Here is a 65,412-nt window from a genome sequence, read left to right on the forward strand (position 1 = left end):
CATGAAAAATGCTGGGCTGGAAGAAGCACGAGCTGGAATCAAGATTGCCGGGAGAAATATCAATAACCTCAGATATGCAGATGACACCACCCTTATGGCAGAAAGTGAAGAGGAACTAAAAAGCCTCTTGATGAAAGTGAAAGAGGAGAGTGAAAAAGTTGGCTTAAAGCTCAGCATTCAGAAAATGAAGATCATGGCATCTGGTCCCATCACTTCATGGGAAATAGATGGGGAAACAGTGGAAACAGTGGCAGACTTTATTTTGGGGGGCTCCAAAATACTGCAGATGGTGACTGCAGCCATGAAATTAAAAGACGCTTACTCCTTGGAAGGAAAGTTATGACCAACCTAGAGAGCATATTCAAAAGCAGAGACATTACTTTGCCAACAAAGGTCTGTCTAGTCAAGGCTATGGTTTTTCCAGTAGTCATGTATGGATGTGAGAGTTGGACTGTGAAGAAAGCTGAGTGCCAAAGAATTGATGGTTTTGAACTGTGGTGTTGGAGAAGACTCTTGAGGGTCTCTTGGACTGCAAGGAGATCCAACCAGTCCCTTTTAAAGGAGATCAGTGCTGGGTGTTCTTTGGAAGGACTGATGCTCAAGCTGAAACTCCAGTCCTTTGGCCACCTCATGTGAAGAGTTGACTCATTGGAAAAGACTCTGATGCTGGGAGGGATTGGGGGCAGGAGGAGACGGGGACGACAGAGGATGAGATGACTGGATGGCATCACCGACTCGATGGACATGAGTTTGGGTGAACTCCAGGAGTTGGTGATGGACAGGGAGGCCTGGTGTGCTGCAATTCATGGGGTTGCAAAGAATCGGACACTACTGAGCAACTGAACTGAACTGAACTGAACTGATGTACTTTAAAGAACAGGTAAAAATTTCTAGATGAAACTGGGAGTGAAAATAATCTTCTGTGCTTCATATGTTCAAATTCTCTAAGTCAGTTGAAATACATGCACACATTTAGTCTTATCAACGAATAGTTGAGAATCATTAATGTTATGTACAAATTAATTAAGACACTGCAATAGTTCAGTTTCCTATGGGTATGTGTGTGAACATGCTCAGTCATATCCAACTCTTTGTGACCCTGTGGACTTGTAGCGCCCCCCCAGACTTCTCTGTCCATGGGATTCTCCTACAAGAATACTGGCGTGGATTGCCATTTCCTCCTTCAGGAGATCTTCCTGATCCAGTAATCGAACCCATGTCTCCTGAGTCTCCTACATTTTCAGTCAGATTCTTTACTGTTGAGCCACCTGGGAAGCGCTTGTTATGGGAATAGATTGATGTTAATAGGACTATTAAGAGAGTATATCTCTACTTAATGCACTGTGGTGACCTGAATGGGAAGCAAGTCCGAAAGAGAGGGGATATATGTGTATATATCAGTGATTCATTTTTCTGTACAGTAGAAACTAACAACTTTGTTAGTTTCTATACTCCAATAAAAATTAATTTTAAAAAGAGTAAAAAGAGTATGTTGGCTATAATAATTTAGGAAGAATATTCTATCCTTCATGAGCCAATTAATGTTTACAAAACTTAAAGAATCATATGAGGAAGAATAATAGAAACTGTATCATATCAGTTTTAGTCTTCAGTTTATTTTGTGCACTAGTATTTATAACTTCAACAAAATAAATTTTATGTGCTATATTTAATTTGTTTACTTGATTCCATTTAGGCTGTAGGGTTTCCAGAAAGGTTTGTGTTGCTTGGTAATTTAGGAATATTTCACATCTTATAAGAACTTCAAAGCAGAATGCTATTCTGCTTTGTTCCGTCATTCAGTCGTGTCCGACTCTGCAACCCCATGGACTGCAGCACACCAGGTTTCCCTGTCCTTCACTAGCTCATGTCTATTGACTTAAACAGTTAAGAAAAGGGAATGCTTTAAAGTTGTGTACAACAGCATCCATAGTAAATCTTAGCTCTGAAGATTAAAATACAAAGAGAATTAAAAAAAGAAAAGTAGAAAGTGTTAGAGAAAAACGTGGTCTCCTTCTCCTCTTGTTGCTCTACTGGCTCTAGCTACAGATGAAGGTATAGGCGTGTCTTCAGTCTCTGACAGGTTAAAGGGGCTGTCCTGCTTAGCCTATGCTGACTTCTGAGCCTAGCACAACTTTTTGTGTGGTTATTAGGAACTGGTAGAGATTTGACAGGTTCCAGGGTTTTGTAAGTATTCTATCTAAAGAAGCATAATAGAGAAAGGAATAGTGGATAAGAAAGATACAAGAGTGTTTTCCCCCAAATCTGTGTCTGTTCCTTCATAACCAAGTATAACACATTTTTAAAAAATAATAAAGTTTGTTTGGAAAAAAATTGAAGGTGTAGTAAGAAATATAGAGTTTAACAATATGAAGAACCCCCTGGTAACTGATGATGCTAATGGATTATTTTATCTGCTCCATAATGTCAAATGTAAACATTTTTAATTATCAAAATTTAATTGTAACATGTAGTAATACTTTAAAAATAACATTTTAGATTTATTTTGGTACTACATTCCACAAGGGATATAATTCTATATGATCCATATCAGGTTTTATTAGACTTGGGTCACAGCTTTGGCTAAAGATTTAATTTTTTATGACTTTCCATTCAGTTAAAAGGTATATTTGGTGCTCCACTCATTGTTGTTGTTGTCCTTATCTTGCTGGTACATGTGAAAGTTTGTTTCTTTATTGAGAATATAAATAAAATGAGTTACTTCTTGCTAACTTTCATTATAGACAGGGTCTTCATGCTACTTGTCTTGGCCAGGGAACAGGAGGAATTGCCTGGAGGACACAGCAGAAAACAAAAATAGAATATAATAGTCAAATAACCAAATTCCCCCCTTGATCCTGGTGAATAGTTTGTAAAATTAGGCTGAGACTATCATATTGTGACTATTCTGCTTTATTTACTCACTGTTTAGATTTGAAATACGTATTTCAAAGACTGTTATAGGAGAAAAGGAATCATGTCAAATATTTCAGATGAGTTAAGTTAAAAAGCATATATCTAACTATAAAATGTTATGGAAATGTTATAGAATTATGCAATGTTAGTGAAAGTTAAGGGGAAATGATAAATGCTCTTTAGATCATGACATGATTCTCATATGGGCTTATTTAGAAGCCTAGAGATAGTACTGTCTTACTAATGCCCACTGAATAGGAAAATAGAAGGTGTGAAATTCTTAATTTTTATATAGTGAAGCTTCTTTCCAGGTATTGTTAGTAATGTTCAGAATCCTAGATAGAATGATGGCTAGAACAACACAATGAGAGCAGCAATTGATACAACAGAAATAAGAACAGGTCTGAACCAGTTGCAAAATAAGCAAGGCTTCAGAGGACTCCCAACCACTCTTGTCGTCATAGGTTTCAGTAACCGGTCCCACTGGGTCAGGATGGCGTTTCTGGCTCCTGGCCACTTTCCTGGGCCCACCAGCCTAAACTGGTATGGGGTGCAAGGGCCAAAGTAGACCTCCAATGCCAACTTTGGATCTGTGAGAAACAGCCATGGGATATTGGGCTTTGCCCCAATGAAGGAGGCAAGCTCATCCATATAAACAACATAATCCGTCTGTATGGTATCACTTTTGCCAAACCTAGAGGAGGGAGAGAAACAAGACTGTGGCTATCCGAGCTTCCCTTAGAAACAAGAACAGGGAAAATGCCTCACACCTTTTTATCCACGCAAATCAACATCGATCCTTTTGTTGGTAAGGGGATTATTGCTCATTATCCAGTACTTTGTAGATTTTACTGAAGGACTTTCATACTGATCTCACTTGGACATTCCACAACACAACAAGGCTGCTGAGAAAGGCATTTTTATCCACATTTACAAGTAGAGGAATTGTCTCTTGCTCACGTGTAGTTATTAATTCATGGCCACTGAGCTGATTAGTGACACAGGTAGGACTGGAGCCTAGTTCTTCTGACTAGTTGTTGTGTGGCTGAGTCATTTATTAGAGCCACCTATTGGAAGGCATCCTTACATTTTAGAGGATGTATGAGCTAGAAAATAGAAGTCCACATCCGTGTGTTCCCAAGCTCCTCTGAAATTTAATCTTTCTGGGTCTCTCTTTTATGATATGTTGCAGGAGATATGGAGGGCTGAAACAGGATTTAGTGGTCTATCAGGTGCAAAGTATATCCTTGATAACTATTTGTTGAATGGCTGAATTTAGCTCATAGCTGTCACCCTAATGGTCCCACTCAGGAGTATTCAAGACTAAAACAGTTCTAAGTATTCACAAAGTCAGATTTTGCTATGAAAATTCTAGATCCCCTTTACCACAGATGTTCTTACAATTTGAGCTTTTTCCCCATTTTTTCATCAATATCATTCATCATGTCCTTGACAGAAGGCAAAGGGCATGTTCCTAAAAAAAAAAAAAAAAAAAGTGGAAAGACATGATAATAGTTAAATAAGTCTGAGCCTGCAATGTTTCTTTTTTAATAATGAGTTGTGAATTGCATTAGTATTTTCAAATTTTGCTGTCATTATCTAGCAAAATAATATCTTGAACAAATACCCAGGGAGTCATTCTGAGACAAACATATAGGTCATTCCTAATCTTCTCAGAGATGATACTTGTCACAGTGATTAAAACCAAATAACCTTTCATCTTTCTATCTTTGCTCTTAAACTGGTTATTGGATTTAAAAATCAGTTTGAAAGATTATATTCTACTCTCTCAGCTTTATTTTTAAGTATGTCATCTAATAAATTATAGTCAAAGATATATTGACATCTCTTTTTTAAGATTTAACAAACAGATCTTCATAGGAAGTTATCTTGCTTTGCCCAAAAAAGGGAATTTCTAACAGATAAGAAAGAGAATTTAACAAAGCTACAAGGTTCTTTCTGGAAAGCCAACAGTTTCTGAATGAGACTGTGGATGTGGACTGTTTACAAGTCACCAAGGATACAGGGAGGTCCTGGGAGGCCAAATCTGAGTTGGGGCTGCCCCAGGATTTCAAGCTCTTCCTGGCATTAACTTACAGAATTTTCTAAAACCTAGACCCAAACATTTGTACTCAGAGACACTTCAAATCTAGTGTGATTTCTTTGGCAACTTTGGGGTCACCTGGAACAAGACTAGAATTTCCAGTCTAGCTCTGATTGCTCAAGAACTACAATGACTCTCTGTTCCTGAAATCCCTACAGGCAGGATCATAAGAACAGTTTGTCAACATGGCCTTGTTCCAAACCTTGGAATTGGTTCTGTCCTTGGGCAAAAGGAGAGATAGAGAAGAGGCTATATTCTGTAGTCCACCAGCTATTGCCATTGGGCTGCTTGTAACTGACCCCTTGGTCTGGTAATCCTATTCCCCCAAATTGGGTTGTTTGCCTTATATCTCATTTTCCCTAAGACTGAGTCTTTGCATCAATTCTCTGTTGGCTGGGTCTGTGCCCTGTCTCCTTTCTTCAGAGCCCAGGTTATAACTAGTATCTTCACAGAGAGTAAGTGAATATTTTATAAGCAGTTAAAACCTACATTTTAATGCCAGTCTTTCTGAACCTGAATCCTGAGTTCAGTTCTAAGTAGGATTTCATTCCATCACTTTCCTGGCTGCTGCCTCACTGGAGAAACATCACCCTGCGACACATCTCTGCTTGGGACCAGGGGAGTGAAGGAGATTTAGAGAGATTGCTGATATGTAGGACCATAATGATGTGGTTGGGAGCCTGGTGGTGAGTGATGATGCAGGATATGTAGTTGCAGGTTCAAATATCCAGGATAAAAGAGCATTTAAACCCCAGCAAGTCAGGTAGGACTGGAAGCCTTACATTGGGCTTCAAAGGAAGCAGACCTGCTAAGATTCATTATCTAGAAGTTTCAGGTTTAAGACCAACCAGACTTGGCACATTACACTTTGACATCTTGATTTGTTCTTTAACCATAGCTTGGTTTTATTTTCTGAGTCTGCCCACAATGGCATTCAAACCTTAATGTGAATCTGATTCCAGTACTTGGGGCTGGATGATGCTGCCTGCCTTCTTTGCTTGACCCCAATCAAGTTCATTGTTTCTTTTTTCCTTTTAAAATACAGGGACTTAGGATTCCTTTACCTTAGAGACTGTCTACAACACCAAATGATTTCTGCTTCTACTGATCCACTGCTTGTCCTTATCTGATACATGGCAAGGAAGAAAACAGAACAAGAAAACCACTTCCTTTCCAGAAATCATACTTTTTTTCATGAATGTGGATATTTAAAGTTGCTGGATATTGGCTTTGAAACATCTTCTTTCATTAACCTTTCAAGAAATATCATTCTATTGAGTTTTTAAAATCTTAATTTTATAAAGTTCTTCTGCATCTAAGATGAGAAGCTCAGGTATTCTCAAGTTTAATGAAAGGTCTTGGATAATTGACAATTCTAAGGAGTTATAGGGCTTAACAGGTGGTGCCAGTGGTAAAGAACCCATCTGCCAATTCAGGAGACATAAGACATGTGAGTTCAAGCCCTGGGTTGGGAAGATCCCCTGGAAGAGGAAGTGGCAACCCACTCCAGCTTTATTGCCTGGAGAATCCCATGGACAGAGTAACCTGGCAGGGTTTGGTCCATGGGGTAACAAAGAGTCGGATATGACTGAAGCGACCGAGCATGCAAGGAGTTATAAATCACAAAAACACTCTTGAATCATTGTCTTGTCTATTGTTTATGACAATCTAATATATTTTAAATTGCTTATAGAATATAGTACCAAAAATATAGAATTATAGATTCTGGAAACTGGGTGGGACCTAGGATTTGTTCCTTGTTAATAGGAATATTGTTTTCCTAAAGACTCAAAGGCATTCTCAATGAGATTCTTTGTCTACTTACCCTTAATTACTTGTACTGCCCAGCGAGACTGCAGGTCAGTAGTGGGGATGGCAGCTCCAAGGGACTGGACAAGGCCGATCACAGCCAAGGTTGGCTTTTCCAGTGGAGGTGGGAAGATGCCTTTAAATAAGGTGACCTCATTGTCTCTGCTCTTAATGATGGAGTCATCAAGGAAGGGGTAGGCATAACTGTAGCCTGTTGCAAAGATGACATAGTCAATGGCCTTAAACACTGTCCCATCCTCAAAAATAGCTGAATCCTCTGTAAACTCCTTCACATTTGGCTTAATGGTCACAATGCCACATAAAATGCAAGCTGGGAGTTCGTCATTGAACACAGGCTCTTTCCTCAGGGTGCTGTGTGGAAAACAGAAACAAGCATTAGAACAGTACCGTTTCCTTTGTTTTATTGGTCCATAATTAATTGATAGGAAAAACCTACCTAAGGTTTTTTAATGTTCCATGGAGTGTCATCAATATGGCTGATAGATAAAACTTATGTAAGGCCACATTATGGAGTAACAGAAGTTGGTTTTTGCTAATCCCTTCTCTATTTCCTTTGATCTTTCTCTCTTTTCCCACTGAAGTCTCCCCAAATCCCAGAATAAGCATTCAGATATAGGGGAAAACAAAGGTTAGAGTACCTGGGTCTTTAAATTTCTTTTCTACTAATCAACTGTGAACCTTGATCAAATTAAATTTTCTTATTTTCTCTTGCCTCACCTTCCTCACCTGAAGTGGCAATAACTGCTATACCTATCTCAGATCATTGGCAGACCTAAGTAATATAAAGAATTTGGCACAGTCTGTAGCACACAGATAGTGCTCGAAATGTTAGCCATTATTCTTAACGTAACATAATCCAAACTGATCATTGTGATGTGAAGAAGATCAAATAGGAGGAAGGAAGCCAAAGGTGGAAGGCTGCAGCCAGGTTCTACCATAGAGGGTGAAGTGTGAACCCCATTAAGACAAAGCCATGTCAGGTGAGAAAGTGAGGGTCTAGGAATTTAAATAAGGCCAGGAGAAGAAGAGGAAACTGGAAATCTGGAAAGAGAGCTTTTGATTATTTTTTATTCAGTAATATCTCTAGTGAGTCCACAGAACTCTGCCTTAGGGGTAAACGCAATAATGTTGGAAGAAAAGACATGGTTCTTATAGGATGATGGGAACTGTGTGTGTGTGTGAGAGAGAAAGCCGTAAGTAGATGCTTCTGGGGAGGAAACTGAGCCAGACAATGAGATTGGTTGGACTGCTGGTTGGAAGGAGGCTGGATTCAACCGCTCGAATTATCTGCCATTTATCTTAAACTCACTTCTATGTTGAAACTTCCTTTGTCAAGGCCACCAGGATCTTCAAGCCACCAGATCCAGTGATCCACTCTTACTCCTTATTTTAACTAATTTATTAGTAAACTCACACTTGATGGTTTCCTCCTCCTTGAAACACTGTGTTCGTTTTGCTTTCATGTCATCACTCACTCTTGATTCCTTTCTACCTACCTTGCTATACCTCACTATTACTTCTCAGTGTCCTCTGCTGAATTCTTCTCTTCCTGACCTCTAAATAGCAACATGCCTCAGGTCTTTTGTCTTCTCTTTTGACATTCATTCTTCAAGAGATGTCATCTAGTTTTCATTTATTTAAATACTATCTATATTCTGACCAGTCCACATTTTAAACTTATGGTTTGAATCTCTCTTCTTATGTACCCACTGCTGTTCCACATTCTTCTATGCAAATACCAAACAGGCATTCCAACTTTAATACATTTAAAACTAAACTTCTGCTTCTCCCATGGTTGTCCACATCTCAGTAGACATCACCTCCATCTTTGCTCCCTTGCTCAGATCAAAAGTCTGAAAGACATCCTTGACATTTTATTTGCTTTCACATTTGCTATTCAATTGAACAGAAAATCCTGTTCACTTTACCTTCAAACTCTTATCCCAATCTGACAACTTCTGACCACTGATGATCCTGGTTCAGGCCACCTTCCCATCTCATCTGTGTTTTTGAGAATAGCTTCTTAACCAGTCTTTCCACTTCCTTCTTTGACCTACCCTCTACAGTGAGTTATGGCCATAACAGCCAAAGTGATCTCTTCAAACTAACTTAGACTTTGTTTCCAGTTTGGTCAGATGCCTGCTATGGTTTCGCACTGCATTCAGAGTAAAGGCCAGAGTGTTTACAATGGCTTCCAAGACCTAGCATCAACTGGCTGTTTTGATGTCTCTGGTTTCATTTCCTGCTATTCTCCCCAGTCTTCTTCCCCAAGAAAAGAAGCCACTGTATTTTGTCAAACATGCCAGTCATACCCTTGAAGAGATGATGTCCTAGCTGTTTCTACCATCCAGAATAGTCTTCTCCAGATACCCTTATGGCTCATTTTCTCATCTCCTTCAGAAATTTGCTTGAAAGCTTTTTCAGTGAGACCTTCTCTAAGGGTTGTTTAAAATTGTCTTGATGTCATCCCCTGTTACCCTTATCTGCCTTATTTAGATTTCATGCTGTTTGTGTCTGTTTCCCATTATTAGAATGTAAGCCCCACGAGGATAGGGATTTTATGAGTTTGTTCAGTGCTATATCCACAGGTCCTGGCACATAATAAAAGCTTAATAACTATTTGTTGACTTAATGAAATAACTTTGAGGTAAACAGCTTAGAACTTGGGTTTTTTCACCCATGTCAAAGCAATTTCTTATCATGTGATTGGCTTGGAGGATATTATAGGAGAGAGTGAGGAGAAGGCTGAAGATGAAAACACTGTGGCCATAGATCAGTTGGAGGGCTCCATTAAGGGGCAGGTAATGAGAGCAATGCATTCATCTCACACACTAGTAAAGTAATGCTCAAAATTCTCCAAGCCAGGCATCAGCAATACGTGAAGCATGAACTTCCAGATGTTTAAGCTGGTTTTAGAAAAGGAAGAGGAACCAGAGATCAAATTGCCAACATCCGTTGGATCATCAAAAAAGCAAGAAAGTTCCAGAAAAACATCTATTTCTGCTTTGTTGACTATGCCAAAGCCTTTGACTGTGTGGATCACAATAAACTGGGGGAAATTCTGAAAGAGATGGGAATACCAGACCACCTGACCTGCCTCTTGAGAAACCTATATGCAGGCCAGGAAGCAACAGTTAGAACTGGACATGGAACAACAGACTGGTTCCAAATAGGAAAAGGAGTACGCCAAGGCTGTATAGTGTCACTCTGCTTATTTAACTTCTATGCAGAGTACATCATGAGAAACACTGGGCTGGATGAAGCATAAGCTGAAATCAAGATTGCCGGGAGAAATATCAATAACCTCAGATATGCAGATGACACCACCCTTATGGCAGAAAGTGAAGAGGAACTAAAAAGCCTCTTGATGAAAGTGAAAGAGGAGAGTGAAATGTTTGGCTTAAAGCTCAACATTCAGAAAACTTAGATCATGGCATCTGGTCCCATCACTTCATGGGAATTAGATGGGGAAACAGTGGAAACAGGGTCAGACTTTATTTTTCTGGGCTCCAAAATCACTGCAGATGGTGATTGCAGCCATGAAATTAAAAGACACTTACTCCTTGGAAGGAAAGTTATGACCAACCTAGATAGCATATTGAAAAGCAGAGACAGTATTTTGCCAACAAAGGTCTGTCTAGTCAAGGCTATGGTTTTTCCAGTAGTCATGTATGGATGTGAGACCATACATGACTGTTGGACTGTTTATGGTCCACAGTTGGACCATAAAGAAAACTGAGCGCTGAAGAATTGATGCTTTTAAACTGTAATGCTGGAGAAGACTCTTGAGAGTCCCTTGGACTGCAAGAAGATCCAACTAGTCAGTCCTAAAGGAAATCAGTCCTGAATATTGATTGGAAGGACTGATGCTGAAACTGAAACTCCAATATTTTGGCCACCTAATGCGATTCACTGACTCATTGGAAAAGACCCTGATTCTGGGAAAGACTGAAGGCAGGGCGAGAAGGGGATGACAGAGGATGAGATGGTTGGATAGCATCACCGACTCGATGGACATGCATTTGAGCAAGCTTCAGGAATTGGTGATGGACAGGGAAGACTGGCATGCTGCAGTCCGTGGGGTCGCAAAGAGTTGGACATGACTGAGTGACTGAACTGAACTGAATGAGAGTGAAGCACCAAGTCCTGCTTTGCTTAACTTTGCAGTTAAGAAAGCGGTTTTAGAGCAAGGTGGCTAAGAGTGAGGCACTTTGGAGTCAGCAGATCTGGACTTGTTTCAATCACCATTTCTGACTTCCTAGCTGTGGGGCTTTGGTAAACCACAGTTTTCTCATCTCTCAAATGAAGATTATAATAGAGCCATCATCATAGTTGCTGTGGCTCATAAAGAATCTGCCTGCAATGCAGGAGACCAGGGTTTGATCCTTGAGTTGGGAAGATCTCCTGGAGAAGGGAATGGCAACCTACTCCAGTATTCTTGCCTGGAGAATCCCATGGACAGAGGAGCCTGGTGGGCTACAGTCCATGGGGTCACAAAGAGCTGGACACGACGGAGACTAACACTTTCACTTTTTCATAGTCGTCGTGAGAGTAAAGTGAGATAATGCATGTCTGAGACTTAATAAGGCTCTGACATGTATTAAGTACTTAAAAACATGTTGACTATTATTATCATTACTTTAGGGAGTAAATGGAGAAGGCAATGGCACCCCACCCCAGTACTCTTGCCTGGAAAATCCCTGGATGGAAGAGCCTGGTAGGCTGCAGTCCATGGGGTCGCTAAGAGTCGGACACGACTGAGCGACTTCACTTTCACTTTTCACTTTCATGCATTGGAGAAAGAAATGGCAACCCACTCCAGTGTTCTTGCCTGGAGAATCCCAGGGACGGGGGAGCCGGTGGGCTGCCATCTCAGGGGTCGCACAGAGTTGGACACGACTGAAGCGACTTAGCAGCAGCAGCAGCAGGGAGTAAAATTCTTGACCTGTTATATAACTTTCCAGCTGTGCAAATCTGGTAAGGAGAATTGTGAAACAGGGAAACACTCCTAATTTTTGCAATTCTTTGTCCTCTGAAATGTGAGAGGTGATTACTTCACTTTGATTTGTCTAGGGGTTATTTCACATATTAGGGTTGTTGACAGTGAAATAAAAGTTAGTAGGCATTTCATGTTTAACTCTGCTTTACCTGTTTAAAGGCATCAAGCCATAGTTCTCGTGCTTGAATCTGGCGTTCATTTGCTTCATGTACCACCAGTTAGAAATGACTGTCGGTAAGGTGTTCTTGAGGAATGTTTCAAATCGAGTGATAAACAGCATGTCCCATGGATAGCCTTCATCCCAGACCCGGCTCATCACCCAGGAGCCACTTCGGGAGCTGATGATGACCTTGAAAAACACCAATTCAACTGTTAACGTGGTGACTGTAGTAGATATGCCTCTCAGATCTGCCTTTAGGAATGGAGTTATTGCACCACTGCTGGCAGTGCCCAGAAGGCAGCTCTCAGCTCTCAGCCCTCTTTGGGAGTTGCTTTGGTGAAGAGGGGGCTTCCCCCAACATTTTATAATCTTTTTGGATCCCCTGCATTCAGTGACCAGTTGAAGGAGGAAGACAAATACCTAGCCTCTCTCAATTTGTCTCACCCTCTCCTTTCCCTGCTGTGTCCACAAATCCATTCTCTACATCTGTATCTTTATTCCTGCCCTGCAAATAGTTTCATCTGTACCATGTTTCTAGATTCCGTATATATGCTTCAATATATGATATTTGTTTTTTTTTCTTTCTGACTTATTTCACTCTGTAAAACATGCTCTAGGTGCTCTGTGATGACCTAGAGAGGTGGGATGGGGGTGGGATGCAAGGGAGGCTCAAAAGGGAGGCAATATATGTAAATAAAAATAAATATCTATACTGGTAAAAAAAAAAAAAATGACCCAGCCCCTCACTTCAACTAGGGACAATTTGGAAGGATTATCCTAGCTTCAGAGTAAATAAAGGAAAACTTCTTTCCCTTCCCTCAGAGGTATTCATCCAGAGAGCACTCCCAGATGAACTTCCTGCACTATAACCCATATCTTAGGATCAACACCTGTCAAATCATTTCTGTAGTATTCTCATCTTTTAGCCAAATTTTCTCTGGTTTATGTGACCAATAACTGAATACTGGTTATATTTCTTCTAGTGCTTGTTTGATGATCCCACTGGTTTTGGAAGAATTTATTGGACACATTAGACACCAAACATCCCAAAGAAGAAGCTTGTTGAATGACATCATTCCAGCTGATGTTCTGCCTTTGCCACATCAAGCTATTTAAAATCCCACCTGTTACCAAAGGGCATTGAGCTATATGAACCACTACTTAGTCTTTGCATCAAGGACTCTGCCCTCCCCGCTTTCTTTCACACTTTTCAAATGGTATGGCTGGCCTTTTAAAGATAGTTCCCTGAGTATCAGGGAGGCATACTTTTTCAGCTATGTGGCTGAGTTCTGAGGCGATGTCACAGCCTGAGTTCCCCAGACCAATCACCAGGACTCGCTTCCCCTTGAAGATTCCTGGTTCTTTATAGTCCCGGCTGTGGAAGCATTTGCCTTTAAAAAGTTTTATTCCTGAGTGAAAAAGTGGAAAACATGTGAATTATTTTGATTTTCACTGAAAAAACTGCTATAACAGAACTTGTCAGTGAATATGGTTGCAGTAATAGGAATTTTAATACTTAAACTATATTAGATACAATATATCAAATTGTATAGATATATGTGCTCAGTCATGTCCAACTCTTTACGACCCTATGGACTGTAGCCCACCAGGCTCCTCTGCCCATGGGACTCTCCAGGCAAGAATACTGGAGTGGGTTGCCATGCCCTCCTCCAGGGGATCTTCCTGATCCAGGGATTGTACCTGCATTTCCTGCATTGACAGGCAGATTCTTTTACCACTGAGCTGCCTGGGAAGCCCATTAGATACAATAAAAGCATATTTTAATTTAATGTGTACTTTTATAAACTATACTTTTGTATACATAAGAAAGACATCATCAAGGTTATTTCTTCATGCAAGATGTGTGGATGGCAGCGTAAACTTTGGCCTTACCTGGAAAGGACTCTTTAGGTATGTTGGCGTACACATGATGTCCAGAACAAATCATTACGGCATCAAAGACAGCTGATTCCTTTTTACCATCCTTTTCAGTGATAACATCCCATTGGCCAGTGGTTTGGAAATCGGGACGCTTATTTACACTGGATACAATTGTCTAAGAGAAACGCAGAAAGATAATCTTCTTTACTCTAAGCTAAAAGGCAGATTTGTCACCAACATCATCAAATAGTATGAAGAAAATCCTTAATAGCGCCTTAGGGAAAATACTTAATTCATTATGAAGGTGCATATTATAAATTCAAAGTTCCTTTTTAATAAGTCAAAGCATAAAACGATCTATATGATTTTTAAAAATATTTATTTATTTTTGGCTGTGCTGCATCTTTGTTGCTTCACAGGCTTTCTCTAGTTGCAGTGAGCGGGGGCTACGCTCTAGTTATGGGGCGAGTGCTTCTCATTGTGGTGGCTTCTTTTGTTGCAGAGCACAGGCTCTAGGGGATGCAGATTTCAGGAGCTGTGGTGCGGAGTGTAGGCTCAGTAGTTGTAACTCTCAGGCTTAGTTGCACATGGCACAGGGGATCTTCCTGGACCAGGGGTCAAACCAGTGTCCCTTGCATTGCAGGGCAGATTCTTACCCACTGGACCACTAGGGAAGCCCCTATCTATATGTGTGTGTATGTGTGTGTGTGTGTTTGTTTTTAAATCCCCACATAATTCCTTGTGTATGACCAGTATTCTCTGCAGTACAACAGCGATTCATTTTGGGGCTCTGATGATTGAATTACAGTTTACAAGAGGCAGGTAGCCCATGTAGTAAATAATCTGGTGGCCAATAATTTACATAGTAACAGCAATTTCCTAACGTATTTCTTTAGCCATTTTATTTTTTTTAAACTGCTTTAAAGCCTTTATTTGATCTTCAGAATAATTCTACAAGATACATAGTTGCTTCATTTTACATATGAAATGGAGACTTAAAGAAGTTAAATAATGTGCATAAAATCCAATAACTAGGTTCAAACGTTAAATATAGGTCCTTGATTCTACAGCTGTTTCTCCCATTGACTTTCCAATTTCATTCTTTAGGTGGTTCATATTTTGGTCAAGACACAGAGTTTATATGAAATAGATCCTGTAAAAATACAGCATTTTTTTACTCTCATCCTTTTACTATGTGTTTGAAGTTAAATTTACACTTGATTAAAAGTCAGCCAAGGAAGCATCTCTGATCTCAATTATGGTGCATGCCTTGTAGCTACATGATGAGTAAGATACTATTTAGGACTGTTCTCTTCCAAAGGACAGGAAACACCCAACCCTGACTTGGTAACATTTCTGAGGCAGTCTCACTCAAGTGACAACACGCTTTTCTTTTTCTTCTGTGTCCAAGTCATACCACGCTGTTTCTTAATAAAGTAAGAGAATGAGCTGGACTGAGAAGTGAAGGCAGAGTTAAAAGTGCTTGCAGAGTTGTTGTTCTATTGCATTTCTCTCTGTAGGTTTGAAGATGAAGCCAACTGGCCAAGAGTTACAAGTTTCCTCCCCAAATGAATCATGTAACTCTCACTATTTCATAACATGGATACTCCCTATAAATTGGAACACATGGCTTCTCAGGGGAAAACTTCCATAAACAGTATTGAGGGATATAAGGGAGAAAGAAATGAGGCCAGGGTGTCTATTACAGTAGGCCTTCAAGGAAGGAGGATTCTATTATTTTTTTTTTTTTAAACTTTGTACTTGTATGGTCATTGAGTTTTGTGAAGATGCACTGATATTAAACACTATCAGGGTTTTGTCCTTATCAGAGTGAAATGAACCCTGCAGCTTCCTTAATGGTCTCTTTACTAGATTAAGAAGGCACCTTTCCCAGATCATCAAAACATAGAAAGACTTTCCAACTTTGCCAAATGATCATAGAATCATACGGCATCTCAGCATTAGAAATTAAGAGCTACTCTATAGTTGCAGTAGGAAGGCTTCTCTTGTTGCAGAGCACAGGCTCCAGGGCATGCAGACTTCAGGAGTTGCGGCATGTGGGGCTCAGAAGTTGCAACTCTTGGGCCTAGTTGCTCCGTGTATGTGGGATCTTCCCAGAGCAGAGATTGAACTGGTGTGCGTTGCAAGGCAGATTCTTATCCACTGGACCTCCAGGGAAGCCCCATCTATGTTTTATTAAACTATATTTCCACGTGGTTCCTTGTGTATGACCAATATTCTCTGCAGTATAAGAGTGATTCCTTTTGGAGCTCTGACAATTAAATTATAGTTTACAAGAGCCATATAGAACATGTAGTAAATAATCTGGTGGCCAATAATTTTTGTATTAACAGCAATTTCTTAATATACTTCCTTGTCATTTTATTTTTAATGTTATTATCTCAAAATGAAAGATATCATCTATATCCAGAGTGTAAGTTCTCATGTTTTAGTATGCTAAGGATCACCTGGAAAATCTTATTTTCTAACATAAACATTTAAGCTTATAATTTTCATAAAAGTTTTTGTGCTCTCTACTTGCCATAAATATTGATATATCAAATTAAATTATCATTTAGCTCTAAATATTTAAAGATTTCCCCTGAAATTTCTTTTTTTGACCTGTAAATTGTTTAGGAATAATGAGTTTTTAATTTATAAATTCATGTCTACCCAAGCATTTTTTTCTTTGCTCTGATTTCTAAGCTTATGGCATTTTGGTCCAAGAACTATGTGTAGTTAAAAATTTCCTACATATCTTAAGAAGAACGTATGCTTTCTAAATCTAGGGTCAAAGAAGCCATACTGTTAAAATTGTTTACAATTGAGAAAGAGATAGTAAAAGGAACAAATGGGAATCTTTTAATAACTATAGAATTCCTCACAGTTATGCCCTCAATAAGTTTTTTTAATAATATCTTACCTTAAATTGTATGTATTTCAGGAGGTTCTTTTCTTTGGCAAACATAGTAATATATTCCTGGAGCTTGCTGTTGTGCATAAAGTTAGGAAAATCATCAGGAAATGGAAAGTCTGGAAAACATGTCATCTCTTTGGAAGAGTTGGTAAAGACTGACCGATAAATGCTGGCCCTGCCTTCCTCTACATGGTCCTGTGAAAGAAACATTTCAAATGGAACAGAGTTTGTAAATGAGTATATTTATCATGGTCAGGACCAGTCCCAAATAATCATCACTCATTTTTGGTTGGTCTTTCCAAAAGTAAATGCAATAAGATGAGGCATAAATTAACTTCACTTAAATAATTTGATGATAATCAAAGGAACTTAGAATGTTAAAATATATCTTTATTCACATCTTTTCTGAGGGAAACAGATTCTGCATTTCATCCTGTCCTTTTAAGAATATATAACTGGATTAATTTTGTTGCTTTGAACCATTAATTACAGTGATAGTATTTCCCAAAATTTACCCGTGCACGATTTCAATATGCCAACTCATGAGCATGGACAGGCAATGTGATATATACATGCAATGGAACATTATTCAGCCTTAAAAAGAAAGGAAGGTTTGATACATGCCTGGATATGCATTAATGTTGAGGACATATGCTGAATGAAGTAGACAAGCCACAAAAAGACAAATTCTGTATGATTCCATTTATCTGAGATACCCAGAGTAATCATGTTCACAGAGACTAAGAAAGTGGTGGCTTGGGGCCAGGGAGAGGGAGGAATTGAGAGTTAAATTGTTTAATTTCTGCAGAGTTTTACTTTGGGAAGATTAAAATGTTTTGGAGAGGGATGGTGGTATGATTGTACAATAATGTCAATGAACTTAATGCCACAGAACCGGACACTTTAAAATAGCTACATGGTATATCTTTATTGTGGTTTACTTACCACAATGAAAAAAAAACTTCCTTTAGCATATTATGCTGGTAGATTAGATCATAATATTTTTTATGTACCTAGGGCAGAGAGCACCTTGATTATGTTTACAATATCTTTTTAAAATGTTTTTAACCATACCCTATAGTTACATATTTTTTATTGCAACCCCGTATATACACACATACACAGGGAACAAAAGTTTTATGAAGAAAAATCATTTTCAAGAACTTGAGTTGCACACATACTTTCCATCCATTCTGGAAGATTGCCTATCTCCACTTCATTTAGTTGTTTTTCTGGAGATTTATCTTCTTCCTTCATCTGGTACATAATCCTGTTTCTTTTCATTAGCTTTCTGTGATTGTGGTTTTTGTTCTGGAGGCTGTGGGATTATAGTTCTTGTCTATCCATTCCATTTAAATATGCAGATTAATTCATTAATTTATATCATTGCACACAAATGGGTTATAATCTCCAGAATGAAAAACATTGATTTAAAGGAATTAGGTGAGGAGAAAGGGGAATAGAGGCAGAAAAGGAGATTACTTAAACCCTAAGCATTATTCTTTGGGCTAAAATTCTGAAATGAACATAGGTCCATCTATGCTATGATTTTTCCAGTAGTCATGTATGGATGTGAGAGCCATAAAAAAAGCTGAGCATAGAAGAATTGATGCTTTTGAACTGTGGTGTTGGAGAAAACTATTGAGAGTTCCTTGGACTGCAAGGAGATAAAACTAGTTAATCCCAAAGGAAATCAGTCCTGAATATTCATTGGAAGGACTGATGCTGAAGCTGAAGCTCCAATATTTTGGCCACCTGATATGAAGAACTGAATCATTGGAAAAGACCCTGATTCTGGGAAAGATTGAAGGCAGAAGGAGAAGGGGATGACAGAGGATGAGATAGTTGGATGGCATCACTGACTCAATAAATATGAGTTTGAGCAAGTTCAGGGAGTTGGTGATGGACAGGGAACCCTGGAATGCTGCAGTCCATGGGGTCACAAAGAGTCAGACAAGACTGAGTGACCAAACTGACATATTAGAAAGATTGAGCAAAACACAGAGGGCAGAGGGAATTTGTTTTCACATTTGAAATTCTGGTAAGATATCATTTCAAAGCCTCCCCAAAACAACCTGGGTTGGGGAGGGTTGACACTGAAGAGTCAAGTAGCAGTGATTAGGAAGAGGTAACATGATTAAGACAAGCTCGGACCTTAGTTTAGCTCTCTTGAACTCATTCAGTTTGAATAAAACATGAGTTCCTGCTTGTTCCCAAAGGGGATGCAGAAGTCATCTGAGACTCTTAGTAGCTACTTTGCCAGAGAGTTGCCAAGGGTTGGGGGGCAGCTAAGTGGCATTTTAGTAGAGCTGAAGAATGGACCATTTGGGTCAGGGACTCAATGTGCAAACTGCACCTGGTAAGTGGAGTCTGTTCAGCTAGGAGTTTCACCAGCCCCTGACAGCTAAGGGAGGACAGTTCCAGGTTCATCAACTGGCCTTTGGTTAAAGATTACTGAAGGATAGGCATGAAGGGTAATCATCTACAATAGGAACATCAGGAGACCAGAGGATTCAGAGGACAGGCCCAAGACTGTGTTTGAATTTGGGAAACTTTGGCTTTGCTTCACCATAAGGTCATATAAGTTCTATTTCTGCATAAGCCCAGAGACAATTTTAGAAAGAGCTGAGGGACAAGGAAGGGAAACTAAAAGACTGAGTATTGCTCCTAAAGAGACCTAGAGATTAAGCTGTGCCAAATGGGGGTACTCCTTGGGTCTTAGCATGCTTTTATGTTTTTCTCTATGTAATTCTGGATATTTGTCTTGTCCTATTTATGCTAGATATAAAAGAGTGACCTGAACACTTAGTAGTTTAGTGTTACTTACAGATAAAACATTTCAAAATATTAAGATCTCACCGGAGAAAATGGGAGAGGATCTCCCTGGACAGAGTGAGAGTTTTAAATTTGGCTGACATGCTTCACTCAACAATTTCATATTTTCTCTCAACTTATAATATGCGCTATATGGTAGACAGAATTTTAAGAATGACCCTTAGTTCATCTCCTCCTTGGGTAGTCATTTGCCCTTGAGTATGGATGAAATCTGTAAATATATTACTCCTCTGACTATGTTGTTAAGTATTATTGAATCACATGATCCCTTTACAAGCAGAGTTTTCTCTGGCTGGTATCAGAAGTTAGAGGTTCAAAACATGAGGGGAATTTAGCTTGTTCCTGGTTTCGAAGATGGAGAGAGACATATGCCAAGCAATACTGGCAGCCTTTAGGAGTTGAGAGGAATCCCATTTACAGCCAGCAAGGAAACAAAGACCTTAATCTTGAAATAACAAGGAACTGAATTCAGCCTCCACCCGGTAGTATGCAGATTCTTTCCGTGTGCTTCCAGATAAGAGCCCAGCCCAGGCAGCACCTAATTTTTGACCTCATGAAACCCTAACCAAAGAAGCTAGCTGAACTATGCTGTACTTCTGATCTGTGTAAGTGAAAAGTGAAAGTGAAGTGGCTCAGTTGTGTCCGACTCTTTGTGACCCCATGGATTGTAGCCCACCAGGCTCCTCCGTCCATGGGATTTTCAAGGCAAGAGTACTGGAGTGGGTTGCCATTTCCTTCTCCAGGGGATCTTCCCAACCCAGGGATTGAGCCCAGGTCTCCTGCATTGTAGGCAGATACTCTTACCATCTGAGCCACCAGGGAGGTCCACTGATCTGTGTAACTGAGAGTAACAAAGAAATATTTTTAGCTGTTTTAGTTTGTGGTAATTTGCTACGCAGAAATAGAAAACTAATACAAAGTCCAAGGTAAAGTTTTGGAGCAAGGCAAAGTTGAGGAAAATTATGTAACAACAAAGGAGGAATTTTATATAATAAAAATGATGCAAACCCTTGAGACAGATTTGAGGTGTTTTTGCAATTTTGGGTATTCCAGGATAATAAATTTCCCTAGCAATGCTGAGCTGATTGGTCTTTAGTTTTTCTTAGGTTCCCCAAGAGCCATGGTTACTGAAAAAGGAGTTGCAGCATCAGCTAATCACATCATCTGTGACTTGCTATTAAAAAAAAATATGTCATGAACATCTTATTGTTCCTATTTGGTATTATAGTGTATCTCAGAGTCCATGTGTATAGACTGATCCTTTTAAGTTGATCATATGAGAAGTTCATAAGAGTGACTAAGACCATAAATGACATTTTCAAATATAATGATTTTTTTGGGGGGGGGGGCAAGTGATCAACAAAGAACCAAACCTTACTTATCTATGGAAGTAGCTTTATCTATCTTTTTAAAATTACTAGAGTAACTCAGACTTCTGATTACATATGAAAGATTATGCAGATGTATTTAACGCTTCTTCCCCTAAAATTGGGTTTCCCAGGTGGTGCTATTGGTAAAGAACCTTCTTCCCAATGCAGGAGATGCAGGAAACCTAGGTTCAATTCTAGTTGGGAAGTTCCCCTGGAGTTCAAAATGGCAACCCACTCCAGTATTCTTGCCTGGAAAATTCCATGGACAGAAGAGCTTGATAGGCTACAGTCCATAGGCTTGCAAAGAGTCAGACATGACTGAAGTGACTTAGCATGCACACACCCCTAAAATTACTGTAAAGGTATCAGAGGTATAAACCCACAGGGAAAAAAAGAAAAAAAAAGTGAAAGCAAACAAGAAACAACAATATTTTGAAAGTAGAACACAGGTGGATGAGTGCTAACTGACTTACCAGATCAAAGAAAGCGGAAAGGGATCTTCCGGACCCAGGAATCTAACCAGCATCTCTTATGTCTCCTGCATTGGCAGGAGGTCTTTCCAACTAGTGCCACCTGGGAAGCCCAAAAGTTAAGACTGCTGCTGCTGCTAAGTCACTTCAGTTGTGTCCGACTCTGTGCGACCCCATAAATGGCAGCCCACCAGGCTCCCCCGTCCCTGGGATTCTCCAGGCAAGAACACTGGAGTGGGTTGCCATTTCCTTCTCCAATGCATGAAAGTGAAAAGTGAAGTCGCTCAGTCATGTCCGACTCTTAGCAACCCTATGGACTGCAGCCCACCAGGCTCCTCCGTCCATGGGATTTTCCAGGCAAGAGTACTGGACTGGGGTGCCATTGCCTTCTCCAAGTTAAGACTAGATCTAATCAAATGGGAATCCAGATTAAATAGTGATCTTATAAGATATTCAAGGTCTACCATCTTTTACTTCATATATTTTAATTTCATAGGAAACTGCCAAGGAGGTACTCTCATTAAAATGGAACCCTCTTACACTGTTGGTGGGAATGCAAACTAGTACACCCACTCTGGAGAACAGTGTGGAGATTCCTTAAAAAACTGGAAATACAACTGCCTTATGACCCAGCAATCCCACTGCTGGGCATACACACCGAGGAAACCAGAATTGAAAGAGACACGTGTACCCCAATGTTCATCACAGCACTGTTTATAATAGCCAGGACATGGAAGCAACCTAGATGTCCGTCAGCAGATGAATGGATAAGAAAGCTGTGGTACATATACACAATGGAGTATTACTCAGCCATTAAAAAGAATACATTTGAATCAGTTCTAATGAGGTGGATGAAACTGGAGCCTATCATACAGAGTGAAGTAAGCCAGAAAGAAAAACACCAATACTAATGCATATATATGGAATTTAGAAAGATAGTAACGAGAACCCTGTATGTGAGACAGCAAAAGAGACACAGATGTATAGAACAGTCTTTTGGACTCTGTGGGAGAGGGAGAGGGTAGGATGATTTGGGAGAATGGCACTGAAACATATATAATATCATATATGAAACGAATCGCCAGTCCAGGTTCAATGCAGGATACAGGATGCTTGGGGCTGGTGCACTGGGACAACCCAGAGAGATGGTACGGGGAGGGAGGAGGGAGGGGGGTTCGGGATGGGGAACACGTGTATACCTGTGGCAGATTTCATGTTGATGTATGGCAAAACCAATACAATATTGTAAAGTAATTAACCTCCAATTAAAATAAATAAATTTATTAAAAAATAAAATGAGAGAATAAAAAAATAGTAGCAAGATAAAGTTTTCAGAAAACAGGGTTACCCAGGATAATAGCAGTGTGGTTAGCCTAGAGAAGGGAAACAATCCAGAAGAGTGTCTTTAAGAGATAGTTAAGAGAAGAATTAAGCCAGTGAAACACCTCATGTATTTAACTGTTCAGAGGAGAGTCAAAATTTGGTGGGAGAGGTTGGGGAGTGAATTAGAATAGCATTGTAACATTAAATCAACAAAGACCACAAGGCAGTTACTAACTCCAGTGAAAACAAAGAGTTAATCAAGAAAGAAAGTATAATCAGAATCCACTAAGCAGCTTAGCAATGATATTTACATGGTTGTAATAATATAGACATGAAGATTAATTAAACAAAAAGAATGGTATGACTGTAGGAATAAGAGAAAATGAAAAATTTTGTAAATGAATCTGTTCCCAAAATTCTAAGGGATTATTGTTTTTATGTAGCACCAGTCAAAATAAATTCTATAAATGCAGAGAAAATTACAAGAAATGAATCAAAAATGAACATGATGAAACAGAGAATTCAAATTCTATGTATTAGAGTAAGAGGAGATCCAGGGTTACCTGATTTTCTGATTCTTCAAAAGAAGACATTTCCTTATATTTTTATGTGAAATATCCTGGTTTTAAAATAATGGACCGAAATTAAAAACATAGAGATCAAATAAAATGGACGAGCCAAGCCAGTTTGCTAACTCTACAACATATATAAACTATAGATTTTTGTCTGGCAATTTTGTGATCATCCACCTCATTGAATTATCTTATTTTTTGTAACCATTTTCCAATTGATATCCTTCATGGTATAAAATCAGATAGTCAGCAGTTGATAATTTTTCATCCATTCTATTTTCTCTTTTTTAAGTTATCAATCATTTATCTTACTGAGTCTAAACTTCTAAAAGAACATTAATTAATAGATCTTTAAGAGAGAACTTAATTTCCTGGAGGCAGTATTTTCCATCTTCATTTTGTTATAAATTTCTATCTTATTGTATTGTCACCTGAGGATTTCATTTTATTATTTTTTTTCCTTTTTTTTATTTATAATTATTTTTTTACTTTACAATATTGTATTGGTTTTGCCATACATTTTACTTACATATTTTTTCCAAAAATTTGAGGATTTTTTTGACTTAATCAGTTTTAGAAATGTTCCATGGGCACTTGAAAATAAGGCATATTTCATCTTTTTAAAATACAGGGTTTGTTGTATATCAACTAATGACAGACCAAAGTGCAAGATGCAATGCTTGCTAAGTTACTATTTGACCGAAGCTATGATCCTTAAAAAACCAAAAACAAACAGGAAACAACTGTGTAAATATTAGTCAGTTCATAAGATTGCGTTTTCAAATTTAAAGAGTCAAAAAAACTCTAAAAGGGACTCCAAAGAAAAACATTTTTTCTTTCCTTAAAAAAATTAACATTGTTTTCTATCTGAAATGGTTTTCCCTTTGATGAAAGATCAAACTGTAGATCACTCTTGTAGAGTTGCTAGTTCATAATGAAAAGCACTGAGCACTAGAAATTTAATTAGGGCTCATATAACTCAAAGATGTCAGGCCCCTAGAATACAAATTTTTAGTGTCATATTAGAATATGCCAATCACATCAAAAGCCAATGTGTCTTGGCTTGCTATTGAAAAGTAATTCAGTGGTAGATTAGTTGCCAAATCTGCATCAGAAAGCAATGTGATTTTGAAATATGATGAGAGTTTTCTGCTACCCTTGGGTAGTTAACTCTGCTAGTGTGCATGTGGGATGCGAAGGTGGAGGAATTCACAGCTTTGGATGAGTTGAGGATGCTTGACAGTGATTATAGTCAACACAAGGAGAGACTAAATATTAAAGATCAAAGTGATACATAGGCTAGAAAAAAAATCAGAGGAAGTGAACAAAGGATTGCCTTCCCAGAAAAAGGAGACTTTGTTCATGACACTTCAGGCCAAAATCCAGAAAATTTGTTGACATGTTGTTTGTGGAACTCCTGAGAAAGACCTTCTCCTTAGATCTGCAGCCTAGTCATAAAGTATTTTCTTAGTGATCAAAGCAGGTGAGGCAAATACATCATTCTGCCTTTAGATCTGGGTTAGAAGAAGGAACTATTAATAGAAGGACCTAAGAAAGTGCTGTAGAAAAAAGCTACAAAAGTTTTAATTATGTGCACATTCCTTTTTTAATTTAATTTGGCTGCATTATGTAGCACACAAAATCTTGATTCCCCGACCAAGGATCGAACCCATGGCCTCTGCCTTGGAAACATGGATTCTTAAACACTGGACTACCAGGGAAGTCCCTGCAGTTTTATTATTATTATTTTTTTACACCTAGCTAATGTTTGGATCTTAGAAAATGTAAAATGCTGACTTTATAAACTAACTGTAATGAAAATACAAAATTTAACTTTATTTTATAGTATAATCCTGTAATGTGATTTCTAGGTATATTGCTACAGACTCATGGAGGTATTTGAGAAACACTGCAAGTCACAGTATCATTTGCATCTTCAAGTCCTCCCACAGAGGTGAAAAAATTAGGGAACATTGAATAATCAACTGTATTAGTTTCATGTGGCTACTATAAATTAAATTAAATTTAAATTTAATTAAATTACCACAAACCTGACAGCTTAAGGCAACAGGAATCTATTCCCTCATGATTCCAGAGGCCAGGAGTTGAAAACCAGCATCACTGGGCCTAAATCAAAGTGTTGGCAGGGCCAAGTCCATTCCAGAGGCTCTAGGGGAGATTCATTATCTCTTCCTGCTCCTGCTGGATGCCAGCATTCCTTAGCTTTTTTAGCATCTGGAGGCCACCTGTATTCCTTGACTAATATCTCCTTTCTCCACCTTCACGGTCATAGCATAGCATCTTCATATCTCTCTTTCTGATAAAGTCATATTCCCTTTTTTCTTTTGTTTCTGTGTGTCGAATCTCCCTTTGCCTTTCTCTCTCTTTCTCTTTTGAAGTTTACTTTATTTTCTGGCTGTGTCAGGTCTTAGTTGTGGTATGTGGGATCTTTCACTGAGGTGTGTGGGCTTAGTTGCCCCAGGGCCAGCAAGTAGGATATTTGTTTCCTGACCAGGGATTGAACCCGTGAAATGTGGATTCTTAACCACTGCACCACCAGGGAAGTCCCATGACTTTCTCTTTTAGGGATAGATGTTATGGCATTTTTGCCCCACACAGATAGTCCAAGATAAGCTCATCGTCTCAAGATTATTAATGTTATCATACCTGTAAATATCTTCTTTTTCCCTCATTAGAAATATTTACAGGTTCTAGGATCAGGACCTGATATCATCTTTGAGGGGCCCATTGTTTGAATAGCCTATCACAGTTCACTGTCAGGCCCCTAAGGGTTGACATTTATCCCACATGTCAACTACATTCATTTCATCTCAACATTTCCAAAGTCTCAGTCCACTGCAGCATCAAACCAGGTTCAAAATCTCACATATATCAACTCAATAATTCTAAATCTCATTGTCTAAACTGTCTGAATCAGGTATGAAAGCAACTCTGAGTGTAATTCACCCTGGGACAGAATTCTCTGGACCTGTCGAGCTAGAAAATAAGTTATCTTATTTCAAAATACAACGATGGGACAGTCACAGGGTATCAGTAAAAAACATTCTCATTCCAAAAGGGAGAAAATGGAAGGAAAAAAAGGAGTCATCAGTCCGAAGCAATTTTGGAATCCAGAAGGGTAAGTTTCATTAGGTTTCAAGTTCTGGGAAATAAGCATTTGTGTCTCAAGGCTCCAGCTTCTGGGTTTGTGGTTCCACCCTCTGGGGTAAATTTTTTTTTTTTTCTTGAAGAGTACCACATGCTTGCAGGTGAGTAGTTTATCCCTCCATGATGCTAAGTTCAAATTTTAAAGCCTTCCTTGAGCAACAGGAGAGGCAGCTACTCTCAAAAGCTTTATCAGCTGTGTCTTTGTTCAACAATGCTTTGCAAAGTAAGCATGAATTTGAGGATCTGGTTAAGATCACCGGATAGAAGACCTGCCAGCTCAACAGGCCACTTGTTGAAATAGCACCCAGCAATTTATTAAGGGATTAAGAATTCAAACTGGAAATACAAGTCAGACTGAATTGGAGTCTTGTGTTTGCCATTCACAAGCTATTTACCATTTTTTAAAAATTTTCTTTTAAGCTTCACATTCATTTGTAAAAGGGAAAAATTCATAGCTAGCTTATAGGATTATTATAAAGATTGAATGAAATGAGAAAGGTGTTTGGTATATAGAAAGTACTTAATAAAACAGCCTTATCAGCCTTCACTGTGCTAATCTGAAATTCTGTCAGCACATTCCAGTGACAAACACTGAGCTCCGCAATACTGGGAAGCTGCTGTATAGCACAGGGAGCTCAGCTCAGTGCTCTGCGATGACCTAGAGGGTGGGATGGGGGTGAGTGGGAGGTTCAAGAGGGAGGGGATATATGTATACTTATACATGTTGTTGTACAGCAGAAACTAACACAACACTGTAAAGCAATTATACTCCAGTTTTAAAATAATTGATGCTGAGTGGTTCAAAAAGAGTTCTTTGAAATCTAGAAAATATCTATATCAATAAGAACAATTCTCATATATTGATAATATTTAAAGAGCCATCATAGACACTTTCTTCTTAAACATAACATTTCTATTAAGGTATAAAGTTTAACACTAGTTTTGTACTTGTGGAGGGAATAGTGGTTTAAAAGGGATTACTGGGGACTTCCCTGGTGGTCCAGTGGTTAAAACTTCGTGCTTCCAATGCAGGGGGTACAGGTTTGATCCTTGAAATTGAAATCCCGCATATTGTGTGGCATGGTAAAAACAAGAAAATGGGGTTATTTATCTTCCTGTGTTCCTATGTATTTATGGTTTATTGGAAGAAGAAGAAAACAGGAGTAGGCTTAACCAGAGAGTATTCCTAAGGTTGTAGGTACGGAGAGAGTTGGGGCACAGGGAAGCCTCCACACCTGATAATATACTTGTTAGACAACACAGGAAGTGATCTCACAGCAGCTTACAAGCATACCTGCTGATAGAGTCCTTGATATAAATACATAGAGGTAAGCCTGGCAAGCTACAGTCCATGAGGTCACAAAGAGCGGGACATGACTTAGTGACTGAACAACAACAAAAGTCTTTGAAGAACGTCAAATCAGTGTGTCCTCTTCTTGGTTCCTCTTGCAGCAATCTCAAGAATTATGTATTTTTGGCCAGACCAAAAGTCAGCACCTGAAATCTTAAAATCTGTGGTCTGAATCTCTAAGAGGTTGTTCCAGAAACTCAACAAATGAATGGAAAGAACCATCAATTTTTAAATGATTAGCTCATGTAATTCTGTTACATAAACTTAACCAATATTTGACCATGGATTTTATCCCCAAGTGGCTCACTTATTAATGATTTATTGGAGTTGAGTTCTGTACACAGAGACTAACCAGCTCACTATCCCATTTACTTCTGAAGTAAGCAAGGGATTTACTTTCCAACCTGCTACTGATGTTAAGCTTTGTAGAGCAAGTGTAACTGGCATGACAGCCTGTGCTCAGGCAATGTGTTCTCGCACACTTCCCCCCTCACTCCCCAGTCTGCTGCAGTGATATCCCACTCACCGAGAATTTCCACAGGCCCCCAATGTCTTCACCCTTCTCAAAGCAGGTGGGTTCCAGTCCCTCTTCTAGGCAGTTTCTGATGGAGGCCAGGCCACTGATGCCTGCTCCAATGATGGCCACTTTCTTCACCATAGTTACCTGTGCAAAGGCCCAGAGATTCACAACTAAAACACATACGCACACACTTATACCCACAAACTGTTATGCATATACGGAAGAAGAAACAAATATATGTGCGTAAGTATATATGTATATATGCACACATACATATATATACACACATGTACATATACTCACACCCACTCCCATATATATATATGAAGAGACATATGTATGTGTATGTATATACATACACACACATATTCATTTCTTCTTTCTACTTTACATAACGTTTGATGAAGAATAAGGTCTGGTTCCATCTGTATTTCAGTATGCCAGGTAGTCATCTGTTTCTTCCTCTAATAATGTTCTTAACCTTCTCAATTAAAAATAAAAATCATCTCTTTATCTAAAAATAACTTCTCACTAGCTACTATCCTTAACCTCTGTTCTAAAAATTTGTTTCCTAATCTTTTCCTATTCCTGACAATATCTTTAGACCCTACTGTTACTTTTTTTTTTTTTTTTTTTTTAAAGGCAAAATCACATAGCTACACAGAAAAGTAGATTTGGATAACAAAAATTAGAATCCTTACTGCTCAGAAAAGAAAGATCTCTATTGAACTATATGTCATTCTCATTTTGGACATATTTGGTATAAAGGTAGCATACTGCTTCTCCATTTACCAGTCCCACTCTCCCCTCTCTCAAACCATTGCAGTATCATTCTTTTTCTACCTTTCTGTAATCTTCCTTTTTTCTGTAGATTTAAGTCTTGTCCAAAACGTCTGAGCAGTTTGAAAGAAAAAATACTTCCCTGAATCAACGCTCTAGTAGGGTGGTATTGGAAAATGGGAGGAGCTACTCTTAAAGAGGAACTTGCTTCTGGAGACCTCTGCTCCAGTCTATTGGCCACCCAGTGCCTGCTTTCCATTAGCAAACCCAATCTAATGCTTAAAATCCTGGACTTTTGGCCTGGGACTCAGGCACTTGTCCTAGATAGATGACTCTGCAGTTATCTGCTCCATTTTATGATGTGTTATTCAAAGTTTATTTTATTTTTCTCATTTCTAATTCTTCTGTAGGTATTTCATAGTAAACCCCGCCCCCGCCCCCTCCAATACTCTTGAAAACTAGTTGCTTAACTGAGACTTTTTGGTCCTGCAGTGATGATGAGTTTTCTCTCTTTCTTCCTATCCTCTCTTTTGACCTTTGAGGTCAAAGGTTAGATTTCTCAAAAATGTCTCTTATTGATTCTGGCTAGTGTGTTGTCATGGAAAAGATCAAATTCCATACATTGATCCATTTGTACCAGGTAAAATTAGTTGGTCATAAGACTAAATAAACTATACCTAACTCCCAGTCATGAGGTATATTGAAGTTTGTAAAAATTGTTTTCCTACTAATCATGTTCCTTAAAATTATGATACCTCAATTATTTTAAAATTGATACCTCAATTATTCTCATTAAGCAAACAATGTTTAAAATAAACTGACATATATTTAACCCTGGAGAAATTGCTCTTTATGTCTTTTGGAGGTGGTAATCCTCATCTCTTAAGTAAATATAGTAAAGTGGAGAGTCAGAAACACCTCAGATCTTAGTTCAGTCACTTACAGCAGTGTGACACTGGGCAAGTCATTAAGCCTCTTCAATTCTTGTTTTATTCATTAATCAAATGAAGATCTACACTACTACTATTTCTTGCTCAATTGTCACAAACTTAGAGGATATAAATGTATTTGTATTTATATTTATACATACATATATATATATATATATATATATATATATATGTCGGAGAAGGCAATGGCACCCCACTCCAGTACTCTTGCCTGGAAAATCCCACGGACGGAGGAGCCTGGTGGGCTGCCATCCATGGGGTCGCTGAGGGTCAGATATGACTGAGCGACTTCACTTTCACTTTTCACTTTCACGCATTAGAGAAGGAAATGGCAATCCACTCCAGTGTTCTTGCCTGGAGAATCCCAGGGACGGGGGAACTTGGTGGGCTGCCGTCTATGGGGTCGCACAGAGTCGGACACGACTGAAGTGACTTAGCATAGCATATATATATATATATATGTATGTATAAATCTGGCATGTAGTTAGCAATATGGTAAATGTGCATTGTAAGTAAGAAGAAACCACTTTTTAATTTTATTTTTATTAAAAAATTTTTTTACTGTGCTGCATGATATGCAAGATCTTAATTCCCTGACCAGGGATCAAACCTGTGTCCCCTGCAGTGAAAGTGCAGAGTCTTAACCACTGGACCACCAGGGAAGTCCCCAGAACAACTTTTTAAAATCATAGGTTTCCTAAATTTTCTAGGCTGCAATTCAATTCACATGATTTTATCTCCTCTCGTTTTGTATAGAGCTCTTTTTAGTTTTTAATGCTACACAAACTATAGTGATCACAGATACCTTCCTGAGGAAGCAGTACTGTCTGTATAACCTTATTTTGTCTAAGGGTGTGCACATCACACCTAGTTCTGTCTTGGCCTCTGATGCTATTGTCTCTCTCCACAAGGTAAAAAAGGCTACTCTTCCCCCTTTCTGCCCTTTATAGGAGTGTATTTCATCTGTGGTGTACCCATTAACTAGCCCATCCTCTCTCCCTGGCACCTCAGCCTAGTTTTTGGTTGCTGCAGTTTTCTGCAAAGCCCTCTCATCTTCAGAATCCCAAATGCCCAGGCCCTGGTTGGAGTGGCCACTCCCTGCATCATCGCCCCTATTTTCCACACTCTTTTATGTGGTTTCCTTCAGGATCTCTGGAGTGGGGCTGGTGAGAGAGAACATTAGGAATAACAATTTAGCTTAGAAGAGTGTGGCACCCCAAAAATGTGTCCCTGGTGGATCATAAGATTACTGTTAATTCCTGGCCACACTGCCTACACACTCTATTTGACTATTCTTCTCCTGAATCCTGTAGTTTCAAGGTTCTAGGTGATAGTTTAAAAGTGAGTGTTTCCATGAAAGGAATGACAATGATTTCCTGAAGGAATGTTGGTGCTGAGTACCTAGACCCTACTAGCTCTCTCTCTTTTCTCTGTTCTTTGTTTTGTACAGTCCCCATAACTGCATGCTGCTGCTGCTGCTGCTGCTGCTAAGTCACTTCAGTCGTGTCCAACTCTGTGCGACCCCATAGACGGCAGCCCACCAGGCTCCACTGTCCCTGGGATTCTCCAGGCAAGAACACTGGAGTGGGTTGCCATTTCCTTCTCCAATGCAGGAAAGTGAAAAGTGAAAGGGAAGTCGCTCAGTTGTGTCCGGCTCTTCACAACCCCATGGACTGCAGCCCACCAGGCTCCTCTGTACATGGGATTTTCCAGGCAAGAGTGCTAAAGTGGGGTGCCATTGCCTTCTCTGCCATAACTGCATAGAAAGATGTGTTTATAAGCTTGTAAAGAGGTGTTCATTTTGTAGTACCTGGGGAATTCAATGCCTCCTTTCCTCACATGAACTCTAGAGCTGAGGTTGAGAAACTTTTTTCTGCAAAAGGCCAGATATTAGATACTTTTCCTTTGTAGTCCATACAGTCTCTGTTGCAATGATTCCACTCTGTGCTGTCGTGTAAAAACAGCCATAGAAAATTGATGGGCATGGGTGTGTTCTCAGAAAACTTACTTACAGACACTGATATGTGAAGTTCATATAATTTTTCTGTGTTATGAAACATTATTTGATTTTCTTCCAACTATTTCAAAATGTAAAAGTGACTCTTGGCTTGCAAGTTGTACAAAACAAATGGGACAAGACTTAGCTAGGTCTATCTCTGCATCACCGACTTGAAGGACAAGAGTTTGGGTGAACTCCGGGAGTTGGTGATGGACAGGGAGGCCTGGTGTGCTGCGGTTCATGGCGTCGCAAAGAGCCAGACACTACTGAGCGACTGAACTGAACTGAACTGAACTGATCCCTGCTTTAGAGAAATAGCCCTATTCTAGTGAACCATTGCTCAGTGTATTATGGGTCTTCTGTGAAGTGAAGGTACTAAAATGCTTCAAAGTATGAGCATGTAGTTGTGTTTTTAAGAAATTTCCTAGGGAAGAAAGTTTTGAAATAAATATGCCTTTACCAGTTCAGTTTAGCAATCCTGATATATTCTAATGTAGTGGGTGTTCATCACACTCCTGCTTGCCTCTGAAATGAGAATAAGGTAGAATTACTCTTCAGCTAATGGAGGTATGGCTGGGAATGTCACCCATTCTCTGGGACAATAATTAAGTTATTAGTTCCATCTGTTTACTTATCTGCTTATCTGCAGAGATCATGAATCCCAAAAGGCTGCTACAATGGCCAAGAATGATGTAAAATGAAGGTAAAAAGTCCAACTGCTGGTGCTAAGTCACTTCAGTTGTGTCCGACTCTGTGCGACCCCATAGACAGCAGCCCACCATGCTCCCCCATCCCTGGGATTCTTCAGGCAAGAACACTGGAGTGGGTTGCCATTTCCTTCTCCAATGCATGACAATGAAAAGTGAAAGTGAAGTCTCAGTTGTATCCGACTCTTAGCGACCCCGTGGACTGAAGCCTACCAGGCTCCTCCATCCATGTGATTTTCCAGGCAAAAGTACTGGAGTGGGGTGCCATTGCCTTCTCCAAAAAAAGTCCAACTGAGTAAAGCCAAATCCAAGTCAAACATGTCCTTAACTAATATGTTCCCCTGTTTACATATTCCCTTCAAGATCAGTTTAATCCCAGAAACATCTTTGAATCCTGTATAAGAGATCACTGATTCCTGACACTGCTGCTCTCCCACCAAAGCCACTGCCCACACTCTGACTGCAAAGAAATGCTCCCACACAGACACCCCTCAAGACTGGAATAGGTAGCTGTTTCACTAATTCATAGAGACAGAAAAAGTTAAACAAAATGAGAAGATGGAAGAATATATTTCAAGTGAAAGAGTAAGAAAAACCCCTGAAAGAAAACCTAATGGAACAGGGATAGTTTATCTCTGCTGAAAGAGAAAACCTAATAATCTAGGATACTTTACCCAGTAAGTTTATCACTGAGAATTGAAGGAAAGATAAATAATACAGTAATACCAGCTGTTAGTATTGGAAGTTAAAGTAGTAAAAATACAGCTGTAATTAGAATGGATCAAACGGTCGTGGTATTTGATGCTGAGATATGGCTGGTGGTTTTATATCAATAATTCTAGTAATAAAACTGATTGCACCTAAAACTGATGAGACAACTGCTAAATGTAGTGAAAAGTTAGTCAAATCTATCGAAGGTCCTTCAAGAGTTAAATTACTGGTTAAGGACAGTTTTTCCTCCTCCAAGGGATCTTTCCATCCTAGGAATCAAACCCTTGTCTCCTGCAATAGTAGACAGATTATTTACCACTGAGCCATCCAGGAATCCCTAGGAGTGATGATGGGAGAAGTAGAGCTTACATTGTTTATAGGAGATGCTATATCAGGATCTCTAATTACTAATGGTATATACTAATCAACTGCCAAAGCTCCTGATCATAATAGATATTACTATAAAAAGACTATTAGAATATGGCCAGTTGATAAATAGGGCAGATTTCTTTAGTTGTGTTTGGTTAAACCTTACTCAGTACTCTAACTGTAATTGATATTACAGCAATAATTGATATATCTAGATTTGTTGTTGTTGTTTTTGTTCAGTTGCTAAGTCATGTCTGACTCTTTGCAACCCCATGAACTGCAGCACACCTGGCTTCCGCATCCTTCACTATCTCCCAGAGTTTGCTCAAATTCATATTCATTGAGTCGGTGATGCCGTCCAACTATCTCATTCTCTGTCACCCCCTTCTCCTGCCTTCAATATTTCCCAAGATCAGGGTCTTTTCCATGAATCATCTCTGAATTTGATATAAAATTGATCTAAGTGTAAGTTTTTATCATGTTGAAGATTAAGCCTGATATTAATGGAATGAATACCTTGTGTAACTTCTAGTACTCAAAAGTGGAATGGGGAATGTCAAAGTTTTATAATAAGGGCTACTATCATAATAAAAAATGTTGGATTAAAAATTTTAGTAGTTGTTCATTGATGAGAATATATTGATTTAATACCGATAGCCGTTATGGGAACCATAGATGCAGTGGCTTGTGTTATGACATATTTAGTGGACACTGATGGGTATCAAGATGGCAGAAGAGTAGGAAGTGGAAAAGTTTACCTTCTACAAGTGGAATTATTCACACAGAACAGTTACTGAACACCAACAGAAGACCTTAGACTTCTGAAAAGACAAGAAAACCTCCATATAACCGAATAGGACAAAAGGAAAAAAAAAGAAGGAATTGGATGGGGCCTGCACCTCAGGGAGGGAGCTATGAAGGAGGAAATGTTCTTGCACCCAAGAAAGTCTCCTCACTGGTGGGGAGATTAGACTAGACTGAGAGGGAGCTTTGGAGCCTTGGAGGAGAGCACGGCAGCCAGATCGTGGAAGGCAAATGAAGGGTAACCTGCACAGAAGGTCAGCATTGCAGCCCTCTGCTCCCCAGCCAGAGATATTTATCTGTCGGCAGGGGTAGGGGCTGGGTGCTGAAGCTCAGGCTTCAGAGGTCAGACCCAGGGAGAGGACCAGGACTGACTGTGTGGAAACAGCCTGAAGAGGCTGGGCTGTGGCAACTGAGTGTATACTCAGAACCCCGGACTTGCCAAGGTGCAAGGCACCATTAATTCGGAGCACGTGAGGAGAGGGGTGAGACCACCAGAAGATCCTTTTTCCTTGTGAGTGCTCCTGGGCAACAAGATACTACCTACAGAAACTCTGGAGGCAGGCTTGAGTCAGTGCTGCCATTGTGAGCTCCAGATGTAGGCACTGGCTGCCACTACAGATGGCCCTGCCCTTGCTGTCCTGGGAGGGCACAGAGAGCACCAGCGCTTAGGAAATCTGGGAGTAGGCTCCAGGCACTGCCCTCTTTGTCTGGGGGTGGGTGGGTGAAGATAATCCCTGTCCCTAGGAAATCCATGATCAGGTACCAGGCCCTGCCCCTACTCTTCCAGGAGGACATGGAGAGTGCCAGCCCTAGGGAAACTGTGAACAGGTGCTGGGCTATGCCCCTGCTATTGTAGAAGTGTGCAAAGGCCACTGTACCTACACATCTCATATCAAGGGGATCATGGCCAACACATGGAGGAAGGAGACAGCAAACATCCAAAGTAAAAGCAGCTCCTTGGTTTTGGAAAAGAGGGTGAAGTAGAAGGACTTGATTTCACCTTCTCTTGAGAAAACACCAAAATCACAACTAACTGCTAAACAATCATCAATTGTTTAGACTGGAACCTACTGACCAAGATATTTTACATTCAAAGTCAAAGAAAAAGACACAGTGAGACGGCAGGAGGGGGAACTTTCATGACATAAATCCTATATCTGACAAGTGGATAACACATAAACTGGAAAATAATTATATCACAGAAGTTCTCCCACAAGAATGAGCCCTGAACCCCACACTAGGCTCTCCAGCCTGAGGGTCTGGCATTAGAAGAAGAAATACCCAAAACATTTGACTTGAAAGACCAGTGGGGCTTGAGTGCAGGAGCTCCATAGGTCTGAGGAAACGAAGATGCCATTCTTGGAGGGTGTACATAAGGTTTCACATGCACTGGGACCCAGCACAAAGCAGAAAATCCATAGGAGCCAGGACTGGACTTCCCTATGAATCTTGGAGGATCTTCAGAGGGAGGAAGGTGTCAGCTGCTTCTCACTGAGGTGGCAAGAACACTGGTGGCAGAGGTCCTAGAGGATATTGATCAACATGAGGTCTTCCTGAGGTCAGCATTTTGTCATCAAGACCTTGCTCTACCCAAGAGCATATAGGCGCCAGAGCGAGAACGCCTCAGGCCAAAAACCCAGCAGGATAGAAACACAGACCTACCCCTCAGCAGACAGGGTGCCTCAAACCAAACTAGGCTCACAGTCACCTATAAACACACCCTTGACATGGTCCTGCCCACCAGAGAGACAAGACCCAGTTAGTAGAAGGAAAGAAGTCATAAAGATCAGAGCAGAAATAAATAAAATAGAGACCAAGAAAATAATAGCAAAGATCAATGAAACTGAATACTGATTCTTTGAGAAGATAAACAAAATTGATAAACCTTTAGCCAGATGAGCCAAAAAAAGAGAGGACTCAAACCAAAAAAAGAGAGGACTCAAATAAAATTAGCAATGAAAAAGAAGTTACAACTGACACCACAGAAATAAAAAGGATCATAGAGACTGCTACAAGCAGCTGTATGCCAATAAAATGGACAACCCAGAAGTAATGGACAGATTCTTAGAAAGGTACAACCTTCCAAGACTGAACCAGGAAGAAATAGAAAATATGAACAAGCCAATCACAAGTACTGAAATTGAAAGTGTAATTTAAAAACTTCCAACAAACGTCAAACCAGATGTCAGAAGTCAAAACCAGATGGCTTTGCAGATGAATTCTATCAAACATTTAGAGAAGAGTTAACACTTATCCATCTGAAACTCTTCCAAAACATTGCAGAGAAAGGAACACTCCCAAGTTCATTCTATGAGGCCACCATCACCTTGACAGGAAAACCTGATAAAGATATCATTAAAAAAGACAATTACAGGCCAATGTCACTGATGAACATAGACGCAAAATTCCTCAACTTAATACCAGCAAACCAAATCTGACGATAGTTTAAAAGGATCCTACACCATGATCAAATGGGATTTATCCTAAGGATGCAAGAGTTCTTCAATATATGCAAATCAATCAATGTGATACTCCATGTAAGCAAATTGAAGAATAAAAAACACGATGAACATGAAGTCAGTTGTGTCCAACTCTTTGAGACCCCATGGACTGTAGCCTACCAGGCTCCTCTGTCCATGGAATTTTCCAGGCAGTAGTACTGGAGTGGATTGCCATTTCCTTCTCCAAGGGATCTTCCCAACCCAGGGATCGAACCTGGGTCTCCTGCAATGTAGACAGATGCTTTACCATTTGAGCCACCAGGGAAGTATAAAAAAACACCATACACAAAAACAAATTTAAAATGGATTAAAGATCTAAATGTAAGACAGGACACTATAAAACTCATAGAGGAAAGCATAGGAAAAACATTCTTTGACATAATTACAGCAAGATTTTATTTGACCAATTCCTATTGTAAATAGTGTTGCAATGAACATTGGGTACATAACCAGGACATGGAAGCAATCTAAATGTCCATCAACAGATGAACAGATAAATAAGGTGTGGTACATATACAAAATGGAATAAAACTCAGCCATAAAAAGGAACAAAACTGGGTCATTTGTAGATATGCGGATGGATTTAGAGTCTGCTAATCACTGCAGATGCTGATTGCAGCCATGAAATTAAAAGACGCTTACTCCTTGGAAGGAAAGTTATGACCAACCTAGACAGCATATTCAAAAGCAGAGACATTACTTTGCCAACAAAGGTCCGTCTAGTCAAGGCTATGGTTTTTCCAGTAGTCATGTATGGATGTGAGAGTTGGACTGTGAAGAAAGCTGAACACAGAAGAATTGATGCTTTTGAACTGTAGTGTTGGAGAAGACTCTTGAGAGTCCCTTGGACTGCAAGGAGATCCAACCAGTCCATTCTGAAGGAGATTAGTCCTGGGTGTTCATTGGAAGGACTGATGCTGAAGCTGAAACTCCAGTACTCTGGCCACCGCATGCGAAGAGTTGACTCAATCCTGATGCTGGGATTGGGGGCAGGAGGAGAAGGGGACGACAGAGGATGAGATGGTTGGATGGCATCACTGACTCCATGGATGTGAGTCTGAGTGAACTCCGGGAGTTGGTGATGGACAGGGAGGCCTGGCATGCTGTGATTCATGGGGTCGCAAGGAGTCAGACATGACTGAGCAACTAAACTGAACTGAACTGAACTGATACAGAGTGAAGTAAGTCAAAAAAATATTGTATATTAGCACATATACAATGCAAAGAAATAGAGGAAAACAATAGGATGGGAAAGACTAGAGGCCTCTTCAAGAAAATTAGAGATACCAAGGGAACATTTCATGCAAAGATGGGCACAATAAAGGACAGAAATGGCAAGGATCTAACAGAAACAAAAGAGATTAAGAAGAGGTGGCAAGAATACACAGAAGAATTGTACAAAGAAGGTATAAATGACCCAGATAACCATGATGGTATGATCACTCACCTAGAGCCAGACATCCTGGAGTGTGAGATCAAGCAGGCCTTAGGGAACATCACTATGAACAAAAAAACTACTGAAGGTGATGGAATTCCAACTGAGCTATTTCAAATCCTAAAAGAGGATGCTGTTAAAGTGCTGAACTCAATATTCCAGCAAATTTGGAAAACTCAGCAGTGGCTGTAGGACTGGAAAAGGTCAGTTTTCATTCCAATCCCACAGAAGGGCAATGTCAAAGAATGTTCAAACTACTGCACAATTGCATTCGTTTCACATGCTAGTAAGGTAGTGCTCAAAATCCTCTAAGCTAGGCTTCAACAGTATGTGGATGAAGAACTTTCAGATGTAGGTTTAAATCTATTAAAGAATTTAAAAAATTTTAGTCCATGAAATTTAATTTTTTGAAACATTTTAGTGTTTTAAAATCTCATTTAATTGGGAGTTAGGTTAGAGCATGGTTGGTTGAGATTATATGTAATTGGAGGATATATGCTATAAATTATGAGACAATTAAAATTATGTAGGCTTTGTATGAATTGTTGTGAGGCTTCCTAGGTGGCTCCATGGTAAATAATCCACCTGCCAATGTAGGAGACACAGGAGATGTGGGTTGCAAGAGTCTGACATGACTTAGCAACTAAACCACCACCACCACTTTCAAAAGCAGAACATTCTTATGAAAACTTTTGTAAGCCAGTGGTTTAAAAGGAAGAAGCAATTGATAGTGGATGCTCCAGATGTAATAAATAGAGATGAAGCACAAATGCTTATAGACACAGTTGAAAGGTGTGGTGGCTTAATGCTATGCTGAATGTAGTATCCAGGGAAGGAGCTCGGTGGGGCCATTCTCCCTCTCAGGGCATATGCTGCCTCTATAAGGATTCCTGCAAAACAAACATTGAATGCAATTTTTACTTTTCACTTTTTTTCATAAAAGTGAAAATCTTCTTTGTATTTCTTTTAGATAGTGAAAGCAGGTAACAATGTAGGTCTTCTGTAAAGGTAAAGTGGCATAAAACAAAATTTTGAAAAGTGGGTAGGGGCGTACCTGTATAACATGTATAGGTAAAGGTCTATGAGGGTTAAGAGGGTTTGTTAAAATAATTTTGTTTGATGATAATAAGTATACGAGTTCATAATTACATTTTTATGTCCTACAAGTATTGGCTAATTAACCCCTTTTGGTTATGATGTTGGTTAGGGTTATAAGCTCAGTTACAATTTGTTTGACTGTGTTAAGGCCTTTCATGGCCATTACTAAGTCATAGTATCCCCCATAATTAAAAAGATACCAAATGTATGACAGCACAACTATGTGGGAACATGGGATGATTAGTCACTAGTCCCCCAAGATGTCTTATTTAAGGGACTAGATGGACAGTTTTATTTGGAATGATCTTGAAGTAAGAACCAGATGTAAGCTGTAGTTTCCTATTAGAACCATCACACGATATGGGCCTGGAGAGAGAAGAGGGGCATAACCCAAGTGACTTTGGTTTCCCAGAGCTTGGTAATTAAGGAAAGAGAATGACTATGAGAAACATGGTGATGAGAATTGATGTAATGTATAATAGCATTTATTTAGGAAGAAAACTGTGAGTGGATATATACCATATACTTTACCTTGGGGAGTAATTACACATGAATGGATGAAAGAGCTAAAACTAAATTTAGCTAAGACTAAATATATAAACAAAATTTAACAAATAAAACAGCTAAAATTTTTTAATCAGAAAAATAATAAAACCAAAAAGTTCTAGAACTTAGGTAATAAAAGATTTCAGCTGGGAGCTAACAGATAGGTAAAATTGAAACAGGAGCCTGTGACAAAGTTTGGCTGTGACTTACGGAGTTTTTTGACCCTTGGACGCACTGTTGAGAAACATAGACTTGGAAGTTGTATGTAACCATACCTGCTGAATGGTTCCTCCACCTAGTATTCTTTTACAAAAGGGCAAGGTTGCTATTGCACACACTGTTAATATTACCCCAGAAGCAGGAAAATCAAAGGGTTGTGATGAAAGAACTAAATAAAAAAGAGTATATCTTGCATCTGAGTTCCCATCAGTTGCACAAGTTACAAGTAACCACAAGTCACCACAAGATAAGCCACAGGAAATACCACCGGCCTTCCATCTAGAGCAGGAGGTCTGAGGAATAAGAAGTATCATTTTTATGACTCATTAGAAGGAGATTCATTGTCTTGGTGGCTTTGATAAATTTGGGGGGCAGCTGGGAGAATAAGAGAGCCTTTTGGCCCTATTCCATCTCCCAGATCCTCTCACTTGGAACCAGGTTGATGTACAAGAGCCAAAAGGATTTCCTAAGATGGTTTTGGATCTGTGAGGAATAGGGGCATGAGTTTGACGTTCATACCAGAAAAGTTTAGACATTTCACTCATAGAGTCCACATACTGTACTTGAGAGAAATACGCCACCTGGGAACAAACCCAAAAGGCAATAGGAGACAAAACAGTAAGCTTCTTGGCTGCTGTTAACTGGATACTCATGTCTGCATTTTAAAGCAATAATTTTCAAAATTTAGTTTCCACTTAGGATTTTAAAACTTGAAAGGACATTAAGGATTAAAATTCTGAGTGGCCTCACTATGACATTTTGGGCAGGATGATGCTTCAATGTGAGGGATTATCTTAGTGACTGCAGTATATTTAGCTTGCCTGGTACCCAGTCGATAATGCCAGTAATACATCTCTGGCATTAGGATAACAAAAAACCCTGTCCCCACACATTCCCAGATGCTTCTATGTGGAAGTACTGATGGCACTGAGAACGCTTATTTTATTTTTAGGCAAAAAATGATTAATGATGTTAATTGTCTTATTCAAATCATAGCTGGCTAGTTCAACAAATATTTCATAGGTCTGACCATGTGTCAGTCACTGAGCCAGATGCTGATGATACAAAGATTTGTAAGACATAGACTACAGAGTCTAGCACAGGAGGCAGACATATAAATAGTTGATTTCACTATTATACATATGGGCTTCCCTGGTGGCTCAGATGGTGAAGAATTAGGAGACCTGGGTTTGATCCCTGGATCAAGTAGATTCCCTGGAGAAGGGAATGGCTACCCACTTCAGTATTCTTGCCTGGAAAATTCCATGGACAGAGGAGCCAGGCTTGCTACGGTCCATGGGATCACAAAGAGTTGGGCATGACTGAACAACTTTCATTATACACACACACACACACACTCACACTCACACACATATATTGCCAGTGTGCTGAGACAGATGACATACTAAATTGGCAAAATTTGGCAAAACAACAAATAGATAAAGTTTGTGAAGCTGGTTGGATTTTATAACCATGGAGAATGCACACAGTACCTTTTATTTGTATCTTAAATTGTATTCATATGCATTTTTCATACATTAATCTAGTAAATGAGTGCCTACTGTATGTGCAGTAATGTTCTAAGCATTAGGGATACATTCCCTCATGTAGCTTATATCTGAGTGATCTCTTCTGTTGTGACTATTTCAGTTCTACTCTGAAATGACTAACAATAGCGGTATATTTCTAAAACTTAGGATCCTATCAGTTCAGTTCAGTCACTCAGTCGTGTCCAACTCTTTGCGACCCCATGAATTGCAGCATGCCAGGCCTCCCTGTCCATTACCAACTCCCGGAGTTCACTCAGACTCACGTCCATTGAGTCAGTGATGCCATCCAGTCATCTCATCCTCTGTCATCCCCTTCTCCTCCTGCCTCCAATCCCTCTCAGCATCAGAGTCTTTTCCAATGAGTCAACTCTTCGCATGAGGTGGCCAAAGTACTGGAGTTTCAGCTTCAGCATCATTCCCTCCAAAGAAATCCCAGGGCTGATCTCCTTCAGAATGGACTGGTTGGATCTCCTTGCAGTTCAAGGGACTCTCAAGAGTCTTCTCCAACACCACAGTTCAAAAGCATCAATTCTTCAGCACTCAGCTTTCTTCACAGTCCAACTTTGACATCCATACATGACCATTGGAAAAACCATAGCCTTGACTAGATGGACCTTTGTCGGCAAAGTCATGTCTCTGCTTTTCAATATGCTATCTAGGTTGGTCATAACTTTTTTTCCAAGGAGTAAGCATCTTTTAATTCCATCTTAGTTATCCAAATTTCAGTTCAGTTGCTCAGTTGTGTCCAACTCTTTGCAACCCCATGGACCACAGCATGCCAGGCTTCCCTGTCCATCACCAACTCCCGGAGTTTACCCAAACTCATGTCCATTGAACTGATGCCATCCAGCCATCTCATCCTCTGTCGTCCCCTTCTCCTCCTGCCCTCAATCCTTCCCAGCATCAAGGTCTTTTCAAATGAGTCAGCTTTTCACATCAGGTGGCTAAAGTATTGGAGTTTCAGCTTCAATATCAGTCCTTCCAATGAACACTCAGGACTGATCTCCTTTAGGATGGACGGGTTGGATCTCCTTGCTGTCCAAGGAACTCTCAAGAGTCTTCTCCAACACCACAGTTCAAAAACATCAATTCTTTGGTGCTCAGATTTCTTCACAGTCACTGATGCAATGAACATAAACTTAGGCAAATTTTGGGAAATGGTGAGGGGCAGGGAGGCCTGGCTTGCTGCAGTCCATGGGGTCACAAAGAGTTGGACATAACTTGGCGACTGAACAACAACAGACTCACTACTAAGAATTGTAGTTTCTTAAACATCCTTTAACTTTTAATCAGACTACCACAATAGGAAAGCTGGAAAGTGGAAAAAAAAAAAAAGTATTTGAAAGAAGAAGTATCATTTATTCAGTTATGTTGAGGGTACCATTCTCATCTCTATTTGAAGGAAAAAATCTCTTTCATTGAAGTGCCTTTGTGTCACTGCAAATCAGAATGGTAGGAGATGTTTCCAGGACTACACAAATAGAAAGGAGCAATGGTGATAGTGCCAACAAAACCTTCCCATAGATACAGAATATGGTGAAAAGCTACCAACAAGATGGTGGTTGAACAAGGAGGATCAAGGCTTGCTGGATTTCAAAGGCAGAAGCTGTACCTCTATATCTGTAGAAGAGTTCTGACACATAAAATGCAGAATGTCTTGAATGCAGTTAGTGAGAATACGAAGCAAAGATTGAGGGATGAGGATGTAGAAATGGGAACCTGAGGAGTGGAATAAATGAAATAGTGAACTTCCCTCATAGCTCAATTGGTAAAAACTCTGCCTGTAGTGCAGGAGATCTGGGTTCGATTCCTGGGTCGGGAAGATCCCCTGGAAAAGGAAATGGCCACGCACTCCAGTATTCTTGCCTGGAGAATCCCATGGACAGGGGATCTACAGTCCATGGGATCGCAAGAGTTGGACATGACTTAGTGACTAACCAACCCCCATAGCCTCTTAAGAAAGAAGTGAATGAAGTCACTCAGTCATGTCCAAAAAAGAAAGAAGAAACCTATATATATATTTTAACAGTTAAAAGACTTTTTATTTATTTATTTTTGGCTGCACTAGGTCTTAGCTGCTGCATGCGGGCTCTCTAGTTGCAGCAAGCAGAGGCTATCTCTAGTTGTGGTGCATAGGCTTCTCATTGTGATGTCTTCTCTTGCTGTGGAGCACGTGCTCTGTAGACTGCAGGCTTCAGTAGTTGTGGTGCATGGGCTTACTTGCCCTGCAGCATGTGGAATCTTTCTGGACCAGGTATTGAACTCATGTCCACTGCATTAGCAGGCAGATTCTTAACCACTAGAACACTAGGGAAGTCCAGACCTCCATACGTTAATAGGATATGGTTTTATTTTAAAGCTCCTAAAAGCAAAATGAATAAAATACAAAACTATGTCTTAAAACATGAATACCATATTTTGTTTTATCTCTATGCTTGACTGCAGATTAGAAATAATCTCATGAACTCCTTTTTCCCCTCTCTCCTATAAACATAGAATGCCTGAGTTTTGGAGTAAAATTTATTCTAAATCAAATAGATTGGTGGTAAGAAAGGGAATAGAAGCAAATGTTCATGGGGCAGGAATATGGAGTTGAATGGTTTATGGTGATAGCTTCTACTTTTCTTCAACACAAGGAGCAGAATCACGAGTTTGTTTATTTGGTTTTTTTTACTAGTTTATTTATTTTACTCACTAGTTTGTTTCAGTTGGTTCAGTTCAGTTCAGTCACTCAGTCGTGTCTGACTCTTCGTGACCCCATGAATCGCAGCACACCAGGCCTCCCTGTCCATCACCAACTCCCGGAGTTCACTCAGACTCACATCCATCGAGTCAGTGATGCCATCCAGCCATCTCATCCTCTGTCGTCCCCTTTTCCTCCTGCCCCCAATCCGTCCCAGTATCAGAGTCTCTTCCAATGAGTCAACTCTTTGCATGAGGTGGCCCAAGCATTGGAGTTTCAGCTTTAGCATCAGTCCTTCCAAAGAAATCCCAGGGCTGATCTCCTTCAGAATGGACTGGTTGGATGTCCTTGCAGTCCAAGGGACTCTCAAGAGTCTTCTCCAACACCACAGTTCAAAAGCATCAATTCTTCGGTGCTCAGCCTTCTTCACAGTTCAACTCTCACATCCATACACGACCACACGAAAAACCAAAGCCTTGACTAGACGGACTTTTGTTGGCAAAGTAATGTCTCTGCTTTTGAATATGCTATCTAGGTTGGTCATAACTTTCCTTCCAAGGAGTAAGCGTCTTTTAATTTCATGACTGCAGTCACCATCTGTAGTGATTTTGGAGCCCAGAAAAAATAAAGTCTGACACTGTTTCCACTGTTTCCCCATCTATTTCCCATGAAGTGATGGGACCGGATGCCATGATTTTCATTTTCTGAATGTTGAGCTTTAAGCCAACTTTTCCACTCCCCACTTTCACTTTCATCAAGAGGCTTTTGAGTTCCTCTTCACTTTCTGCCATAAGGGTGGTGTCATCTGCATATCTGAGGTTATTGATATTTCTCCCAGCAATCTTGATTCCAGCTTGTGTTTCTTCCAGTCCAGCGTTTCTCATGATGTACTCTGCATATAAGGTAAATAAGCAGGGTGATAATATACAGCCTTGACGTACTCTTTTTCCTATTTGGAACCAGTCTGTTGTTCCATGTCCAGTTCTAACTGTTGCTTCCTGACCTGCATACAGATTTCTCAAGAGGCAGGTCAGGTGGTCTGGTATTCCCATCTCTTTCAGAATTTCCCCCAGTTTATTGTGATCCACACAGTCAAAGGCTTTGGCATAGTCAATAAAGCAGAAATAGATGTTTTTCTGGAACTTTCTTGCTTTTTTGATGATCCAGCAGATGTTGGCAATTTGATCTCGGCAATTTGATCTCTGGTTCCTCTGCCTTTTCTAAAACCAGCTTGGATAAATAAACTAGTTTGTTTATTTTTGCTTTATTTCCATTACTCTGGGAAGTGGGCCATAGAGGATCCTGCTATGATTTACGTCAGAGAGTGTTTTGCCTATGTTTTCCTCTAGGAGTTTTATAGTTTCTGGTCTTACATTTAAATCTTTGACCCATTTTGAGTTTATTTTTGTGCATGGTATTAGAAAGTGTTCTAGCTTCATTCTTTTACAAGTGGTTGACCAGTTTTCCCAGAACCACTTGTTAAAGAGATTGTCTTTTCTCCATTGTATATTATTGCCTCCTTTGTCAAAGATAAGGTGTCCATAGGTGCGTGGATTTATCTCTGGGCTTTCTACTTTGTTCCACTGATTTATGTTTCTGTCTTTGTGCCAGTGCCATACTGTCTTGATGACTGTTGCTTTGTAGTAGAGCTTGAAGTCAGGCAGGTTGATTCCTCCAGTTCCATTCCTCTTTCTCAAGATTGCTTTGGCTATTCGAGCTTTTTTGTATTTCCATACAAATTGTGAAATTTTTGTTCTAGTTCTCTGAAAAATACCATTGGTAGCTTGATAGGGATTGCATTGAATCTATAGATTGCTTTGGGTAGTATACTCATTTTCACTATATTGATTCTTCTGATCCATGAACATGGAATATTTCTCCATCTATTTGTGTCCTCTTTGATTTCTTTCACCAGTGTTTTATAGTTTTCTATATATAGGTCTTTTGTTTCTTTAGGTAGATTTATACCTAAGTATTTTATTCTTTTCATTGCAGTGGTGAATGGAATTGTTTCCTTAATTTCTCTTTCTGTTTTCTTATTGTTAGTGTATAGGAATGTAAGGGATTTCTGTGTGTTAATTTTACATCTTGCAACTTTACTATATTCACTGATTAGCTCTAGTAATTTTCTGGTAGAGTCTTTAGGGTTTTCTATGTAGAAGATCATGTAATCTGCAAACAGTGAGAGTTTTACTTCTTCTTTTCCAATCTGGATTCCTTTTATTTCTTTTTCTACTCTGATTGCTGTGGCTAAAACTTCCAAAACTATGTTGAATAGTAGTGGTGAGAGTGGGCATCCTTATCTTGTTCCTGACTTTAGGGGAAATGCTTTCAATTTTTCACCATTGAGGATAATGTTTGCTGTGGTTTATCATATGTGGCTTTTACTATGTTGAGGTATGTTCCTACTCTGCCTGCTTTCTGGAGGGTTTTTATCATAAATGGATGTTGAATTTTGTCAAAGGTTTTCTCTGCATCTATTGAGGTAATCATATGGTTTTTTCTTTCAGTTTGTTAGTACAGTGTATCACATTATATGATTTGCGAATATTGAAGAATCCTGCGTCCCTGGGATAAAGTCATTTGGTCATGATGTATGATCTTTTTAATACGTTGTTGGATTCTGTTTGCTAGAATTTTGTTAAGGATTTTTGCATCTATGTTCATCAGTGATATTGGCCTGCAGTTTCCTTTTTTTGCGGCATCTTTGTGTGATTTTGGTATTAGGGTGATGGTGGCCTCATAGAATGAGTTTGGAAGTTTACCTTCCTCTGCAGTTTTCTGGAAGAGTTTGAGTAGGATAGGTGTTAGCTCTTCTCTACATTTTTGGTAGACTTCAGCTGTGAAGCCATCTGGTCCTGGGCTTTTGTTTGTTAGAAGATTTCAGATTACAGTTTTGATGTCTGTGTTTGTGATGGGTCTGTTAAGATTTTCTATTTCTTTCTGGTTCAGTTTTGGAAAGTTATACTTTTCTAAGAGTTTGTCCATTTCTTCCAAGTTGTCCAGTTTATTGGCATATATTTGATGATAGTAGTCTCTTACGATCCTTTGTATTTTTGTGTTGTCTGTTGTAATTTCTCCATTTTCGTTTCTAACTTTTTGATTTGATTCTTCTCCCTTCCCCCCGCCTTTTTTTTTTTTTTTTTTGATGAGTCTGGCTAATGGTTTGTCTATTTTATTTTATTTTATTTATCTTCTCAAAGAACCAGCTTTTAGCTTTGTTGATTTTGGCTATGGTCTCCTTTGTTTCTTTTGCATTTATTTCTGCTCTAATTCTTATGATTCCTTTCCTTCTACTAACCCTGGGGTGCTTCATTTCTTCTTTTTCTGGTTGCTTTAGGTGTAGAGTTAGGTTATTTATTTGATTTCTCTCCTGTTTCTTGAGGTAGGCTTGTATTGCTAGAACCTTCACCTTAGCACTGCTTTTATTGAATCCCATAGGTTTGGGGTTGTTGTGTTTTCATTTTCATTCATTTCTATGTATATTTTGATTTCTTTTTTGATTTCTTCTGTGATTTGTTGGTTATTCAGAAGTGTGCTGTTTAGCCTCCATATGTTTGTATTTTTAATAGTTTTTTTTTTTTTCCTGTAGATGATATGTAATCTTACTGCATTGTGATCAGAAAAGATGCTTGAGATGATTTGAATTTTTTTGAATTTGAAATCTACCAAGGCTAGATTTATGGTCCAGGATGTGATATATCCTGGAGAAGGGTCCATGGGCACTTGAGAAAAAGGTGAAATTCATTGTTTTAGGGTGAAATGTCCTATAGATATCAATTAGGTCTAACTGGTCCATTGTATCATTTAAAGTTTGTGTTTCCTTGCTAGTTTTCTGTTTAATTGATCTATCCATAGGTGTGAGTGGGGTATTAAAGTCTCCCACTATTATTGTGTTACTGTTAATCTCCTCTTTCATGCTTGTTAGCATTTGCCTTACATATTGTGGTGCTCCCATGTTGGGTGCATATATATTTATAATTGTTATATCTTATTCTTGGATTGATCCTTTGATCATTATGTAGTGTCCTTCTTTGTCTCTTTTCACAGCCTTTATTTTGAACTGTATTTTATCTGATATGAGTATTGCTACTCCTGCTTTCTTTTGGTCTCCATTTGTGTGAAATATCTTTTTCCAGCCCTTCACTTTCAGTCTGTATGTGTCCCTAGGTTTGAGGTGGGTCTCTTGTAGACTGCATATATAAGGGTCTTGTTTCTGTATCCATTCAGCCAGTCTTTGTCTTTTGATTGGCATTCAACCCATTTACATTTAAGGTAATTATTGATAAGTATGATCCCATTGCCATTTACCTTGTTGTTTTGGGTTCGAGTTTATAAACCTTTCTGTGTTTCCTGTCTAGAGGAGATTCTTTAGCATTTGTTGAAGAGATGGTTTGGTGGTGTTGAATTCTCTGAACTTTTGCTTTTCTGTAAAGCTTTTGATTTCTCCTTCATATTTGAATGAGATCCTTTCTGGGTACAGTAATCTGGGTTGTAGGTTTTCTCTTTCATCACTTTAAGTATGTCCTGCCATTCCCTTCTGGCTTGAAGAGTTTCTATCGAAAGGTCAGCTGTTATCCTTATGGGGATCCCCTTGTGAGTTTGTTGTTTTTCTCTTGCTGTGCTTAATATTTGTTCTTTGTGTTTGATCTTTGTTTATTTGATTAGTATGTGTCTTGGGGTGTTTTGCCTCGGGTTTTTCCTGTTTGGGACTCTCTGGGTTTCTTGGACTTGAGTGGCTATTTCCTTCCGATTTAGGGAAGTTTTCAACTGTTATCTCCTCAAGTATTCTCTCATGGCCTTTCTTTTTGCCTTCTTCTTCTGGGACTCCTATGATTCAAATGTTGGGGCGTTTAACATTGTCCCAGAGGTCTCTGAGGTTGTCCTCATTTCTTTCAATTTTTTTTTTCTTTTTTCCTCTCTGCTTCATTTATTTCTACCATTCTATCTTCCACCTCACTTATCCTATCTTCTGCCTCAGTTATTCTATTGTTGGTCCCTCCAGAGTGCTTTTGATCTCAGTTATTGCATTATTCATTATTGATTGACTCTTTTTTTATTTCTTCTAGGTCCTTGTTAAACTTTTCTTGTATCTTTTCAATCCTTGTCTCCAGACTATTTATCTGTAACTCCATTTTGTTTTCAAGATTTTGGATCATTTTTACTATCATTATTCTGAATTTTTTTCAGGTAGACTCCCTGTCTCCTCCTCTTTTGTTTGGTTTGGTGGGCATTTATCATGTTCCTTTACCTGCTGAATATTTCTCTGCCTTTTCATCTTGTTTAGGTTGCTGTGTTTGGGGCAGCCTTTCTGTTTGCTGGGAGTTTATGGTTCCTCTTTATTGTGGAGGTTCCTCCCTGTGGGTGCGGTTGGATGAGTAGCCTGTCAAAGTTTCCAGAACGTTAGGGAAGCTTGTGTTGGTGTTCTGGTGGGTGGAGCTGTATCTCTTCTCTCTGGAGTGCAACGAAGTGTCCAGTAATGAGTTTTGAGGTGTCTGTGGGTTTGGTGTGACTTTTGGCCGCCTGTATTTTTGTGCTTAGGGTTATGTTCCTGTGTTGTTGGAGAATTAGCTTGGTATGTCTTGCTCTGCAAATTGTGGCTCTTGGGTGGAGCTTGGTTTCAGTGTAGGTATGGAGGCTTTTGGATGAGCTCTTGTCGATTAATGTTCTCTGAAGTCAGGAGTTTTCCAGTGTTCTCAAGTTTTGGGTTTAAGCCTCCTGCCTCTGGCTTTCAGTCTTATTCTTACAGTAGCCTCAAGACTTCTCCATCCATACAGCACTGATGATAAAATATCTAGGTTAATGGTGAAAAGATTCTCCACAGTGGGGGACACTCAGAGAGGTTCACGGAGTTCCATGGAGAAGAGAAGAGGGAGGAGGGAGATAGAGGTGACCAGGAGGAGAAGAGGGGGAATCAAAACGGGCAAGAGCAATCTAGCCAGTAATCAATTCCCTATTTGGTCTCCACAGCCCAGAACACCCAAAGAAATTCACAGAGTTAAGTAGAGAAGAGAATGGGGAGGGAGGAGATAGAGGTGACCTGGGGGAGAAAAAGGAGGGTCAAAAGAGGAACGAGCAATCAAGCCAGTAATCACACTCTTAAGTAAAAATGGGTACTGAAAATTGGATTCTTAAAGGTACAGAATTGATAACAAATACCAAAAAGCAAAGATTAAAAATCTAGAGTAGAGGTTAGACTGTCAGAAATACAATATTAAAAAAACAAAATAGCTAAAGTTATTAATATATATATATATTAATAACTTTAGCTGTTTTCATATATATACATATTGGAGAAGGCGATGGCACCCCACTCCAGTACTCTTGCCTGGAAAATCCCATGGACGGAGGAGCCTGGTAGGCTGCAGTCCATGGGGTTGTGAAGAGTCGGACACGACTGAGCGACTTCACTTTGACTTTTCACTTTCATGCATCAGAGAAGGAAATGGCAACCCACTCCAGTGTTCTTGCCTGGAGAATCCCAGGGATGGGAGACCCTGGTGGGCTGCCGTCTATGGGGTCGCATAGAGTTGGACATGACTGAAGCGACTTAGCAGCAACATATATGAAATTTGCTTTAAAAATAGGGTCTTTTTTTTTTTTTTTGCAAGGTAATAGTAGGTTTTACAGAGAAGGCAATGGCACCCCACTCCAGTATTCTTGCCTGGAAAATCCCATGGATGGAGGAGCCTGGTAGGCTACAGTCCATGGGGTCGTGAAGAGTCGGGCATGACTGAGTGACTTCACTTTCACTTTTCACTTTCATGCATTGGAGAAGGAAATGGCAACCCACTCCAGTATTCTTGCCTGGAGAATCCCAGGGACGGGAGAGCCTGGTGGGCTGCCATCTATGGGGTTGCACAGAGTTGGACACTACTGAAGCGACTTAGCAGCAGCAGCAGAAGCAGTAGGTTTTAAAAATGAAAATTAAAGGAGTAATAAAGAACTTAAATTTAAAAAAATTAAAAAATGATAATAGTAAAATATATCTAAGAATTTCTCTGGAGATGTAGAGGGCAGTGTGGGGTCAATTCAGTTTCAGATAATTCCTTGTTCCAGCTTATACTTCTTCTCAAGGGCTATAGGTCCCTTCCAATGTAGCCAGTGCTAACGACAGGGTTTTAATCTGTTGCACCTGTCACTTCCATAGTGGTTCCCTCTTCTTTGTTTCTTTTGGTTTCCTCTGTTTCCAAGTCTCTTTAGTATCTAACTTCCGCCCCGACACAACGGGGTGAAGGTGGTAATTTATTTAGGCTCACTTGTTCAGTTGTGCTGCAGGGAGGGAGGAAAACTGCAAACAAATATCACTGGCATGTGTGGGGAGTGCTCGCAGTGTTTGGGCCACAATGGGCCCAAACTCATGGGGTGTGTGCTTTTCCGGTCTACACTGCTCAGGCTCCAGGTTGCTCTGTAGGGGAACTGTCTAAGGCCGGCCCTGGGTTGCACGCACTTTCCAGATCTAAGCCACTCAGGTTCAGGTTCTCAGGTACTCCACAAAGGCACAGACTCAGTTGGGCCTGCGTTATGTGCCCTTCCCAGGTCCGAGCAGCTCAGGAGACCAGGTGCTTGGCGAGTGCACACTCCCCAGGTGGGGCGGTGTGTCTTATCACCTCCCTGGTCCCAGCCACTAGGTTTCCTGGGTGCGCAGCAGGAGTGCCGACTCAGGTGTGCCCTGTATCTCCTCTGGGGAGCTGATTTCTGACTGCAAACCTCATGGCGGATGTCAACCATCCAGGATCCCAGGAAGACTTGGTTAGCAACTGGGAGCCTGCTCACCCCTTGCCTTCTGGTTCTGGCTGTCGCCTGCCTGCCTCTTTGCCTCTGGCGGGGGATGGGCTGGTCCACAGCCGGCTAGCTCTCCTCTGGTATTTGCTCAGTCCTTAGTTCTGTGAGCGGGCCCAGCAGTGCCTTAGGTTAGAGCTTTTCATGGGAGAGTTCTCTCTCTCTGGCTATCCCACAATTTGGGTTGCTATCTCACGTTAGCTCCCTCAGATTGTCCTCAGGACATTCAGGCCTAGTCCTTACCCTAAGCAATGAAGCTCGCGCCTCCCTGTTCAGCACCCTCTTGCTGATGGCAGACGTGGGCGTCTGGGCTACTTCTTCACTGGGAGTTGCTGTTAGGCCTGTAATCTGTAGGTTTTATTTATTTATTCTTTCCTCCTGGTTATGTTGCCCTCTGAGATTCCAAAACTCCCTACAGACCTGCCGGTGAGATGGTTTCCTGGTGTTTGGAAACTTCTCCTCTTTTACAACTCCCTCCCCAGGATGAGTCTCCATCCGTAACTCTTTTGTATCTCTTTTTATCTTTTATATTTTGTTCTACCTCCTTTCAAAGACAATGGGCTGCCTTTCTGGGTGCTTGGTGTCCTCCACCAGCGTTCAGAAGTTGTTTTGTGGTATTTGCTCAGAATTCAAATGATCTGTCAATGAATTTTGGGGGAGAAAGTGGTCTCCCCATCCTATTCCTCCGTCATCTTCTGGGTAAAGATTCTAATGAAAAACCTGATGGTTTCACAAGGGTTAACAAAAGGACTGAATGAACTGGTGAATATGCTTATAACTTTTATGGTTTCTATCTGAAAAATTACTGATTTGAATCTGTGTTTTCCAGGTGTAAGAAAAAAACAAAACAAAACAAAACACCTTCCCGTCAAACTAATTATAACAGTAAATTGGTAAAATTATATTTTATAAATAAATTGAAATATTTATCTTTTCTCTCTATCTGAACCCTTCAGAGATGGAAAGCTCTTCGTTTCCAGTAACTTTATCAGATAAGGTAGGAAGGATATCTCAATAACAGGTACAGAAATATCAAGGAGTTTTGGAGACCCTGAAAAGGCAGGAATTTTCTTAGATCTTTTAGGCAAAACCTGTGATAAGCCTTTGGGATGACTTTCCTAGCCCTGAAAGGTTTTATTTTAAAAGTTCAGTCTGAGACTCTATAAAAGTCTCAGCAAAGCAAAAAGGTCTTTGATCAATTATGGTTCTATAAGTCATGAGGCCAAGTTTATTGAGACCAGACCTATATTACAAACAGGTCTTAATTTGGTTATATTAGGTAAAAATGATGGTGATTTTAGGAAGAAAGAGATGTTTCAATGAATGTTAAATCCCAGTTTGTTAAGGGAGGTCTGTATCTACTAAGACTCATTTCCTGGATAGTTCTTTGCTGTTGGGGTATATTAATGTAAAATTTAATTGAATTATTAAAGGACACTCTAGGGTAGTTTCTGAAGCTTATCTCAGTAATCTTTCTTTGGATGAAGATCAAATGCCTCACACATGACCTTCAATCAAGATTGGAAGAAAACAAAATTTAAGGAACTGTCTCCAACCTGGATGGAAGGACCTTTCTATCAGGTACTCTTAACTAGCTCATGCCCAGTGAAATTGAAGGAAAATTGACTCAGGTTAACTCCCACTTCCAAAGGCCCCTAAGCTGGACTGGTCCATAGAAAGGCCTGCTGACCTCAAACTCACCTTAAAACAATGTTCAAACAGAGGAAACTACTCTACACTAGGATGAGAAGAAGATAATATCAGAAGTAGATGGCTTGCCCAAGATGCTGATCTGACTTTTATGATCATTTATGATGTTTTCTTGATTCCTTGGACCTATGCCTATTAGTCACATGTTTTCTATCATGGACATGGTTCTATGCTAGTTTAAAACTCAATCCAATTGTTGGGTTGTAGCCAATTACCTGTGCCTAGTATTTCTGGGTTACCTGTTCTCTGGGTGGATTTCTGTTCTCTAGGGCTCTCATTGGATTCCTCCTAGGAAATTTATTTTAGATGAGTGTTCAGTCCTGTTCTATCTATTCATGATATTACTAGATGGGATCCTCTCACCTGGCCAATTAATAATACCTGCTCTGATGCTGGTCATAGATGTAAGTTTTCTCTTCAGTCAGTTCAGTTCAGTTCAGTCACTCAGTCATGTCCAACTCTTTGCAACCCCATGAATCGCAGCACGCCAGGCCTCCCTGTCCATCACCAACTCCCAGAGTTCACTCAGACTCACATCCATTGAGTCGGTAATGCCATCCAGCCATCTCATCCTCTGTCGTTCCCTTCTCCTCCTTCCCCCAATCCCTCCCAGCATCAGAGTCTTTTCCAAGGAGTCAACTCTTCGCATGAGGTGGCCAAAGTACTGGAGTTTCAACTTTAGCATCATTCCTTCCAAAGAAATCCCAGGGCTGATCTCCTAGTTGTGTCCAACTCTTTGTGACCCACCAGGCTCCTCTGTCCATGGAATTTTCCAGGTAAGAATACTGTAGTGGGTTGCCATTTCCTACTCCAAGGGACCTTCCTGATCCAGGGATGGAACCTGCATCTCTTGTGTCTCCTGCATTGGCAGGCAGATTCTTTTACCACTGTGGCACCTGGGAAGCCCACTCGACAGATGGCACTTGACAAATATTAACTCAGTGACAAATGAAAGGTTTGCAGGGAGTGTGCCTAGGCTTGGTTTGGCAGAGAAGCTGGGTGTGCTTTTGATGCATCAGGCTTACTACTCCAAATGTCTAAGGCTGGCTCAGTTTGAGGTTAACTCTTTTTTGTTTGTTTGTTTTGTTTTGTTTTCAAGTAATTCTATTTCATAGTTTGATATTTTCCATATTTAATAAAAAATAATCTGTCCAATATTTCTTTAGCATTCATGTTAGCCCATTTCTTTTCATTAGAGTCTTTTTTTTATGTCTATGTTATTTTATTTTATTTTTTTTAAATTTTATTTTATTTTTAAACTTTACAATATTGTATTAGTTTTGCCAAATATCGAAATGAATCTGCCACAGGAAAAGTAATAAACCTAAAGTTTAATTAAAAAAAATGCTTAAATAGGAATATATCCTAGATGTAAAAGATTTTTGATAATCAGGATCTTTGTATGACTAGTGAAGTCACTCAGTCGTGTCTGACTCTTTGTGACCCCATGGACTGTAGCCTAACAGGCTCCTCTGTCCATGGGATTTTCCAGGCAAGAGTACTGGAGTGGGTTGCCATTTCCTTAAGTTGGTAAGGCTTCGATACGGTCAATTACATCCTCCAACCCCATTGAAGGCACACTCACACACACACACACACACACACACACACACACACTGCTAAGTGGCCATACCAGTAGAATACAGATCTTTGACCCACTGGTATCATACCAATGGTATATTGATTAGGGTTACCTCTAATTTGTTAACATGTATGATCTTAAATTCATGGGAATCCCAGGCTACACCTTCATATCCATCCCTGTAGATGTGAAGGCCATAAGTTAGTGCCACAAATCCACTGAGTTCCATATCAATTATTCTCTCTAAGGGTAATGATAGGCATAGTTAATAAAACACCCAGCCTTGTCTCACAATTACCAGCTTGATCATAGAGCAGCCTTTAAATCTAAATGACCGTAGCCTGGACTTAACCATGTAGATCCTCCCCATAATTGTGGGAGTTTTCCTTTTAATAAATGAGAAGTTAAATTTTTATTGAGACTTAGCTCATCACTCTGAATGAATTTAAGTGACCCTATGTACATCATGAGAAACGCTGGGCTGGAAGAAGCACAAGCTGGAATCAAGATTGCCGGGAGAAATATCAATAACCTCAGATATGCAGATGACACCACCCTTATGGCATAAAGTGAAGAGGAACTAAAAAGCCTCTTGATGAAAGTGAAAGAGGAGAGTGAAATGGTTGGCTTAAAGTTCAACATTCAGGAAACTAAGATCATGGCATCTGGTCCCATCACTTCATGGGAAATAGATGGGGAAACAGTGTCAGAATTTATTTTGGGGGGGCTCCAAAATCACTGCAGATGGTGATTGCAGCCATGAAGTTAAAAGACGCTTACTCCTTGGAAGAAAAGTTATGACCAACCTAGATAGCATATTGAAAAGCAGAGACATTACTTTGCCAACAAAGGTCCGTCTAGTCAAGGCTATGGTTTTTCCAGTGGTCATGTATGGATGTGAGAGTTGGACTGTGAAGAAAGCTGAACACCGAAGAATTGATGCTTTTGAACTGTGGTGTTGGAGAAGACTCTTGAGAGTCCCTTGGACTGCAAGGAGATCCAACCAGTCCATTCTGAAGGAGATCAGCCCTGGGATTTCTTTGGAAGGAATGATGCTAAAGCTAAAACTCCAGTACTTTGGCCACCTCATGCGAAGAGTTGACTCATTGGAAAAGACACTGATGCTGGGAGGGATTGGGGGCAGGAGAAGAGGGGACGACAGAGGATGAGATGACTGGATGGCATCACTGACTCGATGGACGTGAGTCTGAGTGAACTCCGGGAGTTGGTGATGGACAGGGAGGCCTGGCGTGCCTCAGTTCAGTCACTCAGTCATGTCCAACTCTTTGCAACCCCATGAATCGCAGCACGCCAGGCCTCCCTGTCCATCACCAACTCCCAGAGTTCACCCAGACTCACATCCATCGAGTTGGTGATGCCATCCAGCCATCTCATCCTCTGTCGTCCCCTTCTCCTCCTGCCCCCAATTCCTCCCAGCATCAGAGTCTTTTCCAATGAGTCAACTCTTCGCATGCGGTGGCCAAAGTACTGGAGTTTTAGCTTTAGCATCATTCCTTCCAAGGAACACCCAGGGCTGATCTCCTTCAGAATGGACTGGTTGGATCTCCTTGGAGTCCAAGGGACTCTCAAGAGTCTTCTCCAACACCACAGTTCAAAAGCATCAATTCTTCGGTGTTCAGCTTTCTTCACAGTCCAACTCTCACATCCATACATGACCACTGGAAAAACCATAGCCTTGACTAGACGGACCTTTGTTGGCAAAGTAATGTCTTTGCTTTTGAATATGCTATCTAGGTGGGTCATAACTTTCCTTCCAAGGGGTAAGCGTCTTTTAATTTCATGGTTGCAGTCACCATCTGCGGTGATTTTGGAGCCCCCAAAAATAAAGTCTGATACTGTTTCCACTGTTTCCCCATCTATTTCCCATGAAGTGATGGGACTGGATGCCATGATCTTCGTTTTCTGAATGTTAATTCTTTTTAAAATATATTTTTATGTGGACCATTTTTTTTTTGATGTGGATCATTTTTTAGTCTTAATTGAATTTGCTACAATATTGCTTCTGTTTTGTACTTGAAGATTTTTTTTTTTTTTGACCATGAGGCATGTGGGATCTTACTCCTCATCAAACTCTCACTCCCTGTATTGGAAGACAAAGTCTTAACCACTGGACCACCAGGGAAGTCTCTCACAATTTAGTTCTTCTGTTTCTTGTGTTCTATTCCACCATGCCTTGCTGAGGGCACTAAGTCATAGGTGCTATTGAAGGAGGGAATAGATCATAAGGTTCAAGGGATACTGAGAACAATAGTATTTAATATATCAAAATGTGGATTATCCTATTTTAAGCTACTATCATCGTTCATATTTATGTGAATTCACTGATTTAAGGAGGGCTTGTAAAGTTGTGACTAAGCAACTTAGGCTCTAGAGCCAAATGGCTTGGGTTCAAATCTCAGTTAACTGTGACTTTGGGTATTTTTAGTGTCTCGATTTTCTTGTTTGTGTCATGGAGATGATCGTGGTACCTTCCTCACAGCATTGTTTCATGTGTTGAATGAGATAACAAAGGTACAGTGGTCAGAACTGTGCACACAGTAGATGCAGCATGTTAGTCACTCTGTCGTGTCCGACTCTTTGCAACCCCATGGACTATAGCCCACCAGGCTTCTCTGTCCATGGAATTCTTCATGTAAGTATAAGTGGAGACATGTTTTCTTATGATATTAGAAACTGAGATTTAATTGGCAAATTGAGGGATAGGTTTACAATATGCTTTGTATCTTTTATAACAAAAATGACCATGAGATAGTAAATGTGAAAGTGTCTTTTTATCTCAAATCATAAAATAAAAACTCTGAAACCTGGTATGTATGAGTATAGACCTATTAAGTATGATCTGATTTATCTGCCCTACAAATACTATCTTCCCTTGACTTTTCCTTCCCTATAAATTCAGTTTGATATAGCAACTGAGTTATATGGGTAGAGAGTTCTGTGGCTCCAATGCAAGCACAGTATTCAAAAAAACTTCAAAATGCCTCACTTTGCTTAACAGTCCTCAGACCCTACAGAGAACCCAAAACCAGCTTCTAAATCTACCTCCTGGTGAATGGGTCAGAATGGACTCTCAGAGTTTGGAGCAAAGTGATTTTTTTTCTTAGGATTTTCAGTTCACATTACTACTGAGTGTATACTGTGTGTCCAGCATTAAGGGCTGGGGATGTGAACTAAGAGGAATCCTCACACTGATGAAACTTATGCTGTAGTAGAACTTGGGAAAATACACAGTAAACAAAATAAATGAATAAAAATATAGACCATGTTGGCTGATGGGGAGTATTGCAAGAAAAAGTTATGTAGGGAAGGGGGAGAAATGTGAGTGAGAGTGAACTGTTGTATGTGGCTTCTTTTGCTCTGCACCTGCCTAGGATGTAAAACCAGAAAAGGACATCTCAATACTTGATGCACCACAGCAGGGCTCATTTGCTTTTTCCCAATGAAAGAAGATCATGGCTAAGAGAGCTACTCTTCTTGGAGTTGTTCTGATGAGTAATTTGAGTCTACCTGCTTGAGAGAAACAGTGACAAGGGAAAGACTGTGGACATTCTGGGATGGAGGTGTCGCCTACATGGGTTGGTAACTTCCTCTTATTGTTAAAGTTGTTTATCTTAGGAGTTGCTGACAACTTGGCAGTCATACCACTGGGAGGGAGAATGGGGTGGCCAGCACTCCCCTTGCAGTACCAATTCAACAAACATACCATGCTCTATTCTAGGCTCTGTGCTGTCCCTGAGAACTCTCTACCCATATAACTCAGTTGCTATATCAAACTGAATTTATAGGGAAGGAAGTCAAATGAAGATAGTATTTGTAGGGAAGATAAATCAGAGTGTACTTCTGAATAGGTTTATACTCATACATACCAGGTTTCAGAGATTTTATTTTAGGATTTGAAATTAAAAAGTCACTTTCACATTTACTATCTCTTGGCCATTTTTGTTATAAAAGATTCAAAGCATATTGTGAACTGATCCCTCAATTACCAGTTAAGTCTCAGTTTCTTATATCATAAAGTTGGTTTTAAATTATTTACCTTTACACTGTATGCTTTGCTCTCTCTGCAATCCAGTGACCTTCCCTTCCTTACCACTTTAGCCCTTACTCCCATAGCAACATTCTGGATCTTGCCATCACCAGGAATTACCCAAGGAAACCTAGGGTAATTTGGGAAGTACCTACACTAAACACTTGTAGAGTACTGTATAATATCACATATTATATTTGGTATAAACATGGGCTTCCCAGGCTCAGTGGTAAAGAATTGGCCTGCTAATGCTGGACATGCAGGAGGCAAGAGTTCAATCCCTGGGTTGGGAAGATCTTCTTCCTAGAGTAGGAAATGGTGACCCACTCCAGTATTCTTGCCTGGAAAATTCCATGGAAAGAGAAGCTTTGCAGGCTACAGTCCTTGGGGTTGCAGAGTCAGACAAGACTGAGCACACATACCTATAAACACAAGCAATCCTCCTTTGGGATCTCAACTTCTTATCTTTCCAGAACCCTGACACCTTCTGTATTAGCTTGTTAGGGCTGCCATAACAAAGTACCCCAGAACGAGTGGTGTAAGCAACAGAAACTGACTTTGTCATACTTCTAGAAGCTACAAGTCCCAGATGAAGGTATTGGTGGGTTCAGTTCAGTTCAGTCGCTCAGTCATGTCCGACTCTTTGCGACCCCATGAATCACAGCACTCCAGGCCTCCCTGTCCATCACCAACTCCCAGAGTTCACTCAGACTCACGTCCATCTAGTCAGTGATGCCATCCAGCCATCTCATCCTCTGTCATCCCCTTCTCCTCTTGCCCCCAATTCCTCCCAGCATCAGAGTCTTTTCCAATGAGTCAACTCTTCGCATGCGGTGGCCAAAGTATTGGAGTTTCAGCTTTAGCATCATTCCTTCCAAAGAAATCCCAGGGCTGATCTCCTTCAGAATGGACTGGTTGGATCTCCTTGCAGTCCAAGGGACTCTCAAGAGTCTTCTCCAACACCACAGTTCAAAAGCATCAATTCTTCGGCGCTCAGCCTTCTTCATAGTCCAACTCTGGTGGGTTAGATTTCTTCTAAAACTTCTCTCCAGTGGATTAGTCAGGGTTCTCCAGAATAAAACCAATAAGATATATGTATACTTGTGTGTGCATGGTAAGTCACTTCAGTCATGTATGACTCCTTGTGACGCTATGGACTGTAGCCCACCAGGCTCCTCTGTCCATGGGATTTCCAGGCAAGAATACTGGAGTGGGTTGCCATGCCCTCCTCTACAGAATCTTCCTGACCCAGGAATCCAACGGGTGTCTCTTATGTCTCCTCCATTGGCAGGTGGGTTCTTTAACACTAGCGCTACCTGGGAAGCATGTAGATCTGTACAACAGGAGATTTACTGTAGAAATTGATTCACATGAACATAAAGGCTTCAAAAAACTCCACTGTCTGCTGACTGCAAGCTGGAAAATCAGGACAACGTGGAATAATTCAGTTTGAGTCCGAAGGCCTGAGAACCAAGAGCTCCAGCATTGGAGGGCAGGAGGACCTGGATACCCTAGCTCAAAAAAATAGACTGAATTCACCTTTCCTTCACCTTTTTGTTCTATTCAGGCCCTAAATTTATTGAATGATGCCCACAGGCATTGGTGAAGACAAATCTATTTTACTCACTCTACTCATCCAATACTAATCTCTTCTCCAAATACTTTCACAGACACCCAGAAATCATGCTTTACCAGCTCTCTGGGCATTACTTACCCCAGACAAGCTACCACCTAAAATTAATCATCACAGCTGCTTTTCCTCTGTGTCTTCACATAAGTCTTTCTTCTGTGTGTTTGTGTGTCCTATCTCCTCTTCTTATAAGGAGACCAATCATATTGGACTAGGGTCTAGACTAATGACCTCATTAAACTCTAATTACTTTTTAAAATAACTGGTTTCCATATAAAATAACATTCTACAGTAATGGCAATTAAGACTTCAACAAAGGAACCTGGAAGGACACAATTCAGCCCATAACCTTCATTCCTACTACACCTGGTCTAACTGTTGAGCCCATCCTCTTACATCTTCATTTTCTTCCTTGCATGGCCTATGAACTCTTGTCTTTTACTCCAGCCACCCTCCTAACAAAAGCCATAATTCCACCATCTCTCTTCCATTGAATCCATGTAAGAAATACACACTGAAGGTCAACTTATCTGTTATACATTCCTTCCCTGATCTTAGATTAACATTGCTCCTGGAGAAAAATCACACAAGCACATCCCAAATGTTGCTCCTGTGCATGAACAAGTTATGTTCTGTTAGAAATGCATGCCTCTCCACCCCAACTAGAACCCGGGGCTCCAGGCAAGCCTCACAGCTATTTACTACATTTTATGCTCTCCTACAGTCTATTCTTCTAAAACTTACTCACTCACTAGTTTGTTTTTTTTTTAAATAAAATAAAAATAAACAAACAATAGAAAAAATATTAAAAATACAAACATGTGGAGGCTAAACAGCACACTTCTGAATAACCAACAATCACAGAAGAAATCAAAAAAGAAATCAAAACATGTATAGAAATGAATGAAAATGAAAACACAACAACCCCAAACCTATGGGATTCAATAAAAGCAGTGCTAAGGTGAAGGTTCTAGCAATACAAGCCTACCTCAAGAAACAGGAGAGAAATCAAATAAATAACCTAACTCAACACCTAAAGCAACTAGAAAAAGAAGAAATGAAGCACCCCAGGGTTAGTAGAAGGAAAGGAATCATAAGAATTAGAGCAGAAATAAATGCAAAAGAAGCAAAGGAGACCATAGCCAAAATCAACAAAGCTAAAAGCTGGTTCTTTGAGAAGATAAATAAAATAGACAAACCATTAGCCAGACTCAAAAAAAAAAAAAAAAAAGGCGGGGGACAGGGAGAAGAATCAAATCAAAAAGTTAGAAACGAAAATGGAGAAATTACAACAGACAACACAAAAATACAAAGGATCGTAAGAGACTACTATCAGCAACTGTATGCCAATAAAATGGACGACTTGGAAGAAATGGACAAATTCTTAGAAAAGTATAACTTTCCAAAACTGAACCAGGAAGAAATAGAAAATCTTAACAGACCCATCACAAACACAGACATCAAAACTGTAATCTGAAATCTTCTAACAAACAAAAGCCCAGGACCAGCTGGCTTCACAGCTGAATTCTACCAGAAATTTAGATAAGAGCTAACACCTATCCTACTCAAACTCTTCCAGAAAATTGCAGAGGAAGGTAAACTTCCAAACTCATTCTATGAGGCCACCATCACCCTAATACCAAAATCAGACAAAGATGCCACAAAAAAAGAAAACTGCAGGCCAATATCACTGATGAACATAGATGCAAAAATCCTTAACAAAATTCTAGCAAACAGAATCCAACAACGTATTAAAAAGATCATGCATCATGACCAAGTGACTTTATCCCAGGAATGCAGGATTCTTCAATATTCGCAAATCAATCAATGTGATACACCACATTAACAAATTGAAAGAAAAAAACTATATGATTATCTCAATAGATGCAGAGAAAGCCTTTGACAAAATTCAACATCCGTTAATGATAAAAACCCTCCAGAAAGCAGGCAGAGTAGGAACATACCTCAACATAGTAAAAGCCATATATGATAAACCACAGCAAACATTATCCTCAATGGTGAAAAATTGAAAGCATTTCCCCTAAAGTCAGGAACAAGATAAGGATGCCCACTCTAACCACTACTACTCAACATAATTTTGGAAGTTTTAGTCACAGCAATCAGAGTAGAAAAAGAAATAAAAGGAATCCAGATTGGAAAAGAAGTAAAACTCTCACTTGCAGATGACATGATCCTCTACATAGAAAACCCGAAAGACTCTACCAGAAAATTACTAGAGCTAATCAGTGAATATAGTAAAGTTGCAGCATATAAAATTAACACACAGAAATCCCTTGCATTCCTATACACTAACAGTGAGAAAACAGAAAGAGAAATTAAGGAAACAATTCCATTCACCATTGCAACGAAAAGAATAAAATACTTAGGTATAAATCTACCTAAAGAAACAAAAGACCTATATAAAGAAAACTATAAAACACTGATAAAAGAAATCAAAGAGGACACAAATAGATGGAGAAATATTCCATGTTCATGGATCAGAAGAATCAATATAGTGAAAATGAGTATACTACCCAAAGCAATCTATAGATTCAATGCAATCCCTATCAAGCTACCGATGGTATTTTTCAGAGAACTAGAACAAATAATTTCACAATTTGTATGGAAATACAAAAAAGCTCGAATAGCCAAAGCAATCTTGAGAAAGAGGAATGGAACTGGAGGAATCAACCTGCCTGACTTCAGGCTCTACTATAAAGCCACAGTCATCAAGACAGTATGGTACTGGCACAAAGACAGAAACATAGATCAATGGTACAAAGTAGAAAGCCCAGAGATAAATCCACGCACCTACAGACACCTTATCTTTGACAAAGGAGGCAAGAATATACAATGGAGAAAAGACAATCTCTTTAACAAGTGGTTCTGAGAAAACTGGTCAACCACTTGTAAAAGAATGAAACTAGAACACTTTCTAACACCATACACAAAAATAAACTCAAAATGGATCAAAGATCTAAATATAAGACCAGAAACTATAAAACTCCTAGAGGAAAACATAGGCAAAACACTCTCTGTCATAAATCATAGCAGGATCCTCTATGACCCACTTCCCAGAGTAATGGAAATAAAAGCAAAAATTAACAGATCAGACCTAATTAAACTTAAAAGCTTTTGCAAAAGCAAGGTGAAAAGACAGCCTTCAGAATGGGAGAACGTAATAGCAAATGAAGCGAGTGACAAAGAATTAATCTCAAAAATACACAAACAACTCCTGCAGCTCAATTCAAGAAAAATAAGCGACCCCCTCCCCCCCAAAAAATGGGCCAAAGAACTAAACAGCCATTTCTCCAAAGAAGACATACAGATGGCTAAGAAACTCATGAAAAGATGCTCAACATCACTCATTATCAGAGAAATGCAAATCAAAACCACAATGAGGTACCATCTCACGCCAGTCAGAATGGCTGCTATTAAAAGGACTACAAACAATAAATGCTAGAGAGTGTGCAGAGAAAAAGGAATCCTCTTATACTGTTGGTGGGAATGCAAACTAGTATAGCCACTATGGAGAACAGTGTGGAGATTTTTTTAAAAACTGGAAATAGAACTGCCATACGACCCAGCAATCCCACTACTGGGCATACACACTGAGGAAACCAGAATTGAAAGAGACACGTGTACCCCAATGTTCATCACAGCACTGTTTATAATAGCCAGGACATGGAAGCAACCTAGATGTCCATCGGCAGACGAATGGAATAGAAAGCTGTGGTCAGTTCAGTTCAGTCTCTCAGTCGTGTCCGACTCTTTGTGAACCCATGAATTGCAGCATGCCAGGCCTCCCTGTCCATCACCAACTCCCAGAGTTCACTCAGACTCACGTCCATCGAGTCAGTGATGCCATCCAGTCATCTCATCCTCTGTCATC

At 39.8% G+C, this 65,412-nt stretch overlaps 1 protein-coding gene and 1 non-coding gene across 3 annotated transcripts; both read right to left on the minus strand.

The window, feature by feature from the left end:
* Nucleotides 1–1,604: 1,604 nt before the first annotated feature.
* LOC102275445 (flavin containing dimethylaniline monoxygenase 3) lies at nucleotides 1,605–29,355 on the minus strand. Of its 2 annotated transcripts, none has more exons than XM_005902394.3 (9): nucleotides 29,260–29,355; nucleotides 28,423–28,560; nucleotides 16,814–17,002; nucleotides 13,903–14,065; nucleotides 13,276–13,418; nucleotides 11,999–12,198; nucleotides 6,846–7,201; nucleotides 4,318–4,390; nucleotides 1,605–2,792 (listed from the first exon to the last, which is right to left on the minus strand). In XM_005902394.3, exons 2-9 carry the CDS (start codon nucleotides 28,552–28,554, stop codon nucleotides 2,759–2,761), a joined length of 1,290 nt encoding a protein of 429 aa, XP_005902456.1. In that variant the 5' UTR covers nucleotides 28,555–28,560; nucleotides 29,260–29,355; the 3' UTR covers nucleotides 1,605–2,758. The 2 variants fall into 2 exon arrangements, with proteins under 2 accessions (XP_005902456.1, XP_005902455.1); XM_005902393.3 differs by lacking the exon at nucleotides 1,605–2,792 and adding an exon at nucleotides 2,896–3,610.
* A 1,380-nt stretch (nucleotides 29,356–30,735) lies between these two features.
* Nucleotides 30,736–30,808, minus strand: TRNAE-UUC (transfer RNA glutamic acid (anticodon UUC)). The gene has a single exon. It is a non-coding gene; the product is annotated as a tRNA-Glu (tRNA).
* Between the last annotated feature and the right edge of the window lie 34,604 nt (nucleotides 30,809–65,412).

This window comes from Bos mutus, chromosome 16 (genome assembly GCF_027580195.1).
Source record: "Bos mutus isolate GX-2022 chromosome 16, NWIPB_WYAK_1.1, whole genome shotgun sequence".
NCBI lineage: Eukaryota > Metazoa > Chordata > Mammalia > Artiodactyla > Bovidae > Bos > Bos mutus.

What these genes read in the sequence shown, in the direction of transcription:
- LOC102275445 (XM_005902393.3), bottom strand. Translation starts at nt 28,554, where the DNA reads ATGGTGAAGAAAGTGGCCATCATTGGAGCAGGCATCAGTGGCCTGGCC. An exon ending in TCAGCCACATAGCTGAAAAA is followed by an intron (nt 12,199 to 13,275) that starts GTATGCCTCCCT and finishes GTGTTTTTCAAG; the next exon opens with GTCATCATCAGCTCCCGAAG. An exon ending in GGCTTGATGCCTTTAAACAG is followed by an intron (nt 7,202 to 11,998) that starts GTAAAGCAGAGT and finishes TTTTCCACACAG; the next exon opens with CACCCTGAGGAAAGAGCCTG.